Here is a 71,611-nt window from a genome sequence, read left to right as displayed (position 1 = left end):
CTGGGGTTGCCACCTGTCCAGGTTTCCCCAGGATCGCCCCCCTTTTGAGGCGGCTGCCCTGTGAGAGCTGGAAGGGCACAGCATCGTCCCACGTGTCCTGGTTTTTCGTACCTGAGAGGTGGCAAACCTATTACCACCACTCTGACTGAACTCCTGCAGCATGCACCTAAAGCTGGGCCCAAGTCATGGAGTTCCGATCTAGATGCGAATCCAGATCCAAAACTCCCTGAGGCTTCTCAGAGACCCAGGGTTGCGGTTTGGGCCTTTACGGACTGCCGTACTCTGCGGGGGTCCATAACAGACAAGATGGGTTGATAACGGACTCTCCTTTCTCCATTGTCGACCCACCTCAAGGTGCTGGAAGGTGAGGTTGATGGGACTGGAAATCTTCTTCTTCCAGGTGCTGGAGGAGGCACTCACCACTCTGGAGTTCACGCGAACCTGTTCTGGTCTTGCCTTGCTCCCTGGATTTTCATCCTGCAAAAATCTCCCTCCCAGTAGGGACTCCAGCCCCATGTAGGAGATAAAAGCGACAGCAGCAGAACCTGCAAGCAGGTGAGGGTGAGGGTGGAGGGGCTGAAACAGCTTAGGGGCAGATGGTGGGGCTAGTTGGGGAATTTGGTTTTCCTCCTGCAAAAAAATGGTGATGAACATGACCCCCCCCACCCCCCGTTTCCTTCAATTTTTTGTATTTTTGTCAAAAAAAGAGAAATTTTTCCAACAACTGAAATTTTTTGCTCAACATGCCATTTTATCAAAAAAGCCATTTTCTGCAGGACAAAAAAAAATGTTTCCACCAGCTCCGGAGAATGGCTGAACCAACGGGTAAAAATGATTTCCCGGACGTGTTGCTTAAGGTAAGATAGCACAGAGTCCAGCTCTGCAAGGTGCCTACAAATTCCACTAACTTCAGAGGGACACTCAGCACCAACAGCTTGTGGCTATCCTAAACCTCTGAGTTACAGAAGCCAGGAGGGGAAGACAGGGGTTGATTTCTCCAAATTGCTCTGTTTGTTACACTCCCCCTGAAGCTCTGGCACTGGCCACTGATGGAACATTGGTCTGACGCAGTACGGCCGTTCTTGTGTGAACCGGACTGGGGTCAAATAGCATCCGATTGGACAATATTCCCAGACTGTGAGGCCAAAAGGGACCATTAGATCTTCTAGTCTGACCTGGCCTGAGAATTTCACCCTGTTATTCCTCTACTGAGCTCAATCACTTGAGTTTGGCTAAAACATCTCTTCCAGAAACGCAACCATCTGGATCTATCAAGAGATGAGAAATCCACCACTTCCCTTGACAGTTTGTGCCAATGGCTAATTGTCCTCTGTTAAAAATCTGTGCTTTGTTTCTAATTTGAATGCGTCCAGCTTTAACTTCCAGCTGTTTGTTCTTGCCAGGCCTTTCTCTGCTAGGTTTAATGGTTTAAAAGCCTGTCCACTGTCTGGGATTGGCTTTTGATCAGGCCCATATGACATTCTTGCCCGCACAGCGAACTTTGAAAGGGCCCACTGAGTCCCTACTTGGGCAAACTTGCCCTGACCTCGGTGTCTGAGGAAGTGCTTGATCCAATAAGAACAGGAAGGAAGGACTTTTTAAGGCATGCAAGACCTGGGCCTGACCCTGAGGAATCAGTGAGAGTTGAGGGTACTGAGCAGAATCAGGGCCCTTTGTCGGTGCATTAACACCAGTGGGGGAGCCAAGAAATCAATGAGACGCTCATTTAGAAAACTGGCCTATGAGGAAGAATTGTGAATATTTAGTTCAGAGAGGAGAAGGCTGAGTAGGGACCTGATAACAGGCTTTCAATACATACAAGATTGCTATACAGAAGATGGTGATCAATTATTCTCCATGGCCACCGAGGGCAGGACAGGAAGGATTCAGCTTTTGCAGCCAGGGAGCTTCAGGTCAGAAATTAGGAAAATCTGTTTAACTCTAAGGATGGCTCAGCACTTGAACAGGTGACCTAGGGAGGTTGTGGAATCCCCGTCATTGGGGGGTTTTAAGAACAGGTTGGACAAACACCTGTCAGGGCTGGTCTAGGTATATTTCATCCAGCCTTAGTGTGGAGGGATGGACTAAGTGACCTCTTGAGGTCGCTTCCAGCTCTACATTTCTCTGCTTCGGTGATTCCATTACTAAGGGACTTGCACAGTATGGCTGGTCCCCACACTACGGGCTGCATTCTCCCCTTTACTCATATGGGATCAAACTCACTGTTGTCAACCCATTGAAGACAATGGATAGTAAATTGCTCCACAAAGAGTCCTGTAGACCTCATGGCGCCATTCACAGAGTAAGGGCCAACTTGCCATAAGCAAGTTACTAATCCACGAGGGTGCCAGTTTTATATATGAGCCCTGAACTACAAGGCACCGGAGAGGAAAGTAGTTATGATCAGTGGGTTGCAGGGATGTCTCCATGGTACCTTCCATGTCAGGATCAGTGACGGCAGTGCAGTGAATATCCATTCTGTCTTCGTGAGCACTGAACCCAAGTATCTCACTCCGCAGACTACAGTTCTCATCTGTGAGCTTCGTCTGAATCGCTGAAAGGCGCCAAGAGAAAGGGGCTCGGGTAACTGAGTACTTCTCATGCACATGTATTAGCTGTATTACAGTAACATGCAGAGGCCCCCAGTTAGAGATCAGGGCCCCACTCTGCTGGGTGTTGCACAGACAGGTAGGAGGAGACAGTCCCTGCCCCACTGCTCTTACAATCAAAGTAACTTCAACGGCAATATCTCTGTACATGGACCAGCCCCCAAGGCATTCTGTCAAAAAGCTGGTTCCAGCCTCTAAATCCACACCTGGATCCAGGGCTGAATGTAGAGCCTCTTTCTAAGACAGACTTAATCATAACCCTGTGCTGAACACCCCAAAAACCTGGGGGTAAGTGGTTAAAAACCCAGCGCCCGACACCTATGTGAATTTCATGGCTCGGGCCCAGTCTACTTCTTACCCATTAGCTTGGTGGTTGCAGTCTGGGTTTGGTTCTCCGGAGAGGCCAGGGCAGCTGTCACTGCGGCTGACCCCACACTCTGCAGAAGCAGCGTTGCCGCAGAAGCGACTTCTTCCATGCTTTCGATGCTCCAGAGGGAGCTGTCCACAAGGACATGTTCGAAGGATGCCGCTGTCTCCTAGAGAGGGTTAGGGGGTCAGAGCCTGCATCATGACCGTTTGGAAAGTCTCCGGCTTTCCCCTGCATTCCAACGGGGGCTATGTTCCCTCTGTCCAGCTCCACGCACTTAAGTGTGGAACTCCTGGTGGGAAACGGGTTGCAGCCCACTGATTTCTGTGGCCTTTGGGGTCGGGCCCTAGGAGACGACTCAAATACTTATGGAGATACCAAAACGGTGAAGGATAGTCCTAAAATCTGTGTGGAAAATCCATGCAGGCGGATAGGCAGACAGACAGACCGACAGGGACTATCCTGTCGAGCGATTGCCACCCCTGTGCAGAAGACCAGAACAAGGCCTGTTTCAGTCTCCTATAAACCCTACAGAATGTAAGTGACACATACACCTTTTGCTGGCCCACTGCTCAGTGATACATTTGATGTCAATGGGAGTTAGGCAGGGCTGTCCTTAGGCATACGCAGCAAATGCGGCTGCCTAGGGCACCCAAAAATTTGGGGCACCACCGGGACCATAGGCGCCGACTTCTCATCTTGCTGTGGGGGTGCTCAACCCCTGCACTCTGCTCCAGGCCCTCCCCTGACTCCACCCCTCCCCCCAAGGCCCCACCCCCACCCCACCTCATCCCACCCCTGCTCCACCCCCGCCCCACCTCTTCCCCACCTCCTCCCCCGAGCATGCCCTGTCCCTGCTCCTCCCCCTCCCTCCTGGAACTCGAACGCAGAGAATCAGCTGTTCGCGGTGCTCTGGAAGCACTGGGAGGGAGGGGGAAGAGTTGGTAACTGCACTGGTGGGTGCTCTGCACCCACTAAATTTTCCCTGTGGGTGCTCCAGCCCTGGAGCACCCACCCACGGAGTCCGCCCCTATGACCAGGACAGCAGGTAAGCGCGGGTCGGCTCCCACACACCCAGTGCACGCTGCAGTCTCCTTACGAGGCAGAAGGCAGGGGCCGTATTCATTTTGTGTTGCTAAGAGTAAGGAGGGCATAGGGGCACCAGTTTAATAATACTGCGGCGGGCCCCATAAATCCTAAGGATGGCTCTGGAGTTAGGCATGCAATACCTTTCAGGCTCTGGGCAGTTGTTCCTAAAGTGAACAGGAGTATTTGTGGCACCTTAGAGACTAACAAATTTATTTGAGCATAAGCTTTCGTGGAGCTCACGAAAGCTTATGCCCAAATAAGTTTGTTAGTCTCTAAGGTGCCACAAGTACTCCTTGTTCTTTGTGCGGATACAGACCTACACGGCTGCCACTCTGAAACCTGTTCCTAAAGTGGAGTGTTACAAGAGGATTCTAAACAGGCTCAGCAAGTGTCAGTCAGGGAGCTACACCAGTCCTGGCAGAGACCGGGGTGTCCCAGTGTTAAAGGTGGGTCTCTCTAACAATGGAACATTTCTGACCTCTAGGGAAGTGGTCAAGCTGACATTCTCACAGGCAGGTGTCAGGAGGCTGAGGGTGGAATTGACCAGCGAACAGAACAAGCTGGTTTTCCTGTTATCCCAATTAATCTAGGAAACCACAAGAGATAAGACACATGTCATTAGGGTTCATCCAGTGAATGAAGGCCAGTCATGCACAGTGTCCCAGAACATAAGCTCGTGTCAATCGATATAGCTGCATGAAAGCCAATAGAGCTACATTGATTTACATCAGCAGGAAGCACAAATACCGTTCATGGAAGAACTGCATTGCTCATACGTTCTATCCCAGCCCTTCTATCTCATCTCAGCAGGGCAGGAAACCCTGCCTGGGAATTATCATCAGTGCTCTTCATTGACACTTAGAATAGGGGATAACAATCCCTAGCTCTTTATATAGCACTTTTCATCAACAGCTCTCAAAGGAGGTCAGCATCATTAGCCTATTTTGAAGAGGGGGAAACTGAGGCATGGGAGGCGAAGTGACTTGTCCAAGGTCAGCCAGTAGGCCAGCGTCAGAGCCAGAAACAGAGAGTCAGCTCTTCTGAATCCCACGCTGGCGTCTTGTCCATGTGTGTGTCCTCCAGTGCTATTTTCACATCCACGAAACAATGCTAACTTACCTGCTGTGATCCATTCAAACACATCTTCACGTAGTCATTTTCTCTCATGAAACCTGATCGGCAGTGAAGGGGGATTTCTGTGCAAGGAAAGAACAGGGTGAGACCATTTGTCCTCCTCACGCTGTGCAGGACAAATGCAGCTTGATTTTTGGTTTTGTTCACAGCTTACACCCTGGAGCCAAATGTAGGGTCCCCGTGGCCTTAAGTGATACATGGACCTGTGCTGGCCCTCTGCACAGAGGTGAATTCCACCCTGTATGGGGACCCTTGGATGAAAGATGCTGAAGAAAGACCCAGTGCTAGTGTGACACTTACCCTCACAGCCGGACTCACTGGTAGCAAGGAAAGGCTCTTTTCCAGAGATGAACCTGAACCCGTCTTCACATATGCAGTGAGAGATGTTACAGGAAACCGCATTGGGGCCACAGTCATGGTCGCTGCCACTCCCGCTTTCTACATCTTCAGAATCATCAACAGAAAGAGCTGGAACAATAAAAAGCCGCCCATTTCAGTACAAGAGGGTCAGGGTCTGCTGGCCCTGTCTGTCGGGCACCAGTTCAAACTCCGATGGGGCGGAATTGGTGGAGAAGTGGGCAGTGGCAGGGAATCACCCTCAGCACCGGTGATCGGGGACTGCTGGAGCTCATGACATGTGCATCCCAACTGGCTATGTAGCACTAACTAGGACAATTAGAGACTCTTTCCAATGGGCTTTGGATCAGGCCCTCACTGAGTTAAACAGAAGGAGATTAAAAGAGGCAGGGCAGGGTGGAAAGGCATGCATTCAGCTGGGAGGTAGAACGAGCTGGAGTCAGTGAGGTGGCGAGATTCCGGGGGGCTTTCAAATGGCAGGAGCTGAGGGGAAGAAAGTTCTTGCAGAGTGTTAGTAGCCTGGCTGTGGAGCAAGCCAAAGAAGAGGCCAGCAGGAGATGAACAGGAATGAGGAAGGGCTGGAGGAAGACGAGATCTGTGGGGCAGGCTGGGGGAACTCCAGAGAAGGTCTAAAACACAAGGAGCTGAACTCCAGCTGTGGAAGTCCCACGATGCAGAGGAGCTCCGAGACTATCTGCCCTTTCACCTGCCATGCAGGGGAAAGGGGGAGGACATAGGCAGCGTTCTCCTGGTCCTTACACCACTGGAGCAAGATTCCTTGCAGAGCTTGGGTGGGCGGAGGGCAATTTTGAGCTGGATCTTGAAAGGAACGGAGAGCCAGTAGGGACGAGCAAGGATGAGGGCAACGTGATCGCAGTTCACTGTGCCGCACTGTGTTCTGCTCACGCCTGGAGCTGGGCATGGAGCAGAGGAGGAAGTTGCAAAGGAAGGGGCGTGAAGGCCCGGCTGAAGGTTGCAGCCGAGCTGGACTTGAGATGGGTGGAGCTCGGGGGTGCGGTTGCATTGCGGGCAGGACATGTGCACACACAGATGACGTGAGGGTAGGAGAGTCCAGAGTTAAGGATGATGGCTGGGACACAAGTGGTGGAAGATACTTATGATTAGGGGGAAAGATGTGGGGGAAACAGCCAATCACCATCCCCTTAAAAGCCCTGGGGAGGAGTTACCTGATCTTGGTCAGGCTACCAAGCCATCAGAGGACGATGTAGGTAAGTGGGGGTGGGATCACTAACCCTAAGCAAACATCCCAAAATCATGAGATTAACTGAAAAATGATAAGATTTTTCAAACTAACAAATGTTGGGTTATTTTTATTTGCCTGCTGGCACTGGGTCACAATTATTGGGAGTGGACCACATCCACCCTGACTGAATTGGCCTGCAATGTAGGTTCTCCACTTGTAAGGTAACTCCCTTCTCTTCATGTGCCAATATATATTTATGCCTGTATCTGTAATTTTCACTACAAGGCATGTTTTCTAATCCTTCAATCATTCTTGTGGCTCCATTCTCCTGAGAATATGCATTTCCATCAAAATCAAAATGCTTTGTGAAATTGGGTCAATTGTTCCAGAATTTTGTTTTGGAAGAAAACTAGAAAAAAAAAATTCTGACAATGTCAAAACATTTGACATTTTCAGAACAAAACATTTTGATTTTTCATTTTGAAATTACTTTTCATGTCAATTTTTAAAAACGTGTTATGTATTATTATATATGGTTTCGGGCATGACCAGGGTTCAAATCTCTGCTCTGCCACTGAATTTCCTGTGTGATCTTTGGCAACTCACTTAGCCTCTCTGTGCCTCAGTTCCTCATTTGTACGAGACTACAGTTGAGATGGCTGGCAGTCTGGGTACCAAAGAAACCATCAGAAGTCAGCCCTACCGAAGCTTGGCATTGGAAACAGGAGAAGGTGATATATGCATTAGCTTCTAATACAATACACAATTTTCAAAAGTGAAAATGGAAACAAAACATTTTTGGTGGACACAAAATGATTTTTTTCTGGAATTTCCTATGTGGAGAGTTTCAGAATGATCAGTTGTTGTTCTGATTCGGAACTGAGCCAGAGTTTGAAGTCTCGAAAGTCTTTGCCAAATGGAATTCTTGGGCTCTACACACAGGGACCGCCTACCAAATCCCCAAATATCACTTCAGTGCTAGGAATTGCTTCTTTGCCTTGTGCTGGCCCCTTTGTAATACCACCAGCTGTTTGCCTAGGCCCCTTTCCCTTCTTATTAAAATGTAATAAGGAACTGGAGGGAATTAAAATTCATACTCACAGTAGAAAGTCACATGATAACAGCTGAAGGCTGTGGAAAGAAAAAGAAGGCAAATAATCTGAGAGTGCATTAAGGTAAATGCCCTGGGAGAGCTGCTAACAAAAATCCCAGTACACGTTAAGGTGCTCCATATATGAAATGTGCGACATGTGCATGTTGCAAGTATATGAAACCATCCAGGAGAACGACATGAAAGGGACAATTGATTCAACTCCCACTGGATTTAATGGGGCTCTTTCTCATTGATTGTCATGCAAGTTGGGTCGGGCTCCACCCATTGACTTTAAACTGATTAACAGCAGCTGAGGATCAGGCCCTTAGTAAAAAGGGCTTTACAAAACTAAGGACCTAAAGCTGCTGCCCTGTGTACTGTATGTGGCCTGATGCAAAGCTCACTGAGGTCAATGGAAAAACTTCCATAGGTTTGGCACTAAGCCCACACGTTAATCCTACATGGAGTGCTGTTAACTTCACCTGGTTCCTGAGTGAATAAATGTTTGCCAGATTGGGCCCTGGAGTGGTTTTTTATTTATGCTATGCCCATTGTGGTGGTATCTGGTCACACAGCAGAGAATAAATGCCAAAATAATTGCTTCCCACCACAAGTACAGACCAATAGGCACAGGCTAAATTCCGATCAGCCTCCCCCATTAGATGGGAAAAATAACTCAGGCAATGCACCCAAAGTCAGAAAGTTAAAAATAATCCCACCTGCTTCATCGCAGAAGAGAAGGAATCCGAGACCTGCAGTTAAATAACAATCGGATGTTAAAAGGGTTGTGTCTGAGGGCAGAGGTTGTGAGGGCTTCCCCCTTGTTAACCCCACCCAGAGCAATTGATGGGGCTAGGCCTTATGTACTAATCAACAGGACTCTTTGTTCTTTAAAGAAAGGTAACGTGATTTGAAATGACTGGAAGTCTCACTATCTTCCAACTTTAGCAGGCAAGGGACTCTGCTCTAGACAGCTCCAGGACCACTGGGCTTTGTACTCTACCCAGGGTCTCTGTCCTGTACACTATTCCCCATTCATTTCAAATCTGACCTTGCTTTTCAAACCCACTTGCACCATCCAATTTTCACGTCTCTTTCTCTTTACTCCCCTCTGCTTTGCTCCATCTTCTCCTCTACTGCCAGCCTCCTCGCACTCCCTTTGAACAATCGACTGGTGAAAGAGGCTTCTCCTCTGCAACCTCTGAGGCCTGGAACTGCCTCCCTGCCTCATTCTGCCACATGAGTTCTCCATCTGTGTTTAAACCTCACCTGAAAATGCACCTTTTCTCCCTGGCATTTACCATCCCCTTTAGTGTGTCCCCCTCTCTGCTGTTTTTTAATACACCACATCATTTTATTCTGTGCAGCATTTAAGTAAACAGTGTGTAGGAAAAGAGCTGCACAAAAGCTGTGTGGTGTGTTGAAATTAATGGTCCCAGAAAAGCTCTGCTGGGCTCCTGTCTCTAGCTGCGATTCCAGAGGCACTCTGGAGCTTCTCATTTAGCGCTAGTTCTAGAAAGAGGGGAATGGCGGGGGCGGGGGGCGGGAGGGAAGGAGCTGGTATTGTGGTGGAATGCCAGTCATGCATGAGCAGGACATCAGTTAAATCAGCCTGATATTCACTAACACAACAAGAGGTGTAAGTTACACAAGCTGTTACAAGGGTGTAATTGGGTCCAGTATAAACTGGTGTAATTTACAAGCTGAGGGGGCTGGAAGACAAGGCTACTATGAAACAGATGTTAGTTGCATTGCTTAAAGAACTACTGAAAGGTGCTCAGATACTATGGAGTCGAGCACATTATAATAACCTTATAGACTAGAAAAAACACATATAAAATACATGTTATAAATGACCCCCTCTTAGAATCTCTTGAATGCATTTATAACCACTTGATAGATGGACTGATAGAGGGACAAAAGACTGTGTCTCATATGATGATGCTAGGTAGACAGGTAGGCAGATGGAAAAATAGAGGGATGGAAGACTAAGTCATTATAGACAGATTATATAGGTAGAAAGACAGATAGATGTCCCATATGATGACAGATAAATAGATTTTGGTCCAAGGAAGATTTTGACCCCAGAATCAGACTAATTTTATAATAATCCTAAAATCAAATAGTCGAGTGTGATTTTAAAAAAACAATTTTCACACAATAAAATTCCCGGAGAAAATGACCTTTAAATATTGTCCCACAGATCAGTGAAAATGGTCCCCCCTCTGGCCCTGGGTGTCGTACTCACCCCACAAAAAGCACTTGGGTCTGTTCCTCATGGTGTTGCTGGGATGTGTTAATATGTCATCAGTTCCAAAGCATGAAGGAACTTCAAACTGCTGGCACTGACTTATATAGGGTAGAAATTGCTTGTTTACTTCCGCAAATACTGGGGCCTTCTTGTAGAAACATTCATTATATGGACTCTGCCTGCTAATCGCTCTGTACAGCAGCTAGCCCTCTATCTATCTCATTGTACAGTCGATCAGTGGGTCTCAACCAGGCATACGCGTATCCCAGGGGGTATGCAGAGGTCTTCTAGGGGGGCACATCAACTCATCTAGATATTTGCCTAGTTTTACAACAGGCTACATAAAAAGCACTAGTGAAGTCAGTACAAACTAACATTTCATAGAGACAATGACTTGTTTATACTGCCCGATATAAGATACACTGAAATGTAAGCACAATATTTATATTCCAGTGGATTTATTTTATAATTATATGGTAAAAATGAGAAAGTCAGCCATTTCTCAGAACTAGTGTGCTGTGACCCTTTTGTATTTTGATGTCTGGTTTTATAAGCAAGTAGTTGTTAAGTGAGGTGAAACTTAGGGGTATGCAAGACAAATCAGCCTCCTAAAAGGGGTTCAGTAGTGTGGAAAGGTTGTAGGGGGGGAGGGATAGCTCTGTGGTTTGAGCCTTGGCCTGCTAAACCCAGCATTGTGTGTTCAATCCTTGAGGGGGTTATTTAGGGATCTGGGGCAAAAATTGGGGATTGGTCCCATTTTGAGCAGGGGGTGGGACTAGATGACCTCCTGAGGTCCCTTCCAACCCTGATATTCAATGGTAGTAGAGTTTCTTCTCTCATGTCCACCAATAGGCTCCAGCTTTTTAAGAATTTCAAAAACTCACGGTTGTTCAGTGAACAAGTTTAAAGGAAATCTTTGACTGTCCGAAAGCCGAAGGAAACTAAAAATTGCAGCACGAAAGGAAATGAACAATTTGCTTTAATTTCAAATGTATTCACTGGGGGAAAAAAATCATTGCAACTGAACTGTTTTCACAAGCTATTTTGATTTCGATGGAATGTACTTTTCCACGGAAAAGCATTTTGGTGGAATCAGGTCTAATAATATGCATTTGTGTCCATAAAAACTATTGTAATGCACAGGCTCAAAAGGGCAGGGTCAAGTTTACGTTAGCAGCCTTAACTTTGGCTTTCCAGAGTTGTAAGCACTTCACTTTGCAAGCTGTAGCTTCTTGGTACTGCTTTGGAGTCTGTACAGAGGCCCTAACTGGGCATCTTAGTATGCCTTTGGCATGGGGAAATCCATAGGTGGTGTATAGCTGGTGTCATGCCCTCCCTGCCTGGCCTCCCCTCCCTCTGGCATAGGTGTATCAGAGGTGTGTCTGGAGGCAGAGATGTGGCCAGAGCATGGCTGGATTCTGGTGGCCCCCCAGACACTTTAAGAACCCCTGTGAGCCTATTAACGTGGGTGTAAGTTAGAGCAGGTCTGAGGCTGCTCTAACTTACCCTGGGGTTTAGAGCTGTCCCCAGGAATTCCAGGGATCAGGGGAGTGCCAAGATACCATACTGCCTCCCCAGTTTGGGTCCTGCACTGAGTGCACTTCATTCAGCCCTGAGCATGAAAGTCACTGAGTCTGAGGGCATAGGCGCCGGCTCTGTGAGTGCTCCAGGGCTGAGCACCCACCGGCAGCCCCCTTATCAACCCCTCCATTCCCCAGGGCCTCCTACCCATCGGTGGGCCCCACCAATCAGCACCTCCCCCTCCCTCCCCGTGCCTCCTGACCGCCACAATCAGCAGTTTCACTGTGTGCGGGAGGCTCTGGGGCGAAGGGGGAGGAGCAAGGATGCAGTACGCTCAGGGGAAGGGGCAGAATGGGGTGGGAAGAGGCGGGAAAAAGACGGGATGGGGGCGGGGTGGGGACTTGGGTGGAGTGGGGGGGGGGCCTGGGGCAGAGCCGGGGGTCAAGCACTCCCCGGCATATTGGAAAGTCAGCACCCGTATGTCTACACTGCACATGAATCCCAGGCTCTGACTCAGGTTTGAGCCCAAGCCCCCTTCGGTCCACATGCAAATTAGTCTGACTTGGGTCAGTAAGCTCTTAGGACACTGCTAGAGGGGTGGGTCAGAGCCTGAGTGCTACTGTGACTTGTATCCAAGCCCCGTCATTTTGCAGTGTGGACACAGGACAAGCCACGGACCCAAGTCTGCATGGTGCAGTAGGGATGTGGTACCCCGGCTCTGAAACCTGAGCCCAGTAATTGCAAGCCTAGTGTGGACACTCAACCATGGGCTTGAAAACACTGAATCCACAAGCCTGGGTCCCACAGATCCAGGTTTACAATGCGGTGTAGACAAACCCTGACACCATTAATATTGGTTTGGTGGAAGTGCCCAGAAAATGTGTGCGGGGAGAAAGTCTTAAAAGGTAGATGCCTTCAGCTCGTCGCATGCTTCCTCCGCAGATGGTGTCAGCACATTTCAGACCACAAACAAATGTGTTTTATGTGAAAAAGGAAAAGAAATTAGGGGAATTCCTGGTTTGGTTTATTTGGTCATGAGGTGGTCACCTGGGCAGCCAGGACCTCGGCTTTCTCTCCGGACACACAGTTCTGCCTTTAAGTGACAAGCCCAGACTTGTTGCTCCCTCATTTGTCAAGGAATCAACTCCATGAATTAATCAAATGCAGTGCTGGGCTTGTTCTAGGGGCCCCGTTCATTCTCGGAGACCAGCAGACTTCCTGTGCGATAAAGAGGAAGAGACCTTAGGCTGAAAACTAGCAACAAGCCTCCAACTATTAATAACCCAGATATTTCTAGCCCTGGAACAGGAAAGCTCAGAAACAGAGAACGACAGCATAGCTCCAGAGTGCATGATGGATAGGCTTGGCTGGATTTGATTTTGCTATACATGATCTATAAATGTTGGCAGATATGATCAATATTTATTTTTAAGCCTTTGAAAGATTTTTACTGATTTCAACTTTCACAGTTGCACGCAATTATGGGGGGTCAGACAACATCGACTGACATTAAATAGTTATTGAGATTCAACCTTTGTAACCATTAAGACACAAACTGTCAACATCACACGTCGAATATACAAAGTAAATATCCTGAAATCAAACTCTAATAAATTCTCGAGCAGCATTTTTTAAAACTTTGCCAGCCTCTAAATTTAGATTATTATTGGTGGGATTTTTTTTTTTTTGGTCAGATTGTATGTGTATGGTGAAATAGATGTTTACTGACATTTACTGATAAAAATCTAGCCTTTCTAACCCTTATGTATGGGTAATACGCTATGGGCTGCTATGGGTTGGTGAGAAATATCAGGGATTAGCCCTATGCAGCTTTATGAGACACTTTCTCCCCATCCTTTGTTCTCTTCATTCTCCTTTTCTCTCTCTATCTACAACATCCCTTGATCCCAGCATGCTGTCTACCAATCAGCAAAGTTCTGATACAGTTCTCATCAGCATAGTATCTGGGAACTCTTTCGCTAATGGACCCCTTTCGTGGACCAGCAAAATAATTTTTCTCTAAAATGGTAAACTTTCTCTAAAATGGTAAACAATAATTTACTGTGACCCTTGCCACTTGTGGATCCCAGCATTGTTGACTCTCATGCTTTTATAGTCTGATATTTGGTGTTTGCCTTAAAATCCACCTCCAGGAGTCGTATGATTATGTAAAAAGAACAGGAGGACTTGTGGCACCTTAGAGACTCACAAATTTATTTGAGCATCAGCTTTCGTGAGCTACAGCTCACTTCATCGGATGCATTCAGTGGAAAATACAGTGGGGAGATTATGTGAGACCCACAGCTTTCATTTAATAAGAAAAAGTAAGTTTCTAGCTCTCATGGTTGTGTAGAAAAGCTTGAAACGTGACCCAAGTGTGACCTAAAGGCTCTGAAACTAGTAGGCAAATTTATTAATTTAAAATGAAAGAAATCTCATGATGTTTAAGTCAATCTCGTGATCTTTTCAGGCCAGCGTCATGATTTTTGAACACCTGGGGCTGACAGTACCGGGAACTCCCAAGATCTGAAAGTTAAGAGAATGCAGCCCTTGGCTTCTTCTGAAAGGGGGCAATCCCCTCCCATCACCTCCGCATACACACACAAATGGAGGAAGCTCCACAAACTGAAACTCTAATGGGGCCCTAAAAGGGATCTTGCCTGGTGCTCAAAAGAGGAAACCCCGGGGGAACTCCTCCCACAAGCTGAGCTGAAGCCACTGGAAAAAAAGGTGAAAAAGCCTTCGCTCATCTGTGAGAAAGGAACTTTTCTATCACCCTTGCTCAGTGGGGAAAGGTGGCCCTGTGGTCAAGGCAACATCTTAGGATGATGGAGATCTGGGGTTTACTCCAAGCTTTGGTACAGATCGGATGCATGTCATCAGCCAAGTCACGCCATCGCTCTCTGCCTCAGTTTCCTCATCTGTAAAATAAGCATGACCTTTCCCATCCTCACAGGAAGGGGCTGTGTGGCTCAATATTTTTGGGCTTGGATTAAATTCAGATGGAAGGAGTTAGAGAAATTGAAAGTATTTCCATTTTGTTTCCCAGCTTCCCAAGGAGCATGGAAATCCAGGGCCCATTAGGTCCAAGATCTCACTTCCGAGGGTCAAATCTGGCCTATTGAAGCATTTCCTCATTTTTGGCCCTCTCTGAGTCAGTGTATTTTGCTTGAGGGGAAGAAATTTAAGGAATTCTCCATAACCATCCCCTTTATTACCCTCTTGATATGACTAATTTGGACAGATTATTTTAAACGCTAATTGCAATACCTGAGGGAGCATCTGGATCCAAAAAGGTCATAGCAAATGGCTTTCACCGTGATACTTCCTCTTCTTTAGGATGGATCGAAACTGAGCCCAGGCACTTCCCTGCGGGGGCCAGCTAGGGCTCCGATCCTACCAACGGGGAACTTTGCGTATTGAAGCCTGCCATCATGACTCCGATTGCAGGATCCAGACAGAGAGAGGGGTTCAAGCAGCAAAGGCATCTGCATGGGCCTGACCAGATGTAAAGCTAGAGCCACCCCTGCAGAACGAATAGCGGGGACTGGATGCGTGATGCAGGTGGCAGCCAAAGGTTAATAACAGCAGGGCTGTAGATAAAGTTACTGCTGGCCTATATCTTCAAAGAGTGTGAATTGGGTAGTGGATGATGTAAACAGAGGACGCATGGTGCAAATGCTGAACATGGTAAGATGCTTGCTGGAGCACTGCGCTGCAGGAGTTTTCATGGATCAGCAGATACGTTAACAGGACAAGAAAGAAGGGAAGAGCCGCTGGGGGTGTCCAAGGGGACGTACAAAGGCTCTGTTTGAGTGGGGAAAGGAAGGCTAATGGGGAAAATTAACAGAGCTCTGCTCCAGCCCACGCTGGCCCCAGTGTACACCCTCTGCCTAGCATGCTGTATATTGCCTTCTCCTCCTGGGGTATGTTCTGTGGGACGCGTGGCCTTGGTAACCCCATCAGAAACAAGGAGTGTTAGGAAGTGGCAGGAGCTAAGGGAGGGAGCTGTCTGGGGAGGGACGGAGGTGGCCAAGTGTAAAGACTCCAAAGTGTGTGTGAAGGGAGATCAGTGACTGGGGTGCAAAGCGGGGGTCGGGGGAAGGGAAGAGGGTGGCAAAGCCCCTAATTTGTGGGCTAACCCACTTCCCCCCACCCCCCTTCCTAAGGGCTCTCCACCTCAGCCAGTGGGACTAAGCCTTTCCTCTGGGTCAAAGTCCACTCAGAAGGTGGGTTGTGCCGTATTCGTGCATGTACTGAGCTGCATTCCCAGCTCCCGTCACAGCGTTGGGGAAATCAGGGTGTGGAGACTAGCCCAAGCCGGAGCCCCAAGAACAAATGCCCAGAATGGGCTCGGATTCCTCATCTTGATTCTGTGAGTTGGGCCTTCAGCTCTATGGGAACCAATGTTAGCAAAGCACTCGCAAGGCCGATGTTTGTCTTGGAGCACCACCTAGCGGCCACCATGGGGAGACTGCAGCTGTGTTACAAAATAAGCACTGAGGTCATGCTCATAAAATGACAGAAGAGTCACAGCTAGAGCTAGAAAATAACAATACCAATCTCGGCATCAGCAAATCCCAATGCACTGTACAAAGCAGGTCAGCATCATTATCCCCATTTTACAGACAGGGAAACTGAGGCACAGAGACGGGCAGTGACTTGTCTGAGGTCACCCAGGAGGCCTTTGGCCAAGCCAGGCCTTTCAAGTCCCTCTCCAGTGCTCTAACCACTAGGCAAGACTCTTCTTGAAGAGAAAATCCATCTTCCTCTATAACCATCCATAAAGTCAGTTTACACAATGGGAGTGACCCTGGCCACACACACACACTCAGTTATTGACAAGTTGCATTAAATCTCCTTTCTTGGAACCCTCTGTGCAGGGACATAGAATCATAGAATACCAGGGTTAGAAGGGACCTCAGGAGGTCATCTAGTCCAAAGCAGGACCAAACCCCAACTTTCGCCCAGATCCCTAAATGGTCCTCTCAAGGATTGAGCCCACAACCCTGGGTATAGCAGGCCAATGCTCAAACCACTGAACATTCTTCCCCAGCCTCCATCCATCACCCCCAAGGCACACACAAGCAATGTTCAACGGTCACTTGAGCAACAGGGATGCCAGACAACTCACTCAAGGACAGCAATTACTCACTGCTACCATCTCAGAGAAGCAGAACAGCACAGGGACCAACTGGCCTGGTCAGCCAGGCATCACAGCACTGGGTAGTACGAGTGCATGTCATCAATCCCCAGAATGTGGCATGCTCAAGGCACCCCTCCCCACTTTCCTCTCCTTTTGTACTGAGGTGTGTTATATGTGTTGCATGGACACTGATCATCACCTCCCCAGCACAAAGCATTGGGGATAGACCTCCAACCACCTTCTAGTTCCCCAGGCCTCAACACCAGAGCTACAAAGGAAGGGGATCTGGGAGCAGCTCTCAGCAGCAGAGTCACTGCATCCAAACTGTTCAAAAGTAACTTTGGGTGACTCGATTTTTTGGAGCCCAACTTGAGACTCCTTAAAGGGGCTGGATTGCCAAAGGGCAGGTGCTCAGCACTTCCTGCATAATCCAGCCCCTTTAGTGAGTCTCCAGGTGAGCACGGAAAAAAAAAATAGAGGCTCCCAAAATTACTAGTAGCTTTTGAAAAGCTTGTTCCATGTCCTCGTTTCAGGCTTCCAGCTACTAGGAGGCCAGGGCAATACAAACCAATGAGGCAGGGCAGGCGCATGCCATCCAGGGGGCAGTGATGAATGTGTGCACACCAGCGTGCAAACACACACACAGGCTCACTTCACGGGTTCTATGATACCCACATAGGCTGCACTTAAATAAGGCCTTTCAGGAACTCTTCAATTATTCTGTTTCTAACCTTGAGGCTTTAAAGGGCAAGAAAATGAGTCTGAGAAAAGGGTCGTTCAGGACGCATTATAATGCAGTTTAGTGAGAGTTTCTTGGCATGCCACGCTGGGCAAATGGTGCTCTCACAACTGTTTATGGTGAGTCTTGCAATATTTGGCATACTTTTTAATGCACCAGCTCCTGGAGTGAGGTGGTTCCAGGAAACTCTCAGCTTTCATTAAAAAAACAAGTTCATTTCTAGCCCTCCTGGTTGTAGGGGAAAACTTTGAACATATGTCCCAAGTGCACCCTAAAGCACAGAAACCAAAAGGTCCCCAGATGTGTTTTTTTAAAAAGAATCTCATGATTTTTTCAGGAGCTTGAATGGTGATTTTTGAATGCTTGGGGTTGGCCATGTTGATAAGAGTAAAAAAAACCAGACAGTCAACTCATGTATGTCCCAACCAGACAGGAGGAGGCTACACACTGTGCATGGGGTCCAATCCCCTATGGCCGGTATTGTCCATTCCCAACCACATAGCTATCAAAGCACTTTATAAAGGAGAGTCAGTATCATCATTCACATTTTACACATTGGGGAAACTGAGGCACAGAGAGGCGCGGTGACTGCATCAAGGCCACATAGAGTCAGGAACAGAATTCTAGAATCCCAACGCTCAGTCCCTTTGGTCTACAAATGGTTGTTCCTTATTATGTGTGTTTGGTTTTGAGAAGATGTGTTTTTGACTGTGGCGGTAATTTGTGGGAATCAGTCACACGCTCTCCTATTTCAGATGCTGGAGTAGAAAGCACCTCTGTGTTCCGATCTCTCCTCCGTCACATTGGTGGAGCAGTCACTCCCAATTGGCTCCGAGATATGCTTTCCATCTCTCAACTGCTACCTGCAGTTTGCAGTCACTGGGATTTGGCCATAGTTTTGCACATTTCATTGTAGCAAGGCTGTCAGCTAGTGCTGTTGAGAAGCTGTGTTAGCTGCTACTAACTGAATACTGATCCCCATTATGGACCATGGGCATTATCAAGCCTTTGTAACTCTGGTCCATAGGAGGTGACTGGGTTCAGGAGATAAATCCAGGTTCTTCCCAGCATGCCTTTGTGTCACCCGTTTATTACATCATGGGCTTCTTCTTCTTCTCATGTCTTTCCATCACAATCATAATTTTTTCCAGTGTTGGGTACATGATATGGCCCGGTCTGTAGCCCTGACAAGATATTCCGTGGTGTACAGTTCCTCCAGGAGCTGGCAGACCAGCAGATGTTGCATGGTTTGCATTTCATCATAATCACATGTGTTTGGACCACTGCAATAGCCCCATTTCTGCATGCAGACTCTTGACTTGCCAGTTCTTGGCTGGAGGTGATTTAAACATCTCCAGGCCAAACAATCCTTCTCCAAGCCTATAGGAAGGTGTTTGGCAACGCTGATACGGATTTTGATGTCCTCGTTGAGAATTGCGAGCTGTGCACACTCCATTTTCAGTCACGTAGCTGTTGGAGATCTTTTAAGTTCTCCCATTGCAGCTAGGAACACATACCGCATCCCAGGCTGACAACAAGTTCACCCAAACTACTCAGCCACGAATACTTTCACGGAACAGAAACAAAGTCAATCAGGATCAGGTGTAAACCTAAACTGGTAGAGAATGCAGGACCAGCTCAGCTGGTGTGAACCGGTGTCCGTATTGAAATCAGCAGGGCTGCACTGATTTACACCAGCTGGGGATCTGGCCCATTATTGATATAGAACAGTTCCCAGCCTGCTCTGCTTACTTCATAGGACAATATTAAGACTCCCCACTAGGTGCCAGCCAAAGCTGCGGGATTCACCCATGACAACCCCCCTTGTACACAGGAAGAGAAGGAGGGGGAACCTTGCCTGTCCTCGAATGCCCATTGATTTAGCTGGCGGTTAACACACCCTGCCAGGCGTGCTGGTTGCCCTGAGCTCTCTTTGTCCCTTAAATGCAGATTTTTATTAGTCTTTTGCAATCTCTCTGAAGGCAGTGGGATAAAATCCCCACTGCCGTTCTCAAATGCCCATTGGGAACCTGGCTGACGATGTAATTATGCAGCTTCATTAGCCAACAGTGAATGTTTTCTGAAAGCTATACCATGCAAGGAAGGACAGCCAGGTGCTCTCAGGGAAGCGGGTGTGAGTGAGCCCTCATGCTTTTCATCATGTACCTGCGGTATCTGGCATCACCAGGCACCTTATCCTGCATGATTGCTTCCAGGTTGCACAGCAGTTGCATAACTGCATCTTGGAAATAGGATGCTACAGAGGCAGGATGGTTACACAGCATCTCACATGCTCCCACCTTCATATGCCTCCGTGGCCAGACGGCCACTTTAATTCAGTGGCAGTGGAAGGTAAGCAGGGGATCACTGACTGACGGCCTTACTTTTAACCACAGGGCAAGTACTAGCAGTGCCAGATCAGTATGAACACAGGGACTATCAAGATCAGACCGGTCCATCTAGCCCATGAGGATCCTGTCTCCAATAGGAGCCAGCACCTGCTGCTTCAGAGGAAGGTTTCAGGAACCCTTCAATAGACAGTGATGGGCTAACTTGACCCAGGGGAAGTTTCCTCCTGACCCCATTGGTTAGAGGTCAGCTCGTGCCCTGAAGCAGGAGGGTTTAAAGCCCTTCCAAACCTCTTGTGTTTTTTCATCTTACTCACCTAACTCTGAATATTCTTGTCCTCCACCTAAATATCCACATATAAGTATTAGCCATATAAGTATTCAGATCTAAATATTCAATCCTTTTCCAAGCCGGTGAAGCTCTTGGCCTCCCTGCTATCTTGCGGCAGTGAGTTCCACAGGCCAAACAATGCATTGTTTTAAGGAAGTATTTCCTTCTCATGCACCCTCCTGCCAATGTACTTCAACACTGAATGGAGTGAGGGACTTATCTCCAGCAGTGGGCACACACACTTCAGTCTCCGTAGCCCATTTGATCTTTGGCCTCTCTGCTGAGGTTGTTAACAAAGTTCTGAATCAGTGTCAGCTGCAGGGGTGGTTCAGTTGGTGGGGGCACCGAGGAACTGGGCTAAGCCCCACCTGCCAGCACATCGCCACAGAGGGAGAGAAAGCTTAGGTTGCTACGTGTACTTCCCAGCTCAATTCTGAGGCGAACCCGCAGAGTGTGATGCTCTACCTCCCATTAACTATCTGGGTCTATTTCTCTTATGTGAACTTATGGGGCCAGATCCTCAGGTGGTGTAAATCAGCATAACTCTATTGGCTGCAGAGGAGCTATGCCAGTTTACACCAGCCAAGGACCTGCCCCATATATTTTCTAGAATCTATCCCTACCCAAAGGCTGAATTGTCTTCCTGTAATTAGTTTACCAGCCCATTGCACTTCTGGGATGCCTCTTACAATGGCTATACTCCGTGCGGTAGATATTTAGCACTGCTGGGTGCAATTCATTACGGCCCCGCACCTATGGGAACACGCTTCACTTGTAGATCACAAAGTGGTTGATCAGGGTGAGGTGGTATCATTACTTCGTGTTACCGGGGGGATGAGGCACAGAGAGGGGAGTCAACTCACCCAGGGAGTCAGTGGCAGAGCCTGGAATAGACCTAGGGTTCCTGACTCCCGAGCCAGTGCTCTGCCCACTAGACCACGCTGCCTCCGTGGAAGTGAACGTGAGCTACAAAAGGAATCCTCAAGTGCCCCTTCCATTCTCTGATTCAGGCAGCTGTGGGGCCATATCCCCAGGAGGTGTAAATCACTAGAGCTTCATCCGAATCAACACATCTACACCAATCTGCACCACATTCTGGGGATCTGGCCCCTAGCATCTGTTGCATTACACTGTCACTCTGTTGCAGTTGTAGCTGGTTGAATATCTGGCAGGAGAGTTTTCCTCCCTCATGTCCTGCAGCCCTGTGAATCTCCCAGCAAGCCACGTGGGGAGGCGGCCAAGTCTAAACAGGAGCAAATGGGATTGTGAGGGGTTTAATCAATGCCAGTCCCTGTGTCTGCATAAGAGCTGCACCAGCCAAGGTCAGTCAGGTTCAGACAATGCCATGGAGAGAGGCAGATCACATCAACCAAATGGGGAGCTGCAGTTGGCTGTCACCACCTGTATCCTCTTGTTCTTGCCACATTCATCTGATGCCATCGGCCTTGGGTGGGTGGGTGGATGGGGGGGGTCTCTTTGCAGGAGTTTCCAGGGCTGCTGTCTCTTGCCTCCATCCTCAGTAGGCTGTTTGGTTTTGCTGGCGTTGCTCGCTGAAGGATTGATGGTGTTTGCTCCAGGGCTTCATTCTTGGTCCCATGCCCCTTCTTATTTATGCTGTTTGCTTTGGAGGTCAGAGTTTTTAGTTCATCCCGGCCAGCTATCCTACTTGGCAGATGATATCTCATCCATCTCCCTCTCTCATCCCACTGATTCTGCTAATGAGACGCTGAACTTTGCCCCAAGTTTTCTTGAGTGAGATAACTGGCCACCTCTGGAGGAACTGTTAGGTTGCTCAGATAAGGGTCTCCACATCTGGTTTCTACACCGTTTTCACTGCTGCAGTTAGATATCTGCTGGAAGATATCTGTCCTGGAGTGAATCAAACACCTTCTACTGCTTTACTATTCAGGGACCCTTGCTATCAGTATTATTTGTATTGTGGTAGCATCTAGGAGTCCCTGTGGTGGACCAGGACCCAATTGTGCCGGGTGCTAGACAAACACCAAACATGCAGAAAGCCCCTGCTCTAAGCGCTTACAATCTAAATCTTCCCTCTGTTTTCTAAGGCCAGCTGTGAGTCTTTAATGGTTTGGGGCTTGTTATAATTCACTTTATGCAGCCATTTCATCAGAAATCAGCCAATAAACTGCAAACTCTGTGCAATGTGCCTGCTAAATTGCTTGATTGAGACGAAACTGACCAACATGTTTACCACTTGCCTAGATTTGCTTGCCACTAGATAAAAGCATTTTCCTGTGTGAATTTGAAAAACGTTGAAAGACTTTTCAGGCTGCGGATGGCTGCTAGTTTAGGACCCATCTAAAGGAAGGCAGCAGAGGGCATGCCCTGAGGCAGAAACGTAGGCACCAAAGGAACTGTCACCCTGAAAACTTAGGTGCTGAGTGCTTAAACTCACCTACAGAGTTCGGCAGCAGTTTTGCAGATCACAGTAGAGCCAGAACTGGGACTTAGACACCTAAGCACCTTTGTGGATCTGGGTCCACATGTCTTTCTATTGATTTCATTGGGCTTTGAATCAGACCCTATGTTCTGGTAAGATTGAGTTACATATAGATAGCTGGTTTGAGTATTGGCCTGCTAAACCCAGGGCTGTGAGTTCAGTCCTTGAGGGAGCCATTTAGGGATCTGGGCCAAAAATTGGGGATTGGTCCTGCTTTGAGCAGGGGGTGGGACTAGATGACCTCCTGAGGTCCCTTCCAACCCTGATATTCTATGGTAAGATGGGTATTAATTAAGACCTGATTGATGTCATATACTTATCAAAAAGAGCCTCATTCATCCTAATGTAAATCAGGTGTAATAGCATTGGGATTAATTCCCTGCTCACTCACTCTTCTGTAAATCAGGAGTAGCTGGAGATCCATCAGCATGTATAGAGGATGAAAGGAGAAGCAAGCTTCGTACATTTCTTCCAGAAGAACTCTCCTTTGAGACGTCTCTGCTCCTTGAAGTCTTTAAACCACGATTTGAGGACTTCAATAGCTCAGACATTGGTGAGAGGTTTTTCGCAGGAGTGGGTGGATGAGATTCTGTGGCCTGCATTGTGCAGGAGGTCAGATTAGATGATCATAATGGTCCCTTCTGACCTTAATATCTATGAATCTATAAGTCTCCCGGGGAATTTGCCCTTTGTCTGATTCATCAGTAAGAGATTTCAGGGTGGATATCCATCACCATTCAACAATGATAACCACGAGGCAGCTCAGCTTAAAAATAGCAAGTGGTACACCCAGGACAAAGGCAGATATTCTTGAAGTGTTCTTTCCTGAGCCCTTCATCTGTCACAGTGAGAAAAGTGTTTCTGAACAGGCCAAAAACCTCACGGAAGAACCAGTGCAGCATTTGAGACCATGTTTGAACAGCTCCATCCATTATCGTTATGGGCATGAGTGGTCCTCACCTATTTAACAAAGTAGCACAGTGGGGTAAATTAGTTTCATCTTACAGAGGGGTTGCCTGGCTGGTTTGTTTTGCAAGATCATTTCTCCCTGGTGCAAAACATTGTTTATAGCAGCTGTCAGTTGGTGGTGCTCCCCGCCCCCAATTCTTTGTTGCTTCTTCTCTTCAGCTCTAGGTGCAAGTGAAAAGCCAAGAGCCCAGACTGAATAATGGGGAATTGTCCAAAAGTTTGAATGCTTCCCCAAATGCCCCCAAAACATCACAGAGCAATCGCTTTCCTCCGCTGGATGCAAGATGTTTGTGGGGAGAGCCATCCTCATGGCCTCTTCTGTGTCAACCCTATTCGCAGAATAGCTTAGAGCAGCCTAGTGTCTGCTCTAACTTACGCTGGCTAGCAATATCCCTAAGTGACTCATGCCAACTGGAGATTGCTGAACTGCAGCACAGTCTGGTCAGACTCCCTTCTCACTCCAGCATCAGAGCTAAATGGGAGCGGGTGGCGCATGGCTGAGAACTTTGGTTTTGCACCAGCACCAGATGCCACTTTGTTCAACAGGCATCCAGTAATAACCGGAGGTGAAGTCTCCAGACCCCAGTACCAGTCCTCTGCACCATCCCCTTATTTTCATCTGGCGCCTCTCGCTATTGTTCAGAGTGCGCAGATTCAGAGGGAAAGAACAAGTGGTGGCTACAGCCCCGGGTGTAAGCTAACATGTTCTCAAGCTGCCCCAGCAGTCTACTGCTTCGTGCATGCCGTGGCCAGCTTGATCTGGCTCAGGTTATAAATCAGGTTATTCAGAGAGTCAGCCAGGAGTCAGTGTCAAGAAATTCTCCCATCTGGAATTCAGACCTTGAGTGCGAAGTTGGCCAGTGCAGATGGTGGGGTTCTGGGTGTTGTATTTACCCAGAATGCAAGGTCAGGAAAGGAAGGACAGCCCAGCAGTTCAGGCAATAGGCGGGGACATAGGATACCTGGCTTCAATTCCTTGGTCTCCCACAAGCTTTCCTGCAGGAGGCTGGGTAAGTCACTTGGGGCCAGATTTTTAAAGGTGTTTAGGCACTTAACTCCCATTGAAATCAGTGGGAGACAGGCACCTAAATTCCTTTAGAAATCTGGCCCTTGGTCTCTCTGTGCCTCATCTGTAAAATGGGGATAACAGCACTGCCCGACGAGGATAAATACTTTAAGGAGTATGAGGTGATCAGTTACTATGATAATGGGGGCCCAGTGGTGATAGGATGGAGCCTGATCCCTGCTCAGAAGAGGAGACTGGTTCTTGCGCATTCCCCTGCACTGTTATGGGGGCTAAACTATACCTCTCACCTTTGTATTTTCATCCTTGGTTGGGAAGCAGAAGGAAAAAGGGCTGGAATGTCCCAAGTGGCCGTCAGGGATGCCCTACCACTGGCTGCAAAGCCCAGAAAGGGACTGAAGCTGTCTGGTGCAGACGGTATCAACATGAGGTAAGCAGGGATGAGGTGGACTTGGAGTGCAGGGCCTCCCTGAATCTTCATCTACGAGACGTGGAGACCCAGCCACCGTAGGAGTGAGGCTGAAAGGGAGCACAGAGCTCTCATTAGCTGGATGAGGACTCTGCTTAATCCTGTCCCAGCCACTCCCCACCCCCACCCCTTTTCTCCCCAGCCACACCCATAGCCCACCCCTTTCCCCTATGGCCACACCCTACCCCACTCCTTTTCTCCCTGGCCACACCCATACCTCACCCCTTTTCTGTTGAGCCCCACCCCACCCCTTTTCTCCCCGGCCACACCCACAGCCCACCCCTTTTCTCTCCAGGAGCATAGGGGCGTAGGTGCTGATTGATTATCCCTCAGTGCAGACAGAACACCTGGAGACAGATTTTCACACAATCGGCACCCACAGTGGAGGCCGGATGTTTAAGAGTGCTCAGCACCCCACGTGTCCCCGCTCTGCTGAGCTCTTGGAGACAACCCCAGCCTTGGTATTTAGCCTACGACCTCACCCATTGCCTCCCTGGTACGATGGTCTTGCACCCGCCACTGAGCACCACACCTGATCAAGCCCTAAACATCCTTGTTCAATTTCTAAGTAACTCCCAGTCCGTCATCCCAGCGAGATACTCCAGGCAGTGCATTTTAGGAAAGTTTATTGCACTTCTTGGGTAATTAAAGCCAATGGGCCTCTGGCCTCTTATCCTACAACGCTACTCCAGGCTTGTTAGAGCACTGGTTCTCAAACTTTTGTACTGGTGACCCCTTTCACATAGCAAGCCTCTGAGTGCGACCCCCCCTTATAAATTAAAAACACGCTTTTATATATTTAACACCATTATAAATGCTAGAGGCAAAGCAGCGTTTGGGGTGGAGGCTATCCGCTTGTGACCCCCCCATGTAATAGCCTTGTGGCCCCCCCTGAGGGATTCCAACCCCCAGTTTGAGAACCCCTATGCTAGAGTCACCCACAAAGGCGCTTGCTTCTCTCATCCCACCCCTCGTCAGTCACGTTGTCACTGGGAATTAGCCAGGCAGAAGGTATCCTTGTCTTTTCACCCTCGAGCTGGCGGCCTGGAACATGAAACAGCCACTGTGACGTCGATGAGCAGCCACGTAGCAAAATAGCCCGTGCCCTCTGTCATGCGACCAGGCAGGGACCGCACTGTGGAGGCCAACTACAACACCAGGCCTCTAGATCAGAGCAAATACATTTCCTCAGCAAAAGGGTTGTTGTTTTGTTAGCACCTGGGGAACTAAGAGGACAGCTGTGGCAGGAGCAGCTGTTCTCAGCTTACCCATTTAATGACCTTCTGCGTCATCAGGGTGCAATGCTAGAGCACCCCGACTTTATTCACCACAGATCGGGCTCCTAAATTGTATACCTGCCTTTCCAGTTCCTGGAGCCGAACAGAGAAGCATTCGCGGAGTCCTCTCTGCATAGGCGGCAGGGTGTATACCTGCCACAGATCCACCTGATAGCTGGATAGATTTGTACTCCAATCAAGACCCAGCTGTGCTGCAGATGTGCCCAGCTGCATACATGCCATTGCTGATCCATCTGCAGAAATGACCGTCTTACAGTGCTACACAATAAAGAGAGGATTGCTTTTTTTCTTGGGGCGCTCTCTTTCTCCGGGTTTTTTTCTCTCCTCCATTCTATGCTAACAGGGGTAATGAGGGGTCTCTGCTTTGGGCTTCAGAACAGTCCCTGGTGAACAATGTCCGGGGCAATTGATTTTTCCTGAGGAAACATTGCTATGGATCTGTCGACGCTGGAGTTTTTAGCATAAATTAACCAATTGCCAGTTATCTCAGGACATGCAACGCATCTGTGAAGACTAGTTGTGGATAATTTGCACACATTTGATCAGGGCTACAAACAGTGTTCTTTACCCTAGGGATCAACCCAGGCCAGGTAAACAGCAAATATGTATCACCTGAAACAAACTTCTGCAGAGTATCCAGACTGGTAATCAATTAATTCAAGGTAGAAATCTCCAGGGAAGATAAGCCTTTGGCGAGAGTGTCACATGCTGACATTTCACAGGGCAGCCTGTTGAACCTCCCCTGATTTTCACTGGGGCTTCCCAGACCCCCAGGTCGAAAACGGAGTCTTGGAAACAAGGAAGCGTTCTTTGAAACCAGCCGCACTGGTTGACTCTCAGAAGAGGTGCATTCAGAGCAGCACTGGTTACCAGCTACATCTTGGAAAAGGAAGAGGCTCATGATGAAGAAAGCACTGGACGGGGAGGCCAAATCGACAAAAAGAATAAGGAGTTGCAAGTTCCAGCTTTGAGGTACCTGGCCATGCAATGGAATTGGCAAATCCTGAGTTAGCTATCCAGGACCCCTATACAACATGTGAGGAGAGACAGGCACCTACGAAGGGGATTCACATGAGCCAGGATGCTATCTTTGGAGTCATCTCAGCTATCCAGTGGGAGATGCTGAGGAAAGGGATGTGTCCTAAGCCCCACGCTTGTCAGAAGGTTTGGCATGTAAGTCCTTTTGTGGGTCTGGGCCTGGGAGCCAGGAGATACTAGGTGAAATCCTGGCTCTACTGAGGTCAACAGCAAAACTCCCACTGACTTCCAGGGTCCAGGATTTCACCCCCTGGATTCCAATCCTGGCTCACCGTGTGACCCCCATCTGTGCCTTTGTGACCCCATCTGGGTAATGGGGCTAGTGCTATTGGTGGTGGACTCTCCTTCCTTAGAAGTTTTTAAGGTCAGGCTTGACAAAGCCCTGGCTGGGATGTTGGGGATTGGTCCTGCTTTGAGCAGGGGGTTGGACTAGATGACCTCCTGAGGTCCCTTCCAACCCTGATATTCTATGATTCTATGATTCTATTTACTCACCTCTCCAGATAAGTGTTTGTAAAGCATTTACCCTCTGCAAGGCAGGGAAGTGGGGACTCTACACCAACACCAGTGCAAATGTGTGCTTCCTTCTGCAGATAGCCAGCTCTGCCCTAGCCTCGCCTCCTTCCCCACTCCTTGGGGAGGCTTGCACCCTTGGGAGGACACCCTGTTCTCAGGAGCACAGAGAGTGCGATTCCAGCCGCTGCTGGCAGTGGGCAGTAGTGCTAAAGAAGAAAGCTTTGCACCTTTTCCTACCATGCATGCTTTCCCAGGGGCCAGGGGCAAGGTAGTCGGGTAACCGGGTATGCTGAGAAATTCCTGTTTTGTGCCTGCCTGTTTGCTGAATTTTCACCTAAAATATCCCGCCCTCTCTGGCCCAGAAACAGCAGCAATCATGCCAGCCACACGACGCACCTTAACATGGACCAGTTATGTCTGTCAAACTGATCTTCATGCAAGAGCTGCAGTGTTTGAATTTAACCAGCTAGCTAATGCCCTCTAACGGATCTGTCACATCTCTGATTCACCAGGGCGTGCCTCGCACCAGCGTCGCTTCCTTATGCTTTCACACTAAAAGCAACAGAATTACATTGGAGCATTAATTCTGGAGCAAGAGTATAAGAACAGTTGAGGAGCTACTCCCCCACAACCACGCGTGCACCAGAATCAGCAGGCCCGACTGCTCTCGTTCATCCCAGTTTACATCAGGAGACACACCATCGGCCCTGATTCCTGTCTCACTCCCCCTGGGGTAAATCGGGAATAACTCCATTGGGCCCAATTCTTAGGGTCACACCTATTGTCCCGCTTGGGAGGTGGCTGCCCTGGGAGATGTGTGAGGGCACTCAATGCACACTGCCAGCTGTCCCATTTTGTGGGCTCAGGACCGTCCCGGATGTCCTGGGGTATGTACCTCAGAGGTGGCAGCCCTACCGATTCATTTAGAAGGGTTTCATTTCGGGCATTTTGAAATTTCAACTTATCATTTTTAAAAAGTGTTCTGGCTAAAAATGTTGTTGTTGTTGTTTTTTTAAAGGGTGGCAAAATACCTGAAAACAACCCAAAACAAAAAAAATGGAAAAAAAAACCCATCAGTTTCAGTTTAAACCAAACCAGCTTACCAGTTCAGCCTCTGAGCCTAAAAATAAATTATTTGCTCCGCTCTATTCTCTACAGAGTAACTTAGAGCCGCTCACAGGCTTCGGATTCAGCTGAGGATACGGGTAGCTGAGGGCTACCTTTCCCCTTCCACTACCCCAGATCCTGCGCTGGTCACAGCTCTGCTGCATGGAGGATCTGGTCCAGAGTTCAGAAGCAAGGAAGAGACTGGGGAGCCTGAGAGTATGGAGGCCCTGAGGAAAAGAGAGAGATGGGGAGTGAGTGAGAGAGACACACAGAGGGTGCGTGCAAAATAATAAAGGGGGTGAAGGAGAAAGAAAGAAAGTAAAAGAAAAATGAACGGAAGATAAAAGGAGAACTGGGAATACGGAAATGGGGATGGGGCAAGTGGCAAGAAATGACATAGCACCATAGCAGAATTCAACTTAGATTGTAAGCTCTTTGGGGCAGTGTCTGTCTTTACGTTCTGTGCCCGTACAGCACCTGACAAAATGGGGTCCTGGAACATGACTGGGGCTTCTAGGCACAACATTAAATAATAACTTTCCAGCATACTCAGCAATCAACCTGCACCTAACGTACTGAGGACTGGCCCTGACTGGTGCTAGCACCCATCTCATTGGTCCTGAGCTAAAACCCAGTCAAAAGGTTCCCTTTGATTTCCAGGGGGTTGGATCAGGCCCTGAAGTGATACAGTCAACTTATACTTACCCCATATTTTAAACGTTGTGAAGAAAAATTCTGTAAAACCCCAAATCCAATAGAAATGTTTCCAGAACCACCAACGAGAACAGTCGCTTGTGAACCAATCCATTTGGTTTTCGTTCCAAATTGGAACGAAAAGTCAAAATTTTGCAAGTTACCTCAGAACAGAAATTTCTAATGTGGAAACATCAAAACATTTCATTTCTATAATGTCGAAACCCTATGCTATAAAAATGCAATTATACATAGTATTAAATATAATATATATTGCAATGAATATTTTGATATAATATAAAAGTCAAAACAAAACGAATGAAAACACCAAAACATTTACTCGTGTTGTTTTAAATTACTGAAATGAAATAAAAGTTGAAATGGTTGGTTTAGATTTTCTCCCATCGAAAATTTTGTCAGAACTGACATGTTGCTGCAAAATGTTTCTGTTTCAACGAAACTGTATTTTCTGATGGAAACCTGTTGTGTCAAACTTTGTAACTACAAAGATAGTCCAGCTCTGGAACAGGCTTCCCACAGAGCTTGTGGAATACCCATCACCGAGGGGTTTTTAAGCACAGGTTAGACAAACCCCTGTCAGGGCTGGTCTAGGTTTATTTGGCTCTGCCTCAGCACAGGGGGCTGGAGTAGATGACCTCTTGAGGTCCCTTCCAGGCTGACATTTCTAGGATTCTAAATTTTTCTGTCCTGGGTACTTACATGCTCTCAACACTGTGGCATCGGAGAACCACACAATCTTTTAATGCATTTATCCTCCTAAAACCCCTGTGAGGCTGGGCAGTGCCATTGTTACAGATGGGGAACTGAGGCACAGAGAGACTAAATGACTCACCCAAGGCCACACAGGAATCTGTGGCAGAGCAGGGAACTGAATCCAGGTCCCGAGCTAGTGCTCTAACCACTCAGCAACCCTTCTCCATGGTACCCCCTTGTGGCCCGACAGGGTACTCCTCACCTTGTTACAGGGTCTCCGAAGATCAGTTGTCACCTCTCACAGGTCCAATGTAGTGGTGCTTTAGCCCTCTGGCTAAAGGGCACCTGAATCCCAACCCTTCCGAAATACTAAAGTCCAAACAAAAAGAAAAGCTAGAAACTCAAAACTAGGGCTGTCCAATGAGTCTTCAGCTGGGCGCCACCCCTCTACTCGGGGCTGGTCTTCATGCAACCAGCCTGTTTAGACAAGTTCCCCAGCCCCATTGTCCCATCCACCAGGAGGGCTTGTCCAGACAGCAAACTCTCTCTGACTGTTGGCTGAAACCAAACGTCCCTCACCAAGGAAGAAGCGAAGCAGAGCTGAGCTCTGCTCTGCTTCCTGGTCAGTCTCAGACTGAGCTGGGCCTTCTCCTTTCAACACCTCTCTCCACACCTGACATTTGCTGCAGGTGTAGTAGGGTAGCAGGAGGCAGATGGGGCCAGAAGTCCTTGTTACGCCTCTCCTGACTGGTATGGGACCTGTGTGCCCCATCACAGCACTCTTCTTTATACCCACCTTGCACAGCTGTGAACAACAACAAAACTTACAAGCCGGTGGAGAGTCAGCCCTAAGGTGTACGGTATTGAAGAATCAGGTTCCTCTGTGCTTTGAGAATCCATCCAGTTAAGGCCGACCCTGTTACGGTCATAGCTGCTCATTCCAGCAGCTTGGCCCAGTGGATCATGCACTGGACAAGGCCTTGGGAGAGCTGTTTTCTATTCCTACCACTGCCCTGCTGGGTGACCTTGGGGAAGTCACTTTGCCTCTCTGGCCTTAGTTTCCCTGTCTGTAAATTGGCAATAAGGAAGCTGACCTCATTGGAGAAGTGCTTTGAGATCTACAGCTGAAAAGAGATTGGTATTAGCTTTACTATCTACCACATGCTCACTGAAACAAGTTTCAGTTCCCAAGCAGAGGAGCGAAATGCTGAGCATTGGATAATGAAACAGGTCGGTGGGCAGAGGGGAGAGATAAAAGACCATGTTTATTTGAATGGCCGCAGGAAATTGGAGGATTGCAAAATGTTTACCAAAAAAGAAAAAAGCATACTGTGTTTTTTAAAAAAATTACAGAGTGCAGATGGTTTACACCCCATTCATTTATCAAATCCATTCTGATACCAGGCAGTCCCTTCAAGCCCATGACCTGTCATCATTTCCTGGGCATGTCACGGTCACAACCCCCGTTGGTTTTGTTCAAGGACTCCATGCTGCCATTGGCCGCAGCCAGGCTAGTAAGCATTTTCTCCACTTCCCTGGGTAGAATTTGCTTCTCCTCATTCTCCGTCTCCCTGTGGTAGAAATAGTTAAAGTTGGAGACGATGACTGGGACAGGAAGCGCGATGGTTAACACCCCCGCAATAGCACACAGGGTTCCCACTATCTTCCCACCCAACGTGGTAGGGCACATGTCTCCATAGCCGACCGTTGTCATGGTCACCACAGCCCACCAGAACCCATCAGGGATGCTGGAAAAATGAGACTGTGGCTCGTCCACCTCCGCAAAGTAGATGGCGCTGGAGAAGAGGATGACTCCGATGAAGAGGAAGAAGATGAGCAAGCCCAGCTCCCGCATGCTGGCCTTGAGGGTCTGCCCCAGGATCTGCAGGCCCTTGGAATGCCGCGAGAGCTTGAAGATGCGGAAGACCCGGACCAAGCGGATGATCCTCAGTATGGCCAGGGACATGTTTTGCTGCCCATTTTGTTCGTTGTGCTGGACCAGCTCAGTGGTGAGGGTCACGAAGTAGGGAATGATGGACACAATGTCGATGATGTTCATGATGTTCCTGAAGAACGCAGCCTTGCTGGGGCAGACTACAAATCTGACTAAGAGCTCAAACGAGAACCAGATGATGCAGGCTGTCTCTATGACAAAGAAGGGGTCCGTGAAGGTGCTCGGGGCCAGGTTGGCTTTGGTCAAGTTGTTAGCAGCGTCCTTGATGACCTTGAACTCCCGTTCCTCCCTGAACTCGGGCAAGGTCTCCACGCAGAAGATGATGATGGAAATGACAATGACCAAGACTGAGACCAAAGCCACGCCCCTGGCCGCACTGGAGCTTTCGGGGTACTCAAACAGCAGCCAGAACTGCCTGTGAAAATCATTGGTGGGCAGAAGAGTCTCAGGGTCCTTGATGAACCCTTCATCTTCCCTGAACTGGTCCATGGCTTCATTGCCCAGCTCATAGAAGGTGATTTCATCAGCAAAGACATCTATGGGGACATTGGCCGGGCGCCGGATTTTCCCACCGGACTGGTAGTAGTAGAGGATCCCATCAAAACTTGGCCTGTTCCTGTCAAAGAAATACTCGTTTCTCATGGAGTCAAAGTAGCACATCCGCTTCTCTGGGTCCCCGAGTAGCGTCTCTGGAAACTGATTGAGGGTTTTGAGCTGTGTCTCGAACCTCAGCCCAGCAATGTTGATGATGACTCTCTGTTCACCCTCGTCCATGCCCTCCCGCTCCCCCATCAGGTGCTCACCGAACTCTGCAGAGAACTTGGAGAAAATGGTCTCATTGTTGGTGTTCTCACTGTTGAGGAGGATTCTCCAGTGGGGCAAGAGGCTGGCACAGCTGGGGTGTCCCTTCTGCAATTGGGCAGCAGTGCTGAAGTCATTTGAATAACAGGGATCTTCCATTATCTCATCATTGTTGTCAAAACTGACTAGTGCCACCTCCATCTCCTTCCAACTGGACACTTCCATCATACAGTAATCAGATTAGCAGCATAAATCCCGGGGTCAGATACCGGCAGCTTGCGTCTTTCCCACGCTATGATGATCTGCAAGCAAACAGACAGAGATACGGAGATGAATTATGTATATGTGTGTCACTTCCTTCTTGCATGCAAAGAATAAAATAGATCTGAGATCAGGATAACCTTTTTTTTAACAAAAATTAATTGTACTTAGTGATAATCCTTTCATCGTCTCTTTCAACCAAGGACTTTGCAAGCATTCATTATTGCATTTCACCATCACAATACAGCTCATAGTGACCAAGGTTAAGGCAGTAGCAAAGCCTGGGATAGAACCCCAGAGTCCTGGTTGGCAGCCCCCTCTCCCTGCAATGTTTTAGTTCCTTTCCAACAAGGAGTTCAAAGTGCTTTGCACACACTAATTACGGTAACGAAGCTTCACAACCAGTGCCTCCGAGGTCACAGTGAGACAGACACAGATCCTGGAAAAGAACCCAGGTGTCCTGACTGGCAGCTTCCTAAGATCTAACCAGGAGAGACACTGGGCCAGATCCTGGTATCTCTGATGTCAATGCCCAGGATTTGACTCCCAGCCTCCAATTTGACCTGATGAAAGTGCCAGACTGACACCCCAGGAATTGAAAGCTCGCTTATGGATAGGCCAGGCCCAGGAGCAGTGCTCCCTCATCCCTGACCTAGTGGGAGCACTGCTAGGAGAGGAAAGTTCAGCCCTTCATGGGCTCTCTAGGGGTGCTGTTGTGGTAATGTGCACACACATCACATTAAAACCTGCACTGAGCCCCCCCAACTCATTTCTCATCAGCCAGCGGTTACAGACCCAGGCCACATGAGCTAGAGGTGAGAAGCTCCCTATCCCATTACCAGTCCCTGAGTCACTCAAGCCCAGTCCTCCAAGGTATTTTGGCACCTAACTCCCATTGATTTCAAGGGAGTTAGGCACCTAGATACCTCTGGATAAGTCACTTATCTCTCTGGGGCCATGTCTACATTACAGAGGCTCTGCCAGCATGACCCCCTGGCAGAGGGAGCATGTTCCAACAGACCCTCTTCCGCTAGCACAGGAACACCACCTCCTGAACGAGGCTGGCTAAGCTGACAGAAGCACTCTCCTCTTGGCATAGCTGCGTCTGCACTGAGGGTTTTGTCGGCCTACCTATGTCAGCGAGGGGGGATGATTTTTTTCACACCCCTGGCCGAAATAGCCACACCGGCATAGCTTGGTGTCATGTAGCCCAGGCCTGGGTAAAAGTTGCAGAAGCAGTTAAGTGGAAGTCAATTGGACTAGGGCCTTGTCAGCCCAAGAGAGGCTTTGTTGTATTGATCTCACTATACTGGTAAACCTCCTGGTGGAGACTCCGTTATAGTTTATAGCAGTTCCCAGAATGAAATAAGCTACATCAGCACTATTTTGCTGGTATAAACTGTGTGTACTCAGGGGCTTTTGTCTATGTAAGTTAGGAAGGGTGATTTTTTTCCCCACTCCTAACTGATGAAGCTACGCTGGCAAAACTTTTAAGCACAGCCAGGCCTTAGGCTACTAAGTTACTTTGAAAATTCTACCCTTGGTGCTTATTTATCTATACAGTAGAACCTCAGAGTTACAAACACCAGAGTTACGAACTGACCAGTCAACTACACACCGCCTTTGGACGCGGAAGTACATGATCAGGCAGCCGCAGAGGTAAAAAAAAAAGTAAACGCAGTACAGTCCTGTGTTAAACGTGAACTACTACAAAGTAAAGGGAAAGCAGAATTTTTTTTCTGCATAGTAAAGTTTCAAAGCTGTATTAAGTCAATGTTCAGCTGTAAACTTTTGAAAGAACCACCATAATGTTTTGTTCCAGAGTAGCAGCCGTGTTAGTCTGTATTCGCACAAAGAAAATGAGGACTTGTGGCACCTTAGAGACTAACCAATTTATCTGAGCATAAGCTTTCGTAAGCTACAGCTCACTTCATCCACTGAATGCATCCGATGAAGTGAGCTGTAGCTCACGAAAGCTTATGCTCAAATAAATTGGTTAGTCTCTAAGGTGCCACAGGTACTCCTTTTCTTTTTCCATAATGTTTTGTTCAGAGTTAGGAACAAGCTCTATTCCCGAGGTGTTCGTAACTGTGAGGTTCTACTGTCATACTTATCTGATGCCCCAGTACTCACAATGAGAGCTGCTTGGGCATTTCTGGATGGAACATTTTTTCCATTGGAAAACGCCGTTTTGTCCACATCAGAACTTTTCACGGGAACGTATCAATTTCAACAACAACAACAAAAATCCAAATTAAACACTTTGATTTTATTGGAAGGAAAAATTTTAATTGACCCTAATTTTATGTTTAATTTTGTTTTGTGGAAAATTTTGAAATTCTTTGGTCTCATTCCAGTTCAGGCCAAAAGCACATTTCAAAATTGTGGAATTTCCTGTGAAATGTAAATTCCAGCTCCCATGCCTCACAATCTTTAATTAATGTGTCCCCATAATCTTCTGTGATTGCAGGAAGTGCTATTATCCCCACTGTACAGATGGGGAACTGAGGCACAAAGAGACTAAGTGACTTCTCTAAGGATCCACAAGAAGTCTGTAGCAGAGCAGGGAATTGAATCCAAGATGCTCAAGTCCCAGGCTAATGCAGTAACCACTGGGCCATCCTTTGCCTTGGCTCTGTAGCTGTATAAGGGGCATAATAAATCTTCCTTTGTCTTCTGTGTTTAGATTGTAAGCTTTTATGGGCAGGGATTGTCTCTTAGTATGTGTGTTTCCAGCACTGAGCACCACGGGGCTCTGATCTTGGAATAGAAATAATAAAAATAAAGAATTTCTAAATGACAATGCCTGGCAAATAACAATGTCTGGCAAATAACAATAAAATAAAGCCTCCACTGGAAGGCACCAGAGAAGGAATTATTAGTGAAGGAGCATTAATGACTCAAGATCCAGTCTCAAAGACTGCCCTGGGACCTCTGGGAAGCTCACCTCCAGTTGTAGTTCCCAATAGCTCTCTGACTGGATTTAAACTCACAGCTGACTTAGCTTGATGCTGCATGGCACTGAGAGCACTCCACTGTCATTGGCTTTAAAGGGAACTAATTAGGGTATGTCTGTACTGCAAAGAAAAACCCACAGCACCAATTCTCAAAACCCAGGCCAACTGACTCTGGCTCACGGGGCTTGGGCTGCGGGGTTGATAACAGCAGTGTGGGCATTCCCGCTGGGCTGGAGCATGGGCTCTGAAACATGGTGAGGGTCTCTGAATCCAGACTCCAGCCATAGTGGGAACGTCTACACTGCTGTGTTTAGCCCTGCAGCCTGAGCCCCGCAAGCCCAGATCAATTGACCTGAGCTTCGAGAATCAGTACAGCAGGTTTTTCTTTGCAGTGTAGACGTCCACTTAGTGTACTCAGGACCTTGCAGGATCAGTGCTAGTGGCAACATACTTTGCTCTTTGTGCATGGGTGTCACAGTCCCCAGCTATCACCCTGATACACGGCTCTGCCCTCCTTAACCCTTTGGTGCTGAGAATCTGCATCCTGTGGCTGACAATGGGGTTTATTAGTAGGAAATAGTGATTCCTGGTTTCAAAAGAGAAAGGAAACATCAGCACCCACATCTTTGGATGCTGATTTTAATCTTTTGGGACAGCAAAATTCAGCTCTAAAGCTACCCCCTCTAGTATCTGTCTGTCTCTTTTCCCAAACAGGATCAGCCAGAACTACGTCTGATGCATCTGTGAGGCATGAATGTCTCTCAGATTCCTGTGATTCCTTACCCATTCAGAGAGGGAGCACTAACCACATGGATGCATGTGTAAATCAGTGAACATATACTCTAGCTGGAGGGCTGCAATCTTAGCACCCTACCCACCCTGCGTTCCTCATGCCCACATCTGCCTGTCTGGATGCTGGGAGCAGACAAGGGAAATCCTATGATTAGAGAATGTGCTTAACTCCCTCCAACATCCTGCAGAATTGTATGAATGAAGCAGCAACAGCCAAAGGGAGTGGAACACAGGACTTGCTTAGTTGGGGGACCAGTGATCAGCACTACTTGCCACCTAGGAAATGAAAAACCCTGTGAGAGGCAGTTCTGAACTCACCTGACCCTAGTGGAAGTTTCCTCCGGACACTCCAATAGTTAGGGGTTGGCTTTTCCCCAGGGAGACTGTGATGCGCATCAGCACCCCTGCTTTGATGCACATTGTTTCCCTACAGATCTCATGGTTATCCGTGATGAAAGGATGCTTAATACCTGCATTGGTACCATCATCCCAAAGCAATTACGCCTCGCCTCTTTATTTACTCACACCTGGTTTACACCTAAAACTTGGGTCAACCTAACTACATTGCTTAGAGGGGTTAAAAATTCGCACTCTTGAGAGTTGTAGTTAAGCTGACCTAAGACCCACTGTAGATTCTTTCATCAACCTACTGCCTCTCAGAGAGGTGGATTTACTACAACAGTGGAAAACCCCCGTCTACACTACACTGGAACCACTGCAGGGCTGCTGCTATCGTGTTTCTAGCAAAGACATACCCTCAACCTCAACCACTCGTTTGACACCACCCAGTCTGAAATCTCTGAAACCCCGCATGGGCCAGGACAGATGAGGCAGTGTCCTCGGACGCCTAGAGCAGTGGATGAGGCCTTCTGTTCTTGGTCTGACACTATCTCGCCGTGTGACCTTGCGTAAGTCACTTAGGCTGAAATTTTCAATTCCCTACTTGTCTGAGTCCCAATTCAATGTGTCCGTCTAGCACATGACTTTTCAGAGAAGAGGGTCAGCTACCACTCCCATTGGCTTCAACTGGAGACATTTTGGACAACGTTAGCCGTATCCTCTTGGTGCTTTAGTTTAGCCCCCTGATAAATGGAGATGATTATACTTCTCAGCAGTGTAGATGTGAGGCTTCAGGAGTGCCATTTTATAAGGTACCTGGGGCCTGATCCAGTGCCCTCTGAAGTCAATGAAAAAGCTCCAATGGACTCCCGTGAGCTTTAGAGTAGGCCCATAGTTAGGGCTGAACAAAAATAAAATTTTAAGAGAAAACAGCTTTTTCAAGGCAGCAGAAATTTCTGTGGGAAATCTCTCTCACACACACACCAACGCCCACACACACACAAAATACAAACTTAGGGGGTTGTTGAAAAAATTAAAACTGAGCAGGGTTCAGTTGCCAGAAGGAGAAGAAAAAATTTAGCTTTGGGTTTTTTTCTATGCACCCCAAACCTTTCAAAGACAAATTTCAGGGAAAAAATAATGGACATGAAAAATTCTTGAGGGAAAAACAAAACAAAGAAGCAAAAACATCCTCTGATCATCTTGATTCCGGGATGAAAGTCATTGTGCTATATCATGGCTTCTAATTAGGGTTAGGGTTAGGGCTAGGGTTAGGGTTTGTCCCATTCCTCAACCAGCCAGAGATCTCTGCTGCTCATGGGGGGAAGTTATTTTGTACAGCGTGTGATGGGAGCAGAAGTCCACTGCAGGGCTTGATTCAGATTCATGCTTGACATTGAGGCTGTTCTACTGAAAAAGCGGTTGGGGGCATAGCGAGATGTTTGTTCCTCTGGCTATGATTTGCCCTTTTTAGATAGCCCTGTGCAGTTAATTTTTTAAGAGATGCAAAGGATAGTGGAGTCACTTGAGACTCAGAAGTTTCTAAGCTTTAATCTGTTTGCAAACTTAATTGGGGGACGTAGAAAGCTGTCTGGACCGGATCCTCTACTGCTGTAAATCAGCTGGTGTAAACTGCTGAGGATCCAGCCTCTGTATTTTTGGCTGGTGCCTTAGAAAATCTCAAGTAAATCACTGGGAAAAGTAGGAATAGGTCCTGAATCATCTGGCTTTGAAATTAAGTTCAGATCTCAGTTCCTATTTGGCCTAGATTGGTTGCCTAGCAGATAACCATGATGGGTGATTAAGAGAGCGTGACATGGAGGATGCTGGGAGCCCACTCCTGTCCTTTCAGCCGTACTACTTTGGGCTGTGTGACCCCATTAGATCACATGAGCCACAGGACAGGGTCGGGCTGGGTTAGCCCAACAGGGTGCTAGAAGAAGAGCAGTTGATGGTTCAGTATCCCCGGGAAGTGTGTGTTACTGTGTTAGAGGTGCTGGTCTGGTGGATGATTTTCTTAATATTTGCATTGCTGTAGTACACACAGGCCCTAATCAGGGATCAGGGCCCTACTGCGCCCGGTGCTGTACATGCAAAAAGACATACGAAAAGGTGCTGCAAAAGGGCTGACAGTTCCTGAGAAATAAAATCAAGATCCTGACCACTTGTTGGTGCCACGGTTCTTCTCCAGGACAATCAAAATCAGTGGGCTCAAGGTTACCTTCTTCCCCCTCAGAAGCTGGGATTCCTGCAGCACCCTTCTCCCTCCTGCCCTCTGAGGCTTCCTAGGAGCAGCAAAAGTAGCTGGCTCAGGCAGCAGCTGCCTCGAAGTTGGAGGCGGGGAGCTGTGAAAAGGAGCAGCACCTGGGAACAGGATGGAAATGAATCCGTACAGATTTGTGTGTGTGTGTGCGTGTGTGTGTGTAGGGAGTGGAGGAGGGAATGTGTAGGACTGGGGTTGTGGCCATAATTGAATGCGGGTGTGGTTACAGTTGACCCCACCTTTTGGCAAGGAAGTGACAGTTCCCACCTATCCTCTGAAAACTGAAGTCTGGCCAGGCTTTGTGGAAATCAGACGCAAAAGGGGAGCAATTGTGGATAGAGTGAAATCCCTTTAGAACATGAACAGATCTCTGGAAAGTATTCTGCATTATTCACCCAGCTCTCGAGAAAGAAAAACAAATGACCCTGGTTTTCAACACACTGAACAACAACTAACAACATATAACAACACGTTAAAGAATATTCTTGGCCCAATATCAACAGTGAGATTGTGGGGGCATCTTTCTCCCAGCTACTTGCAGGTCTGGGTGCATCAGTAGCTTGATGCATAACTTTCCCTTATGCAAAAAGCTTCTGCTTTCTTGCCAGGATTCATGTAAGAGAGCCAAGCCAGTGACTGGGCACCAGCATTAGGATGTGGAAGACCCTGTATTACACTAAAGGGGAATGTTATACAAAATTCAGAGGAAGGACTGGCTACCAGTTAAAGAACTGCCATGGGACTCGGGAAATCTGGGATTAGTTCACTGCTGTGCCACAGACTCCGTGTGACCTTGAACAAGTCAGCAGATTTCTTTGTGTCACAATTTTCCATCTGTAAAATGGGGTTAAGAAGGCGTCCTTTGTCTGTCTTGTCTATTTAGACTGTAAGCTCAAAGACTGTTCATTACTCTGTGTTTGTGAAGCTCCTCATACAAGAGGGCCCTGATCCTAGGTGTTACGGTAATACAATTTATAAAGATAACAATACTGTAATAGACATAACAACAGGCAGGTGGCAATGTGAGTGACTCTGATCAAATTTGGATGTAGCGAAAAACCACCTGCTTCTGGAGCCTGAAATTTAAAGTGAATGGCAGAAGTGGTCAAACAAAGCAAATTGATTGTTCCCTAAACCCCATTGAATCAGAAAGTATTACATTCACCTCACTAAGTTAGATAAAGTAAAGAGTTTAGCTGTTTAGAAAAATATCAGCCAGCTAGATTCTGCTATTGGCTTCCCCAGTGTAAATATAAAATCACTCCAGGGATGTCCGGGGAATACTCCAGATTTACACCAGTGTAACTGACAGCAGGATTGCTTCACGTTGCTTAGGTGTCAGAAAGAAAATACCACCCTTAAAGGAAAGCAAAATCCATGCAACAGCTTGGAAGGTGTCTTATGTCAAACTTAATCATCATAACGTTCACCATTGCTAGAACCCAATGACCATCCAAAAGGAGAGGAAGAAGAGAGACCACAAAAAAAACAGTGGCTCGTAAAAGCATGCCAATTGCCAGGGATAACTAAGTATGTGCCGAGAGGTGATCTTGCTAATCCTTGTATTAAATATACTTCATGAGGGTTCCGAACCCTTGCTATGAAAGGCCTTAGATACACTGACCGTGTGTCCCCTTACCCATTTTGTATAGTATTCTCTGTCTTTATGACCTTAGAAGAAGATCTGAATATACCGTTGACATTTCAATGCAGAGCCAGGCTTCCCCATGGTAGGTGAAACTTATACAAGGGTTGTAGCTGCCGATTGCTGGTGAGCTATGCTGAGTGCATGGGTTTAAGTTTTCTGCCACTTTCCCTTGCTGGTTCTAGTAGGTGGCATGATAATTCACTTCATATGATTGGTGGAATAATACTGCAGGGCCTGATATGAATAGCAGGCAGACAAAGCCCTATTAAAAATATATAGGGCCAAATTCTACCTTCAGCCAGTGCAGCCCCGCTTGTCTTAGTGCAACTTTGTGCACTTCAATGGAGCTGCGCCAGCGTATGAGAGCAGGATTTGGCCCTCCGCCTGTCATCCTTCAAGCACTTTGCTCATATCAACCAAGCCTCACACACACCCTCCCCTCTGACAGATGGGGAAACTGAGGCACAGAGGGCTTCAGGAACACCTGGTGGATGGCCCTAGTAATAAGGATTGGGAGGGCAAAAGACTTCTTCTCTCCCCTATGTGCACCCGGGGGATGGCGAGATTACAGTCCATCCTGGCGCCCTTTTCTATCGTCTTCCCCCTCTATTGGACAGCAGAGTTGGCTACATGATGCATTTCTTCTGCATGCCTAGGAACAATAGTGTCAATCAGACACAATGGCCCAGGTCCTCAAAGGTATTTAGGCTCCTAACTTCCACTGGAGCAGAAGTACCTTTGAGGTTCTGGGCCAATGGGAATCAATCAGGGCTGAACAGCATACTCAGAGAACAGAACCCAGGAGTCCTGGCTCACAGCCCAGTGCTCAGATAGCCCGCTCATGTCTGTCTGTCTAGCACTCATAAATAAAATTACAATAAAACAGAGTATTTCCAATGCCACAAAACATAATGAAGAGAAATTGAGCCACTTTATACAATACATGCTTTAGGCTTCAGTGGTGATCAGAACCTGAAAATTGTCTCTTTTTTTCCCTCCTAAACCATCAAACATCTGCTTCCTGGAATCTGATTTACTAATACTCTTTATCTTAAATCCCCAGCTGGGGTGGGGAAAAAGATAAAGGTCATTTTAAGGGATAGGTTCTGTTTTTTCCATCATATGGTATTGGCAAATTAGTATGTTTAATGTCACCATTTCACCTCTCCCTCCCCAGCCTCAAAACACAGCAGCAGAAATAGTTACATTCAATTCATTTATGCTTCCAACCAGCTCAGCGCTACGGTTTTTAACAGGAATGACTGCTCACCCTTGCTGCAATTAAAAACCAAACCAAACCCCCAAAGTTATCAAACTGAAAAAACACATGCACTGAGCAGACTTTCCCCCTGCTGCTTAGACTAATGTTTAGGATTTTTGTTGTTGGGGTTTTTTGCCTGTGACCCCCGAAACAGCACGGTCACCTTAGGACTTACCGTCGCAAGGCAGAGAAATGCCAAAGCTCTTTGCATCTGTAAAGTGAAATATTTAATACAGAAAGAGATGGGGAGGGGGAGATAACTCACCCATGCCCTTGCAAAGTCTCTTTGGGATAAAGGGAGCAGCAAGTGGCCCTTTATCAGTTGTAGCCCAAACTGATTGAGCGGTGAGAGTGGTGAGGACTTGGGGATTTGGCCTGCAGGGAAAGCGAGAGCTGGAACACATTTGTTGATCCTGTGCTTGAAAGCCGTTGGCATATGAAAGTGCAGGTGAGGGCTGGGGTGGAGAAGAGGCTGCATCTGAAAGCGACGTGGGGGGGAAACGCCGTGAAAAGCAGGTAAGAGGACTCCAATGCTGCATCCGTGTCACTTGTTGGCCTCATCCCGTTCATTCCATGCTGCTGCACCTTTACTTTCCCGTTCCATGACAAATACTTTTCTACTGAAGCCCCGCTGTGTATGATGTCCTCCGGGTTGTTCTGCTCATCACCAGCAGAGCAGCAGAGCAAATCAACCCTTTTTGGAATGAAACAGGGCATCAGCCACAGGGCCGTGGCCTTCTCTCGGATACTCCGTATAATCCCTGATAATGCCACCCCATATTCCTCTACCGACAGCGGAAAATTCTTGCCTGCGACATTGCGAGCTGGGGGTTGGCAGGCGGGAGGGGAGGAGGACACAGTCATTGACTTCAGAAGAGAGATTTACATGACAGAATATGGCTTTTTATTAAAAAAAGAAAAAATAGATCAGTCTTAACAGGGGAAAACAAGGGTGCCCTCAGATCATTTCAAGAAGCATGTTACAGCCGAGGCGCCTACCTCTCGTCTGCAACCACAGCTACAGCGGTGTCCTTTAAACACGTCTCGTTTACGCTCCCTGTGAGTCAGGAATCGTCCCAGAGGATCACACATCTTAGTCCAGTTTCCTGTCTCCGACGGGGTCCAGGGCCAGATGCTTCAGGGGAAGGTGCCAATAAGCCCCGAAGTAGGTGACTCTGAAATAACCTGCTCATAAGAGGACGTTGTCTTCCGAATTCCTGTCCGCAACCAGCACTTTGGCTGCTGCCCCAAAGCAGGAGGGTTTATAGCCTTTATTAATAAATAAATAACTGAATGACCCTATCAAATGTGACCGTGGATGTTCTCATTATCCATATAAATAGCCAGCCTTTTTTTTGAAATCCAGCTAAGCTCTTGGCTTTGATGTTTTCTTGTGGCAGAGAGTTCCACTGGCTAATTATGGATTGTGTTAAAATCCTTTTTGATTGCCTTTCAAATGAATAAAACGTCCCCTAGGTCTTGCACTATGAGAGAGGGGTGAATTAATTGTTCATGGTATTGTAACATCCCTTCTTAATCTCTCCTCAGTGATCTAAACAGTCCCAAGCTTTCGAATCTCAGAAGTCAGTCCAGGCCTCTAATCCTTTTTGTAACAACTTCTACGTCTGCTGTCTCCTTTTGGAGCTTGGGTGAACACAGGATTCCAGCTGATGATGTGCCATTAATTGCAACAGCATTATAATATTTTCACTGGTATTGTCTATTCATGCATCTTTAAATGGCCATTGCTTTCTTGACTGCTGCTGCACGGTAAGCAAGGTATTCATGAAGCCTTAGGTAATGATGTCCAGGTCCTTTTCCTGAGCAATTACAGTGAATTCAGAACCCAGCAATGTACACGAGCTGCTCTTACTTTTCTTCCCAAGGATCTTATCTCAAATTTGTCGACGATGCATTTCCTCTGCATCCTTACCATACTACCCATTCACATAGATTTGTCAGAGCCTTCTAAGTTTCCCCAAAGCCTTCTCTAATCTTTGTTACCTATGTCACCTGCAGGTTTTGCCACTCAGTGTGTGGCCTTGGACAAGTCACTTTGCCTTTCTTGCCTCAGTTTCTCCACCTATAAAAAAGGGATAATAACTTTTACCCACCTTGGTGAAGCAGTTTGAGAGCTATAGATGAAAAGAGCCATATAAATGCTATGTATTGTTATTACTTGAGACCCAAATTCTATTTTATCAGGGTCCTACCTATATCTGTTGTAACCCTACTATTTATTTCAGTGAGCGCGTGTTGAAATTTGTGTCTGGTTTAGCTTGGCTGTAAACTCTTTGTTGGCAAAGACTGTCTTTTTGTTCTTTGTTGGTGCAACACCTAGCACAGTGGGTCCTGGTCTGTGAGGGGGGCTCGCAGGTGCTACCACAATTAATAAAGAAATAAATACATCCTCCAAGCTGATTCAGGGCTACAAGGACATGGGTCCTATTATGTCAAAATCTCACATGCTCTTACCACAGGATTTGAGCCCCAGATAGCAGAAATCTTATGCAATCAGCTGATCACAGGGGATTTCAGCGGAATACTAACTGCCTCTGGAAAATCCACTCCTTCTGACTTTGGATTCAACCTAAAACCCAAACCCTAGAGACACGTTTGGACCTGAGGATTCAGATCTAACTCCCCGAAACGCCTCCAAGGAATGAAAGGAAGTCCAGATTCCTGGCATCCTTTTGGTCCCACCCATGTCATTAATATGACATCAGAGGTGTTGAACATTGTAACTCTTAGTGCACCGGTGGCAGGCAGTGAAATCTACGGTGATGAGCACGGTCTAAGAATCTGCATAGAACAGAAGAGAACTCTGATGGAATCTTCAGCCATTCTTCCATTGCCTATTGCATCCTTTATTTCTGGGGGGTTTGTAACACTCTCGTAGAAGCCCAGGTCATCCCCTGGGGGCCTCCCAAGGGCTTAGATGGGGGCAGAGAAGTACTTGCTGTAAGAAGCTGGAGGAGGAGTTTACTGTAAAAAAGCAGGGATCTGAGAGGGAAGACAGAGCCTCAACAGCACAGCTTGACTGGTCTGGATGACCTTTCCCTTCTCCTGAGCTTCCTTTTGCTCTAATCTGTTCTTCCAGGCCTGCAAGAAGCAGGCCCCACGCCACACAGTGATGCAACCTTCCAGGGGATGAACTTGGCCCGTGGCTGTTCTAAAACCATGAAAGAAAAGGATCTGTATCGGCCTTATGTACAGATACGGGAACCCTGCCCAGCAGCCAGGTCTGCATGCACAGGTCTGTCACTGAATGGGTGCATTGGCGTAGGGAACATCAATTCTGACGTTGGACATTAACAAGCAACTTGAGTGGCAGCATAGTTCAGTGATCAGTACACAACACAATCAGGAGACCTTGCTTCTAAGCCCTGCTCTACCAGTGATTCCATGAGTGACCTGGGTTGGGTCACTGCCTGTTAATTCAGGGATTGTATAGCAATATGGTTCCCTGGGGGTCCTGGCTGCTTCTCTAATGCTAATAATAAGTTTAGCCCTTTATTCCTAGTAATGAATCATTTAAAAATGGACGTTGACTCTTAAAATACATTTGTTATTAATAATTGTATGAATCATTTACACCAATGAAGTTCAGCCTATGAGGTCACTCGTGGGCTATTCCCTTAGGTTGTTCATTGGTCCCCTGCTGTTCTTTTTCCTCCCTGATTGGATAGCTGATTCTCTCTCAACAGGAGAATGCCCAATAACGCTCTTATTCTCTTTCCTAGAAGAATATTTGGACAGAGATAAATCACATCCAAATGTCATGCAAACCTGTTAGCATGGATGTTTGTGAATGGGGGAAGAACAAGAGGCATGGACATGATTGCACAGAGCAGCCATTCGGAACTGACTTGAATGCTCATGAGTCTGGAGCATTTGACCAGCCCAGGGGCCCACACTGAGCACTGAAAGGTATCTGGAGTGAAGCCCTTTCTTCCACCAGCCAAGTTTCGTTGCGTGCCTTACGCCAATGCTGTGCTCGGGAGAAGAAGGTGAGGAAAAGTATCACACATAGTCTCCTCCACAGTTCCACGCTCCGGGTTAGAGGACCAGGACATTGTCCATGCACGGTTATCCGCTTTGTGTTTGCAGCTGTATATTTTCCATGCACTGCTGCCCACTGGGTTCATGCAGCAACATATTTTGCAGGCTCATTTCCCCACGCTCTGCCGCCATGTGCACGTTTTGCAGGATCAGTTCAGGCTCCTCTTTCTGAAAACTCCGTCCACTATTTTCTTTCACAATAATTTTTCTGTTCCAGGGGCCTGGGCAGAAAAAAAGCCTGGTGTAAGGATATGGAAACCAACCCAGCCCAAAGTTAACCTGCAGCCCATACCAGTTGGTGATGTCCTTATCAAAGCGACGACAGTTTGAACATCTCTCAGCAATTACACAGTAACAATAGTTACTGTCCATTTCAATAGTGTAAAGAATAGGGCCTTGCATATGCCTCTGTTATTCCTGTCCCCTGTCAACAACTCCTGCACCGTGCAGTGGTCCCATAGACAGCAGGCTGTAAATAATGAGTTGCTTTCACCACTTGAGAACAGGGTGCTGGCTCCTTGTCTTGGCTCTCTTGCTGAAGATGCTACAGAGTCCTTTTCAAAGCACAAAGGGAAATTATGGGAGCTTTCATGTCTAGGTGGGTTTCTATAGCTCGCGTTATGCAGGAGGTCAGACTAGATGATCCAAATGGTCCCTTTTGGCCTCTGAATCCATGAGTTGTTCGGGTTTTGGAGGCTATTATAGGACAAAAAGGTGACCAAGGAAGGGTTGTAGTGGTCTGTCAGATGATTGGTTGGTTCTAAGTATCCCAAAATAATAATGGTACCAAACGATTCAGGGGTGCCAGGAGTGTCTTGAGCCAGGTTCTCTGCTGGTGTAAACTGGTGCATCAGCATCAGACCTGCAGCATTTAATTCCAATGAAGAATTTGGCCCTAAATTCATCGCCGGCATGCATGCGAGGGGGCAGACTCACAGGTGATTGACGGTCTTCTCCACCCAGAGGGAAAGTTGGCTCGAATCACAGGAGATACTGCCTCCCAAGCATAGTTCATGAAGCTGATACCAGACCTGACTTACACCTTAAAGAGGTAAGAGGATGGATACGTACCGACCACCACCAGGCAGGGCTGCAGTCAAGCCTGGCTACACAGAGTGCCTCCCCATCTGGGGAGATAAAAGAACTAATCAACTGATTGCAGCCATCTGTTTTCCATCTGTTTTGATAGGGGACAAACTGCAACACAGAGGGCCTGTTCCTCCATTCCTTGCTCGCACCCATCTCCCTCTTGACTTCAGCGGGAGTGTCACGCATGCGAGGAATACAGGAATCACACACTTTGCTGACTTTCACAGGAGAGCTCAGAATAACCAACAGCCTGGCAGTGAGAGCACTCACCGGGGTGGTTAGAGACCCAGGTTCAAGTCCCTGATCTAAATGAGGCCGCACAGACACCAGAGCCAATAGCTGAGTGGTCAAGACCCGCCCGTGGGAAGCTGAGGTTCAAGTCCCTGCTCTGCTTGGTTTAGACCAAGAACTTGAACCTGGATATGTCTACACTTGGGGGGTGGGGATGTGCACCAGTTAGTATCAGAGCCGGCACTAAGAACAGCCAGGTAGATGGTTGGGTTCTGAAGGCTGGGGTGGGATTCAGAATCTGAGCTGGAACATCTACAAGGCTAATTATAGCATGGGTCTGTAGACCCAAGCTGCGAGACTTGCTGCCTTGGGTTTTGGGTGTGTGCAGTACAGTGCAGACCTATCCCTACATCTGAACTGAACAGAGACTTAAAACCTGAGTCTCCTATATCTCAGGGAAGTTCCCGAGTCCTCAGGTGGGTCTCTCAGTCTCTTCTGGGGTGGGTCTCAGTCTCTTCTGTTGGAGCTGTTCCACTTTGTATGCCCAATTAAATAGTCATTGGAGCAGGGACTTGAACCTGGGTCTCCCATCTGCCAGGTGGGAGCCCAGTCTATGGGGGGGGGGGGTAAGGGAGAGCGAAGGGGGTCTCTCTTTCTCTCTCGGGTGTGGGGGTATGTAAAACTGTAAAGGGTCTCGGTTTTGTCCTGCTGGGGGTGGGAAATTTCTTTTCTTCCCTTTTTTTTTAAAAAAAAAAATCAAAAAGTTTCACAGGACAGAAGAAACATTTAATGCCCAGATTTAGTTATCGGTGCTCCGCATCTCTGCAGATCAGGCCAGCTGGCTAACTATAGTTTTAGATGCTAATTTTAGGCAACCAACTTTGTAATTGCTGGGTCTAATTTCCAGAATTGTTGAGCGCGTACAAGCCTCAGTGGGAGCTGCTGGTGCTCAGCACCCCTTTAAATCAGGATCAGGTGTCCCAAAAATTGAAGTTGCCCCCAAAACTAGAGGCCACATTTGGAAAATCTGGGCTTTGATCTGTTGAAATTTAAACCTCTTTTTCCTTTTGCTAATGAGCCACTTGTCACTCTTGAACATGTACTTGTCCAGTTGCTTGGCAACTCTGATAATGTCATTATACATACAATCAAAGCTTTGCAATGCTATGAGAAGCTAAGCTATATGTAAAACCAAGAGTTCCCCCATACAGGGATCTGCTTATTGATAGTTAAAATACCCGAGGAATTTTAAAGACAGAATAATGCTTAAAACAAAATATTAGACAACCTGAATTTATAGCCAGGCTTACAGAATGATGATGGCAGAAAAATCTACTTTAATAAGGAAGAGGATAATGAAAAGAGAGACGGCCAAAAATGAAAGGTGCACAGAGGCTGTGTTGACCAAAATACATTTAAAACTTCACAAGGAATATGGAAAAACTATGCAATGCCTATTCGCGCATGAGTCAGTGATGAGAAAAAGCCCAGGATGGCTCTTTAAAAGACAGGAGGGGTTCCCCCCCCTTTTGCCAAGAGATGTAGAAAGCAAATGCTCTGCATGAGTATTTGCAAAAGACACAGAAGGTCACAACCCAGTGATTTGGATGCTATTGCATTTCCCCTTAGATAAGTAATTACACATCGAAAAAGGATTTCATCACCTATCCCTTAAGCATAGTACTTCTGGAAATTAGATCCCTTAAAGTTGCAGCCAATGCTTACAGCACAGCGTGCAGGCAAGTCACTGCGGAGGGTGTGCAAGCAAGGAAGGGAGTCAGGAAATGTCATTAGCACAATTGTGTTTATGAAAACTAAGAAGGATTGGAGGACAATGGGAGGTGGGGACGTGAGAGTTTTCGTATAACTGTTTCTGTATGGGAAAGGACCGAAAGGAGCTGCAGGATCACATGCAGTGTTTAAGCAGACAGAAACATCACCTGCATTTATACCAATTGTAATAGAATCCAGAGGCTTCAACCAAGATCAGCACCCCTACTGGACACAGTGCGAGACTCATAGTAAGAGAGAGCATTTGTACAGCACCTAACGCAATGGAGTCTCGGCCCATGGCTCCTAGGACAGTAGTACAAATAGTAAAAGAAACAGTGCCTGGCCTGGGGAGTTTGTGGTCAGAAGAGACAAGAGGGGTGAGAAAGGAAGAATGATTATCTTTCCTTCACAGACAGGAAGCCGAAGTACAGAGAGATTAAATGATCACCCCAGGACACACAAGAAGTCTATAGCGGAGCCAGGAGATGAACTGAGAATTTCTGACCCTGCCACCAGCACCCCAGTCCAGTACTTTAATCACAAGACCATCCTTCTAATGCCCCAGCCCGGCTAAATACCAGCCATGTCACCTTAACATCGGACAGCCTGGCCAGCTCCAGTTTTGAACTTGTCAGGCAAAATGAGCCGCAGCCAAAAACTCTTATCCAAACATCCCAGATCTGTTGTGGCAGTAAATATGTCAACTAGGAAACAATCCTGCACTGTCAGAAAGACAGGCTGGATAATCTAATAAGGTAGGTCTTTCCAACCCATAGATTCTAGTTTGGATTAGCTCTCAAATGCCTAGCTAGCCTGTATCCCTGTGATGGCATACAAAATAATGAATGGCATCCGGATGATATATGAATGGTATGGCATGGTCATATATGAATGACACAGAAAGGATGGTAAATCAGGCTGTCTTGTTTGCCCTATCCCAACATAAGGACAATCAATACATTAAAATGTAACACATTTTAAAACTGATAAAATGTTTTTTTTTTTACCCAGTGCAAAATTAGCCCGAGGAACTCATTGCCACAAGAGATCGATGAATCCTAGAGCTTAATAGAATTTAGATAAGGATGAGACTTTCATAAGGATAATGGGAACATCATCTACATTTAGATTAGGTAGTTTAAAAAATAGAAGGATTAAAACGCTCCTGCTTTTGGGCATGAGGCAACCACTCACTGAAAGGGGATAGGAAAGAACTCCCATCAGCTGGTTATTCCATAATTGACCACTAGGAGGGTTCTTGCATCTTCATCAGAAGCCGCTGGTCCTGGCCACTGTTGGAGACGATACTGGGCTAGATGGAGACTCCCATGGAAGTCTGGATTCGGATCGCAAACCTCATTCGATCACAGTGACTTGGTCCCCTCTCAGATTCCAGGTAACTTAGCAGGAGAGGGATGTATGTCCCAGCCTCTAATTCATACAGACACTGCACCCAGCTTCAGCACTGTCAGGAGAACAGGCAATGGAGCCATCTGTCAGAGCTTGCAGCCATCTGCACCGGATTCCCCAGAGGAGCTGCATGACATCAGAGGGAGGTTGGCCCAGGGGAAAGGGCACCAATGTAGGGGACTGGGATTCTGTTTTCCAGCCCTACAACAGACACTGTGATCTCAGGGAAAGTCACCTCACGCCTCTGTCCTTCGGTTTTTCCATCCATAAACAGGGGGCAACACGGCCAGTTTCCCTGCTGTAAAGAGCTTTGCGATCTATGGATTAAAAACACTGACTACCTGTTATCGTGATGTTGGCTGCTCCTTGTTGCTCAAAGCAGGAAAGGGAGAGAACAGAGACCAAGTCCCGTCTGCTGGCTTGGGGATGAGGGGAGCCATGTTACCAAATCCTTTGTTCTGTCAGGAATGAGGAATACCATGAGATAAATGCAGACTTTTTAAGGCATTGGTCTAGTGGCTAGAGTGCTGGCCTCATCCTCGGGAGATGATGTCCTAGTCCAGGCTCTGCCAATTCTCTATGCCTCACTTTCCCATCTGCAGATAAAAAGCACTGTGTAGGAGCTCTGTATATTTTCAAGAAACTAATAGGAATTGTGTAAAAATCCCTGTGCTGATAGATAAATCCTGACCTGAACTCCTGGGTTCTTAAAATCTGCTAATGCCCCTGCTTCCCCCCAACAGCATGACAGACAAACTATATATAGAACTAGGCTGACCTGAAATGTCCATCAGGCAGAGATGGGTGTCTTGCTGTGTTAGCAACTACAGCCAGCCCTGTTTAATGCTTCTCAGTTTGCATACTTTATTCAGATTTCTTTTAATAAATAAAACTCTGATTAATGGGGAACCTGGTATATATAGTACACGCCATGAGACAGATGAATTCTTCCTGATACCCAGATATACCCGTTGCATTAATCAACTGTGGATTAACCGGGTCAGGCTGTAATTTAATAACGAGAGAGATCAGGGATCAACGTTAAAAGGGGGCTGGAGTCAGGCAAAATTGCCCATACACGAAGAGCAGTTAAAATATGGCACAAGCTGCCAAAGGCAGCAGTAAGAGACACATAGTGTGAAATCATCTCCAAAGGAAAGCAGGCCTATTTCCGGAAGCACACAGGAGTATCCACAGCTTGAGGCATTATTTGGCCTAATTCAATAAATCCACTGAAATAAGTGAGACCTGGAAATCAGTGGGCATTAGGAGCCTAAATAGCTTTGAAGATCTGGGCCAGACCCTTTCCATTGGCTTCAAAGAGTTTTGGATTAGGCCATTAGGTTATGATTCAGGAAGAGACCTAAGCACATGCTTAACTTTAAGCAGGCTTAAGTGTCTCTACAACAAAGGATGGTTTTCCTGACTGAGGCCCATAAGCTGTGATGGTCAGGTTCCTCCACCTCCCCAGGTTAATAAATGCAGATTATTATTATTTCCAAAACATTTAAAATGCTTTAGAAATGACAGCGTAGATAGATAGATTATAGCTTGTAAAGTGCTTTGATCACCATGGAAGAAAAAAACAATTAAGATGTAAGATGGCAATAATAAGGGGCCTGATCCAAAGCCCATTGAAGTCAATGGGAGTCTTTCCTGATCATGCTGACGTGCTATGACAATATAAATTTTATTATAGGTAGGCACAGACTAGAACTCCAGAGCCAAAAGAACTGGAGCCAAATCCAGATCTCAGCTGTGTGTCTCTGGCTTGTCTGTACTGGATACCTAGATTTATGATTTACTTCATAGGTGCTGGAACTAGGGGTGCTGCTGCACCCCCTGGCTTGAAGTATTTCAGAGTAACAGCCGTGTTAGTCTGTATTCGCAAAAAGAAAAGGAGGACTTCATCGGCATCCGATGAAGTGGGCTGTAACTCACGAAAGCTTATGCTCAAATAAATTGGTTAGTCTCTAAGGTGCCACAAGTCCTCCTTTTCTTTTTGGCTTGAAGTAGTTTCCATTAGGATTCAATGATTCTCAGCACCACCACTATACAAATTGTTCCAGCACCCCTGACTTCCCCCAACTGAAATGCAGCTGCCTCTTGGCTGGAATGTGGGTGCTGTTCACTATCGAACCTTCCCAATAGTTTAGGACAGAAAATAAAGAAGAATATGATGTTCACCTGAAACTGCAAGGAGGCAGAAAGGAATTAGAGTGGGATTTGACCATGATACCAGTGTTAACATCTATTTTTGCAAAAAGTGCTGTGAAATCTTTAATGCACATATGTGATCGGGACCTAGGTTTTATATCTCATCCGAAACCAGCCGCAGCACAGAATTCTCATCACCACACCAGAGAATACCGGGCCAGACCTTCAACTGGCATAAAAATCAGCATAGCTCCATTGAAGTCAATGGAGATACGCCAATTTGCACCAGCTGAGGATCTGGTTCACCTACTTAGCGGGCCTTTCAGCATTAGAAAACCTAATAGTCAGAGACTGCTCAAGCCAATCTGCCCCCTTGTGCCAGACCTAGGGCAGCAGATTTGGTCCAGCTACCCCTCCATCATGACAGAGGGGTGGTTGGGCCAGATCTGCCATTCTAGGCAGCTGCCCAGAAATCTGCCACCCTGGGCAGCTTCTTACTCTGCCGATAGCTAGAGCAGCCGCTGGACTAAACAAGACGGGGCACGATCGAGATAGAAGGCAGGATGCTGAGCAGCACTGACCATGCAGTGTAGACCAGAGAAAACTAGGTTCTGTACCAGTGGTGGGCAACCTCTGGCCCGTCAGAGTAATCTGCTGGCGGGCCGCAAGACCGTTTGTTTACATTGACCATCCTCGGGCATGGCCGCCCGCAGCTCCCAGTAACCGCGGTTCACCATTCCCGGCCAATGGGAGCGGCAGGAAGCAGCGCGGGCTGCAGGGATGTCTGGCCGCTGCTTCCCGCAGCTTCCATTGGCCGGGAACGGCGATCCGTGGCCACTGGGAGCTGCAGGCGGCTGTGCCTGTGGACGGTCAATGTAAACAAACTGGCTCGTGGGCCGCAGGTTGCCCACCACTGTTCTATACCAGGTCAGCTGGCTGTGATCACCCCCTGGCTGCAGCATAGACAAAACCAGAGAGAGAACCATCCTTCCAACTCAGGCACAGATGGGCCCATCCCCCACCCACCTCATGTCATCATTTGTAGCCATGCAGAGGGAGAGTGAAACTCTTCCTGAGCAGAGTGGTACCATTTTACACCCACTTGGCACTGGTGTAAATGAGGATGCAAGATAGACGGCAAGGGTGAATCAGGCCCTCACTATGACATCTTCCCACAGTGACCATGCATTGTGGTCTTCTTGCCTCAATCCTTCTCAGCCTTCTGTACATCTGCATTTATATCTAAAAGCCTTCTTCCTGGGCTTTCTGCTGTCAGGTGCTGCTCAGAAGCAGCCATGTGCCCTCGGCCCTTTCTGTCGTGTCCCTGTGTGGCACAGAGAGCAAAGAGAGTTGTACGCTCCCATGAAACAGCAGGGAATTGATTAATCTAATATGCGAGCCCAGCAGGATTGCTCAAACTTGTTCTGCCTGTTCCTTAGACGTTCCTTTGTTAGCATCTCTGGCAATCTGGATGATTCACACGGTGTCTGATAAGAAGCATCTCTTTCTCTCACACACACATACTGTGAAATCCCCATCACTGGAGGTTTTTAAGAACTGGTTAGACAAACACTTGTTAGGGATGGTCTAGGTTTACAGACTCCCGTCTCAGTGTGGGGGGATGCCCCCCTGGAGGTCCCTACCGGCCTTACATTTCCGTGGTTCTATAATAAACATTGTTCGTTACGCCCTTCAAAGCAGACCTACTCTTATACTGTTCCAAAATGCCAAACACAATAGATTAGTGACAGCGCATAAATCATGCTCCATGTAATAATTTGGCAGTTCTCAGAGAACTGGTTTCATAAATGGGTCGCACATTGAACCATTATTCATTATTATGTCTACCTTGTTATTAATTCCTGTTTACTCTTTAAGTGGATCTCCCTGCAAATGGTGTTGGATTGATAGTTTTAAAAAAAGAGAGTCCTGTATTTATCCCACAACAGGTATAACACAGGCAGACGCTGTGAACTCTTCCTCTGCTCCCTTTCCTTAGTTTATGACAGCTGGGCTGATGGCTAAAGCATCAGATAAGACTCATGATACCTGAGTTCAAGTCTTGGTTCTGCCATTGCCTTCTTGCAAGACCTTTGGCAAGTCACTTAGCCCAGGATTTTCAAAAGTGATCAGTGTTGGCTTAATTCTGTCCTTGTGGAAATCAATGGGAGCTTTACCGGGCCTTGTGAAAATCCCACCCTTAATTTCTCTGGGCCTCAATCGCCCAACCTGGATGGGGAATATATTCCTCCTGTTGTCTCTTTTATCTAGTCAGATTGTAAGTGGGGGTGGGGGCCTAAATGCAGAAGGAAGACAACTTGCAAGGGACCATTCGAGATGGAAGTTCATTCTACATGCCATCATGGCCACATCACAGCCATGTGAATCTGCTGCAAGATCAGAAACTGTCCTCTCTGGGCTGTTATTTGACCTGGTTCTTATTCCAGCTGAACCAGGATACCTGGTCCTAGTTATATATCTCCTTCAAGAGCCTGATCCTTCACTTCTTACTCAGCCAAAACTCATATTGGTTTCAGTGGAAGTTTGTTCTGAGTATCGGGTTCAGGATTGGGCCCTAAATCCGTGACCTGCTTTGGGTGCCAGTTCTTTCATTAACGAGGGAGTGCAGACAACTTTTATTTTTTTCCCTAGCATTGGCAAGCAATAGGCTCTCAGCCCGCTCCCAACCTACTCTGCCCCAGATACACTAAAGCTCACAAGCAAAGGACAAACAGAAGCATTTTCCTTGAAGGGAAACCACATTGCTGGGCGATTTACTCATCTCCAGTGTGTTGAAGTGTTATGACATTTCAAAGTGGGCCAGTAAGGGCCATTCACCACACTCCCTCCAAGACCTGATTCCTGTTGCTGCCCATGAGACCTGCTCCAGGCCAGCCTGTTGCCTTGAAATTCATCCCAGAGAGCGAACCTGGCCTGTTTTGTTCCATGCAGTGTCTTTGTGCTTTTACATTTTGGACAGGGGATGATAACACAAAACAAACTCAAATCATTCCCACCATCATTTATATACAGGGCTAGGTTTCCACCTTTTCTCCACTCCCTCCTAGGGGCTGCATTTCCCCGGCGTTTTGGGTGCCACAATGGGACCTGCTGGATAATGGGCACAATGGAAAATTTCACTCTTATTTTAGGTACCTAAATGGGAGCTGAGCTCTTTGAAAAAATCCAACCCACCATGCTGAGGTTATTCCTTATACCCCACCCACGTGAGGGCATGTTTATCCCACACAAGTCCTGAGTAAGCAAAAAGGGCCAATTAACCCTGTGCCAGGTTGCACATGGAGGAGAGTCAGGGCTGATAAGTTCTCACTGATGATGAAACCCAGCTGGGCAGGGGCAGTCTCACCTGGAAGTGGAGCACAAGAGGGGGCTGCCGCAAGGAACTCTACAATCACTCCCTAGAGAAGATGGGAGTTGGCAAGAGACCAGGAGGAGGACTAGGGGGAGATTGTGCCCTCAGATGCTGCCTTGGACTATAGGGAGGCCTGAGAAGGGTGACATAGCCCCAGGGAGTAGCAGAAGGCCCAATGGTAACCCAGAGGGGGCAGAGCTAGAGAAGAAAGGTAGGAAGCTGCCCAGGGAAATAGCAACAGGGTCTGGGATTGGGTAGACTATGATTTCTGGGGCATAAGGTCTCTGGGATAGAACCAGGAGTACCGGGCAAGCCCAGGTTCCCCTGCCAGCCAGTGGGAAAGTGGCATAGTCTGGGCAGTGCACTGGAAGACTTCCTGAGACAGTTAGAGACTTGGATAGCGCGGAAGGGGGAAACTATAGTGACCCGGCTGGAGGGCCAAATCACGAAGAGGGAACCCCTGATTTATGAAGAGGAAGTAACCTGACTCTGGAGAGAGTGGGACCACAGAGCAAGAAACCAAAGGAAGAGGTGTCAGACTGGCTGAGAGCTAATCTCCAGACCAGTGGTTCTCAGTCAGGGTTCCCTGGGGGGCTGTGAGCAGATTTCAGGGGTCTGCCAAGCAAGACCAGTGTTAGACTCGCTGGGGCCCAGGGTAGAAAGGCAAAGCCCTGCTGTGCAGGGTTGAAGCCTGGGGCCTTGAACCTTGCCACCCAGGGCTGAAGCAGAAGCCTGAGCAACTTAGCTTTGCGGGGCACCTTGTGGCGAGGGGCCCTGGGCAACTGCCCTGTTTGCTACCCCCTAACTCTGCCCCTGGCTTTTACATGCAGAAAACAAGTTGTCGTGGCACAGGTGGGCCATGGAGTTTTTATAGCATGTTGGGGGGGGCCTCAGAAAGAAACAGGTTGAGAACCCTGCCCCAGATGACGCCACAAGGAGATGCCACAGCAGTGAGTAGTAAACCCCGTGACACCCCACGTAGGGCAAAATTCTGCCCCCATACACACTGTCCACTGGTATCCCAAGGGATCCCTGTTTGTGTGCGGCCCGGCTCTGAATTTTGCTCCTAAGCACTGATTCCCAGTTGACTCTCTGTAACCTTTGAGAGCAGATACACTTTCTTGTTACCTTATACAATTCAAGGTGATGCCACTAAGAGCTTGTCTGCAAGGTTTTATAGCAGCCAAATCTGGGTAATTTTATTCCTGTTACATTCAAAATTTCTGGAATTAAAGGGAGACTGCTGTTTTTCCCCCAGCACACACACTAAATGGCACATTTGTCTCCCTTAAGGTAATTAAATGACAGCTGAGAAGTCTCTTCTTGTCAGCACTTCTCCTAGAGATCTTCCACACGCAATGAAAAACAATGCACCCTGGCAGAAACTCAAATGCTTACAACTCAACTCTGTTAACAAAGCAGGAGTTTTAAGTAATTATTTTGGGATATGTTGAGCTGTTACTCCTGACATGACAGAAGTGGGGTATTAGGAAGTTTTTTGTTTTGTTTCAATGTTGTTGAAATTTTCGCTCTTTGAAGCTGGACCTTTTCACCAATTGTATATTAGAGGGAGTGAGCCGTGCTGACCAAAAATTTGGCATCAAAATGTTTTATTCAATGAAAAATGTTTTGGTTTTTTGATCAAACAGAAGTTTCCACACGCACAAAATTCTGCTTTCAGTAACATTTTGGGAGGGGGATTTGTTGAAAAATGGAAAACCAAAAACAGAACAATTTCAATTTTAAGTTGCCAAAACAGAAAAATGTTTGGCTTTGGGGTTTTCAGTTTACCTCTGAAAACATGAAGGACAAAAAACAGCTGGAAATAACAAAATATTCATTTCCAATTAATTTTTTCATTGGGGAGAGAAAAATACAGGTGTAGTTGTATCTCATGTCTCACATCTTACCAAGTCAGTATTGTTAACAGGAATGTGTTCCCAGCAGGCTTTTCCTGGTGATTAAAATAATTAATAATAATAATAATTTTTGCCTCAGTCCTGCCAAAGTGGGACTAATTTAGGAGTGGATGGTAGTTCAGTACCCATGGCCCCGCTCAGTCAGGTCTCCTAGGTGCTCGCGGAATAGCAAAGTAGATTCCTAGTGGAATTTGCAGTGTGGACATTGGCCTCTAGGAACGGAGACTACACAATTTGTTTCGCATTCGATCCCAAACAGCCCTTCAGATGGTAATGAGTTTGGGTCACTGCTTGCTTGGGCTGGGCAACTGAGCAATGAAGTCTCTCTAGTCCATTACTAATCTCTCCCACCAGCCAGTGCCCCCGAATCTTCTTTGCTCTGAATGAGCTTTCCATTACTATTCAGATGGTCAAGGATGCTCTTGACTGCAGCTGCCTCTGGCTGCCATTCACACACCAGCATGAAAAATCTTGACATTCTAGTTACTGCGCTGATTGATACCCTTTAGCTTCAAACCTGGCTGATGGAAATATTGGTGCAAATACCACCCTTACCATTTCATTGTATATTCCATTTATAGGCTTTCCAATACAGACCCATGGGTAAGGCCAGGAAAGACCACAAGGCCCTGACCCTTTGTAGACTATTCTCCACAACTGGCAAAATTCATCCCTGGAATTACTCCATTGCCTTCACTGGAGTTACATCAGGGATTGATTTGGCCCAGTATTCCCACTAATGTCTCACGTCCCAAATTCCATTCTCTACGGCAGTTAAATGCAAAATAACTCCCATGACCTCATCTGAGAGACTCCACTGACTGCTAGGAGTGAGAATAGAATCATATTGTTCTATATCTCACTAGCTTCACTTTTAATAAATGCCACTCAGAAATGCCCCATGTTTTAAGAGATCACACTTCAATGCACGACGTTAGTTGCTTTCAGTGATATACTCACAAATACTTTTACCCCAAACCTTTCTAAATGGCTACACAAAATGAAAATACATTTCACTTATTTCGTTCTGTCTGGAGCAGGAGTCAACAAAATATACTGTAAGATCCAACGATCCAAAGACTTGTCAAGTATTAGAAACAATCAATAATCACAGGATCATTTATATCATGGAAAAGAAAGGACTGGTGTTAAAAATTATGTTTAAAAGGCATGTCATATCAATCTATCCATCTACCCCATCACACCAACCTATCTGTGGTCTTATACTGGCATCCATCACAACAGCATTTATAAAATGTTGAATCAGTGAAACTTAACCTAAAAAAGTGGGTCAAGGTACCATTTTTATGTAGCCCAATGGGAAACTTTAAAACTTTTTCTTGTATGCTATTGCAAAAAGACTGTTTTTAATACCGCTCTGTTTGTATGTATGTGTTAGGATCAGTTAAGTTTCTGTCACATGGTAGACACAATTAGCATACACTTAAACACAATAAATAAATTTAAAACTGATCAGCCACTCACCTTAAGTCTACTTCAATCGATCTACGTTAATATTTCCTTTTTCTTGAGCAATAAGAACTTGTGATATGTCCTGTCTCAGATTGTCTTAGACGTGGCAGGTGTCTGCTTGTCTCTGTCACAAAGGTAAGGATTGGAAAGTGTTTGCTTCACATAAGACTCCGATTCAGAAATCCGACACTCCAGTGAAACCCTATCTCGTTTTGTTGTTTTGGCTTTAAAGGAAACACAAGGCAGAGACACCATCCCCAAAGTAGAGCTGCTTAAACAGAATTGGTGCTTTTGTGTGCTTGAGTGACAAACCCTGTAAGCAAACTATGGTTTTGTAAGGAAACAAAATATTTTGAAATCTTGTTCTTTAGGGATAGGCCTAAGCTAGACAGCTGGGGGTCCTAATCTGAATTTCCCCAAATATTTTGGGCTGAGTCTCATGTGCTCATAGTTCCATGCATCACCATGACAATTTACCACAGCTGAGGATTATGTGTTTGTGTTTTGTGTTTTCCAGCTGTAGATCTCCAAGCTCTTCAAAGAAGCAGGAAAGTGTTGTTCTCTCCATTTTAAGGCTGGGTGAAGTGAGGCATGGAAAAAAAAAATCAACCAATTTGCCCAGTTAGAGATAGAACCCGATTCCCATGCCACTGCCCTCTCCTGCTGGCCTACACGGCCTCTCAGATCAGATCTGTTTGGATCTAGGGTTGTAGTCTCTTTATAAACAGGCTTTCAGTTGATGAAATGCTGAAAGAGCAGTAGGCCAAGATTTTAAAAGGGGACTTTCAGTGCCTCTGTTTTCTGGGATGTCTGACTTGAAGCATCTCAGAGACGTATTAGGCCTAGGCCTGTGGGGACAAGCGCAGCTACGCAAGAACCATAGAAACATTCCCACCTGTGAGAATGCAGGCAAAAGGGGGCCGACAGGGAGCGGTTGCAGCAGTGTGTCACGGACTCACAGGTCGTGCCCACTCTTGGCCCCGTGCAGGGAACCCCCTTCAGTAAGACAGCCCTTCTCGGGGGTCCACTCTCTCTTGAGGGGTAAGCCCCTCCACCTCCTGGAGCCGCACCTCTCTGAGCCTTAGCACGCCTGCCTCTCGCCGTGGGCCTCCTCAGGGAGTCCTCTCGCTCTGGGCCCCTGGGGCCTCCACTCCCAGAGGGAATAATGCAACCCTGCTCTCTAGACTGGAGCGACACTCAGCCAGCATAACACAGGAGGGTTTATTGAGCGTTTGAACAGAGCATAGGAAACTGCCAGGGCCTCAGGCCTGGCCTCCCTCAGCACAGCACCTCCAGGTCTCCCCTGCATCCAGGTGGGCTCTGCCTGCTCCCTCTCTCCCCGGCCCAGAGCCCCCCTGCTTCCCAGCTGGGCATCTGATATCATCGGCCCCAAGCCCCACCTCTGTCCATTGTCTACTCTCCAGATAAACAGGGTCGCCTGGGCCTCTTCTCCCCTCTTCTGTCCTCTGGCCCCCTCTTGCTGGAACCAGCCCATTGTCTTCCCACTGGCCAGAACCAACTGCGACTCCTGAGCTGGGCCTCTGTGTCACAGGGTCACCAGTCTCTGGAGTCTCCATTCTCCAAGCCATTGGCTGGGGTCCCAAGTTCCCACGCTGGTCCTCTATAACAACAAACTCCCTCTCCCATCACCTCGTTAAACCAGTAACACCCAGGGAAACTGAGTCCCACCCACTCTGCATGCAAACCCTTGGAAAAAACAAGAAAATCCCTCCCTTGGTCACACAGTGCTGCATGGAAGTGAAGGGATACAAGGTGGAGTGAGCACAACAAGAAACCTGCTACTTTTACAAGAAACTGCACGTCACATGTGGAGGTGAACCTGCCAGCACCTCTCAGACCACTGTGGACATCTTGGAGGAGCCCAGGATGGAAATCTCTACTATGAACAGTATAAAAGAGGAAAAGGGGCAAAGCCGTGGGGCACTCCAACCATGCCATGGGCCAGGACCCATTGAAACTCCTCAGGAGTCTTGGAAGTCCCGCCAGGCAAGCGTAGATGACCCGGCTGATGAAGGGAAACGTAACTCAGGTAAGTGCGTGCATGAATTTTTCCTTACAATGTTTTATTTGCTTTTCTTTCCTCTCCCCCGACCCCCTGTCATTTAAAGATGGCGCCCATCCCCAAGTGTACAAGACCAGGGTATTGACTTTTCACTGCCTTATTGATATACTGTGAGAAAATAAAGTAAGGAAGTAAATTCAAACCAAATTCTTGAACTATGGCAGTCTGATTACGCAATGCACAGCGATTTGGTGTCCTGTGCTGAGGTAGAGGCAGAACAAACTTGACCTCTAACTCTCAGAAATCCCTGGATGAATTATTACTATCCCACAAAACACCACAAAAGTATTCCAAAAGGCATTGCACTGAATGCTAGCACCTGGCACATTGTGGTGCTCCACACTTTAGACTGACTCAAGCACTCCTGGAGAGTATGCACGCACACAAGCGATATGTAAACTTCAGCGGCTGTACGCCAACATAACTTGCATCGACTAAAGTTTGTTGTACAGACAGGGTCCCTGTGCTTTGAAGTAAGGTGTTCTCCAGTAGCCTGGACACTTCTCTCTAATGCAAGTGGTAACTCTCTCTTCCAGTGGTGCTGGTCCCAGCCCTCTGTCCTTCCTGCTTTGCCTCAGGGCTTCCTGCCTTAGTCTGACTCACAAGCCAGCTTCAGGAGGCCTGTAAGGACCACTGTGAGTAACAAATGAATGGCAGGCATCATTAATAGCAGTTGTCATCTCTGAGGTATAAAGAGATTTCCAGCAGATGCCATTACAGTATGGTGGTGCGAATCCAATTTATTACCCATGCAACCTAATAGTAATAACAGGAACTCTTATAATAATACAAGTGACATCTCAAGAACCATGGAACCAAATCAATCTCAGCAGCAGTGCTAGAAAGAGTGTGGCTTTCCAGAAAGGGTGTGAAGTCATTGCAGTGATATCAGGAGATGTGGCACAAAAGGCCCGTTCATTAATAGCTAATGGGCAAATAAATAAAAGATAGCAATGCTCTGGGAATCACGGCTCTCCCGCGCTGCATTTCTCTTTCCCACTCACCCTTCCTCTATGCTGGTTTCTCCTTCTCCCCCCCCATCCCCCCGTCACTATCTCATATTCACGTCTTCCCGTCTATAATTGGAAAGTTTAAGGCTCTGTGTATAGTGGAAGGAGATCTCTTTGAAATGGGACTAGATCAAAGCGTATTAACTAACTGTTAATGTGCCCTAGCAGAGTCCACATGGACACTCTGAGGCAAGCGAGTGCACGGTAGACTCACACCCTAGCTTGACAGGAACTAATTGTTTGTGTGGGCAAGCCCTAAGGGTTTGTCTACATGGGGGCATCCAGGAAAATTAATCTGAAGTAACTAAAGGGGTAAATTTGAAGCAGATTAGTTAAACCACATTAAATCCCTGTGTGAATGCCCTCCTTCAGAATTAAAGTGGCCTTAATTCAGTTTATCTTAATTCATTTTGGAAATGACTTAAACTAAATTGAATTAGGACCACTTTAATTCTGAAGGTGGGCATTCACATAGGGGTTTAATGCGGTTTAACTTCAAGTTCCCCATCTGTCCAAGGAGGATAATAGCATTGCCCTATCTCACAGTGGCATGAGGATAAATACATTAAAGACTGTGAGGTACTAAGATACTGCAGTAATGGAGACCAAATAAATCCAGTCTAACTAAAGCCTTTGTGTTTAATAGAGGGGTATCTGGGTGATAGACAGGTCAGACTGGATAATCTAATGGTTCCTTCTCACCTTAAATTCTATGAAACTGAGAGGCAGATAGATAGCAGGTTCCGAATGTTATCCCCTCAAGGAGAAGTGTGAGCCTTTGTATTACTGAGACACAACCTCTGACAATCAAAGGGCAGGAAAAGGGGATGCTGAAAAGAGACTTCTCTCGAGAGAGCCAGTCAGAAGGGCAGAGGATGCAGTTACAGTGGGAGATGCTAGAGAGTTTGATCGGGTGGAATGACGAAGAGAAGGATGGAAATTAACAGATCAGGTGCGCTGTTGAGCATTGCTGAAACTAACCGGGTAACCCAACCCACCTGGCATGCTTCAAAAGGGCAGCTCGTGTCTGGCCATTTGCTGGACTCCCAGCCTGACCCAAACCGGCCTACTTGGGCTCCCTCCAAAAATCCCCAATCAGCACCAGGAGGAGGGAGATGGGCAAAGAAACCTGAAGACCGAAGACAAAGAGGAGCCCCGGGTGGGAAACAAAGGTAAATGTTCTCCCTCCGCTTCACTGGAGGGGACCCTGTCCTGCCTGCCATCTGGCACACACCTGGCACCTGCTGCAAGGGCTGAGTCAGTGGGGGCAGTGGGAAGCCAGCACCAGTGCGCTCATTGGCCAAACAGGTGGTGAACCTTGTATTGCCTAGCCAGTCCCGAGTGGGGGGGTGGGTGAAGGGGAGGTTGTGTCATACTGTGGGTGGGGAGGGGAGGGGGAACAGCAAATGATTGGTCTCTGGTGGGTTTTTGGAGAGTGTGTTCTTTCCATCTCCTGGCACCACTTCCATGGTTAACCCTGTGCAGTGCTGCCTGATCTCACTCACACCGGTGTCAAGCTGAAGTCACTCCAGTGAAACCAACGGAGGTTTATGCCAGCAGAACTGAAATCAAGAGCTGACCCTTGACCCTGATTCTGGCCCTCTACCACAGTGGCCTGTCTCTGCGGGTGCACAGGGACTGTAAAGCAGGCTTAACCAGCCTCTTGGATATATCCTAATACAAGGGGGGTTCACAGGTGGAGCAGGGTTGGCAGAAGAGCTCTATGCTATCTCTTTGCAGACCCTGGCATAGGGACTGACTGGGGGTGGATTGGGCTGTGGATTTATTCTGGGCTGCTACACAGGCTCAAGAGGGAATGGTAGCAGCAACGTGTAAATTAGAGCACCCCTAGGGCTGCTCTAGTTTATGCAAGGGATCCCTCTGGTCCCCAGCTGCCTGATTCAGAATCTGGGAGGCCCAATAACCTTTTTCCCTTCGCCAATTTTTATGATGCTCTGAAGGTGTCACGTTAACAGCCCTAGAAACTGAAATCTGCTAGTGACCTCATAGACTGAGGACAGCCAATGCAAGTTGATCCCAGGGTAGGAAAGGGCAGTGTGGGTCACCCAGCTCACCCCTCAGGTTGCTGTAGGGATAGATTTCCAGAGTTCATTTAGTTAATTGCTTCACCTTTCCTACCATATCTGCTGAGTTGCTGACACCCCACCCCTCCCCCCGCCTCCCTTGCCAACTTGTTCCATTGTGTAATTGTTCTTGGGTCATTTTTTCCTGCTGTTCAGCCTAGTTCTTTCCCTGTTTCAGCTTCAGAACCTTCTTTCTTGCCTTGTTCCCCATCTCTCTTCTCCTCATTACATCCGGCAGCACTCATCATACACAGTTGCCATGACTCCTCTCAGCCATCTTTGCACAAGGCTGAACATGTGCACGTCCTAGCATGCTTTCCAAAGTCTCCCAGATCATCTTAATTGCCATGTCCTGGTGGGTGACTTTTATGACCCCAGCGAAGGGTTTGCTCATCCTCCCCTTGCAATCAGTGTGAGTTTGGCCATTGACTTCAATGGAAGGAGAATCAGACCTCATCAGCAGAAGAGACCATTTTAATTAGCGGCCCTGCAGTCTGGGGAGCAGCAGAGTCTATCACGCTAGTGGGCAGATCCACAGGCTTAGAAGGAGACACTAAGGGCATATTCCAGAGCCCCTTGAAGCCGATGGAAACACTCACTCCCATTGACTTCTATGAGCTTTGGCTCAAGACCTGTCTGCACTGGGAGAGGGACTGGGCCAGTAGGAGGGACAGTTGTAAGATCTCCAGAATCCAGCCCAGTGTGTATTTGGCATGGAAGGAGTAAATTAGCAACCTGGAGCAGGCAGTGGGGAAGAAAAAACTGATATTGTCTGCCTGCATCACAGCCAAAATGACCCATCAACAAAGCACTTGCATTTTAGTGGCAGCTTCACACTGCAGAGACTGGGCCAGATTCTCAGCTGGGATAACCTGGTGCAGCTCCACTTTAACCAGGCTACACCGATGTACATCTGCTGAGAATTGGAATTGGCCTGCAGTTCACACTTGGCTCTCTTTCCTTTTGGGTCTATGAGCAACGCTCCATTTGATATCAGCTTGAGCTCTGCAGCTTAAGGAGATGATACACCCCTTTACTGTCAGCTGATGTGCCCAGCTCTCTTTCTCTCTAGTGCTACTTGCTGATTTTAAATGTAGAGCCGGGTGGGAAATGGTTTTGCTATCCTGACTTATATTGGTTTAGTTTTTTTGGTTGAGATTTGGAAAAATTTTCTGATCCTAAATCGGGGCAAAAACCACGATATCTCAAAGTTTTGCGAACCAATAAACTTGGTTCAGGTCAAGATAAATGTTTCATTTCAATTTTGACCTTCTCAATGTTTTTAAACGATAATTTGCTTAAATAAAGAAAATTCATTTCAAATAAAAAAACCTGGAAGTTGTGTTCAGAAAATGTTGAAAGGAGACATTGACTGTCTTCCCACCCCCCCACCTCCAAATTTTTTCAAACCAGAAAATTTGCCAAAACCGACTCTTCCCCGTGAGTAATTCTGGTTTTGAGGAATTGTTATTTCCTGCCAAAATGTTATGTTGAAAAATTCCCAGCCAGCTCTACTTGAATGTTGTTGTCTTTTAACAAGTTTCTCGAGTACCTTCCACGTGAGGCTTGCAAGTAGCTTTACAAACTCTACCAAATGAAGCATCCGTGGGGGCAGTGAACTAGAGGTGCTGAGGGTGTGACAGCATCTTCCCGATCGAAGTAATAATAACAGCTAAATGCACGGTTTTCATCCGATCCAGCGTTTGCAGCTTTGTCCCAAGGCTTTCCGCACCCCCACCATAAAAGTGCTCCAACGCCGCTGAGCATCCCAGCCACCCTGCAAGATAAATATCGCCCCTCTACATGGGGGTAAACAAGTCTGTCAGATTCAGACTTCCTGATTCATAGGACCTGAACCCCACAACAATCCTTCCACCCTGCCTTTGTCCTCAGTGCACCTCATTTCATTAATGCCCACCCATTGCTAGTCTTTCAAGATCCGTTGCTATCTTTGCTCTGATTTCCCTAGCATTTGCTATGCTATCCCTCCCGGCTTGGTGTGACCAGGGAATCTGATCACTGTCCCCTCCCCTCCATCCTCGGGGTCATGAAATAATATATTTAATAACAGGGCCAGGCCCAGTACTGACCCTGTAGGGGCTCTTTTCCACACCTCTTCTGTTCCCAACTTGACACCGTACCATTAATAATTACTCTGCAGAGACGGTTTTTAGGGGTCGCATGATCTGAACCACGTCACTTCAGTTCCTGCACAAGAATATCACGTGGAGCTGCCTGGCTGAAATCAAGCTACACTATATCAGTAATAAGAAACTTCCCTGTCCTACTGCCTCCAGCCACCTCAACATACACCTGTCCTCGCAGCTACATCTTCCCTCGGAAGAATTGCCCAGGGAGAAGTGGCCCAGTCTCCAATTCTAATAACCATAAAGTAGGGCACTGCAACTTCCATCCAGAGATCTCCAGACCTTAATTAACCCATGCAACAACCTCCACTGGGAAGGAGACATTGTTGGTGCCATTTGACAGATGGGGAAACTGAGGCCATGAGATTTGGTGACTTGCTCAAGGTTACTCAGGGAGTCGCTGGCAGAGCTGGGAGTAGATGCAGGCATCCCAGTCCCACATACTAATAGAATATAGGCATTCTGAGTGAGTCCCCACCCCCTGTACTGATAGGACCCAAGTGTCCTGAGCCCCAAACCCGAGAAGTCATAGATCACAGGCATCCTGAGCCTCCTGTATCAATAGACTCAAGATGTCCTAAGCCCCAACCCCCTGTACAAATAGAACCCAGGCGTCCTGATTCCCAGGAAGCTGCACTAGCCACGCACACATTGCCTGTCTGGTTCCGAGGCTGGATAGCAGTTGAGGGGGTTACGTGTCAGATAAGTGATGGGGAGGCAAATCCACAGTACAAGTTGTGTCCAATCCAGCTAATGGGTTGATTGACTACCTCTCCGGCAATGCTTTGGAACCACCACCATCTCTGTCAATGCAGATGAGGCACAGAGAATTCCCATGGGACCTTGTTAAAGCATCGACTTTAGTCCTTGCCTGCGGGGAAGAGGGAAAGGGGCAGCAATGGAGACACAGAAGAGAGAAGGAAAAGGGAAGATAGAAATGGAGGGGAAAGGGAAGGCAGCAGTGGAGAAAGGAAGAAAGGGATTGGTAGTGGAGGGATACGGTGGGGCAGTTTTAGGCATCAGTGCTCTTCTTTTAGGGTGCTCATGAGAACCAAACCTGTCAACTTACTGAGATTGTGTGTCCCCTAGTAGTAAACAAGACACGAAAAATCAGAATTGCCGGACCAAATCAGAACAGACCAGGGGTCTATCTAGCTCAATACCCTGTCTCCAACAGTGGCCCTTTACAGCAGAAACCCAAGTTCAGTACATGGTCAGTCAAAGTCTGCTCTGTGTAGCTCTCAATGTTCAGCGTGATATTGATCTGGAGAGCAGAGGGTGGTCAGAAATGGGGGCAGGGAGCTGAGTTCCAGCTCTACCACGGACACAGTTTGACCTTGAACAAGTCACTCAAGGTCACTGTGCTCCTCCCATGTCCCACAGCTGCAGGCCATTCAAGGAGGGGAATGCTAGCTAGGAAGCGGCATACAATCCTTGAACATACATGTTAGTTCTCTACCACAGCAGGACCAAAAGCCATATCCCCCTAATCAGTAATGTAGAGTCACACACAGTGAGATAACAGCAGGTTCACGAGAGAGGCCATGGCATGCCTCCTAAGAAGCGACAGCTGAGAGTTAGGCTTCCCAGATGTCTTGGTGGACAGGAACGCATTTGAAATTGACGATGATCGGGATACTGAATGATGGCTATTGTACAGAGAAGGGCTCCCACTGAAAACAATGACAAAAATCCCCCATTATCTCCAAAAGTAACAGGATTGGGCCTGATATACTAGGTGATTTACAGGGACACAAAGACATATGCACGTACATAAAAAAATATTGATGAGTCAAAGACCTTCGTGTTTTAAAAGTGGCACCGTGGCCATGCAGGGACCCTTGTTCATTGGTGCACATGACTGGGGATTGCAGTTAACAGTGGCATTTTGTAGAATGCCGAGAAGCTGGAATTTGTACCTGGCTCCAATGATAGCTGCGGTGTCAGGCACCGTTGGAAGTCAGCCACAAGGTTTCTTAAGTTGGTCACTCGAAAACCCAGGCATGCAAAATTTGTGGTCTGACAAATGGGCTGTTTAGTGGTTGCCTTATGGCAGCGCTTTGAGGCAACCAGGATCAGTGCTTCGTTGTGCTAGGCGCTGTACGAAGTTAAAGAGATTCTGTGCCCCGACGAGTTTACGATCTAAATAGACACGGCAAAGGAAATATATTTGTCTTTCCATTTTACAGATAGTACCTAGCATGTTTCATCGGTGGATCTCAAAGCACTTTACAAAGGAGTACAGCATCATTACCCCTATTGTACAGATAGGGACACTGAAGCACAGGTGTGACGTGACTTAGCCAAGGTTGTGCAGCAGGCCAACAGCAGAGCCAGGAACAGAACCCATGTCTCCTGAATTCCAGCACAGTGGTCTAGACACTGGGCAATGCTATCTCCCCTCCAATGAAGAGCTGATGTACAGAGAAATTACCGGCTTGATCCATAGCTCACTGATGGCAATCACAGTCTTTCCAGTGACTGTACATCCTATCCTGAGTGACTTGCTTAAGATCATAGAGGATACATTTGGTAAAGCAAAGACTTAAAACCTACATCTCCTATTAGCCCATAAACTGGGTCACAAGCCCATTCTCTATCTTTAGCCATCAAACCCATATGGGGGAGGGGGAAGAGAAGAGCAGGGTGGAAACAACTTGTGTCTCTGTTCAGTCTTACACAGTTGCCTGCCTATTCAGAGCATTTCCTACCTGCCAATTCATCCCAAAGTGGCTTTCTTCCAGCAAGCACCCACAAGCCAAAGTGATAATCACCCTGAAAAATTAACTCCTCCTTGTGCAAGCGAAGCCTCCTGTCATTCAGAGCGTTGGATGCACAATCAAAAGCTTGACAAATCGAGGGCAAAAGGTGCAAACTTGGCTTCCTGCGGTTAGGTGACTAAATCCATCTTCATGCACTTAAATAAGGGGCCTGCGTTTTAGAGCCCCTATAGATTTAAGTGCTCAGAATCTTAGAAAATTAAACCACTTGAATGGATGCCTGCATATCAGGTGTCTGATTTTAATCATTCAGTTTCACCTTAGATCCTTATTTCCACATTTATCTTGCCCCATTAAATTAAGGTTTGTTGTGTTTTTAACTTCCTCTTTGATTGCATGTAATAAAGTCTCAGTTGTTCAGGCACAGAATCATCTGTGTTAGATTAACTGAGCCTGAGTCTGCTCTCACGGAGGTGTAAATCTGGAGTTACTTCATTAAAGACAATGGTGTAAAATTGGTATGAGATCCAGCTCAGGCCCAGCGTGCATTAGTGTTGCAGAAACCACGCATCTGTCCACGGTACTCTGCACATATTCCCACCGCAGCATTATTTCTAGGTTTAAAATCAGCATAGACGCCTGTGTATTTAAGGAGGTGTGTGGGGACCTCTAGTGGTAAATTTCTGGATGGGAAAGAAAAATCACAGCTGCCAAATTTTTTTAGCTTAAATATCCCTCCTTCACATATTTCAGAGTAGCAGCCGTGTTAGTCTGTATCTGCAAAAAGAACAGAAGTACTTGTGGCACCTTAGAGACTAACAAATTTATTAGAGCATAAGTTTTCGTGGGCTACATCCAATGCATCCGATGAAGTATGCTCTAATGAAGCTTATGCTCTAATAAATTTGTTAGTCTCTAAGGTGCCACAAGTACTCCTGTTCTTCTTCCTTCACATAGGTGCTGGATCTAGGGGTGCTGGGGGTGCAGCAGCACTGCCTGGCTTAAAGTGGTTTCCATCGTGTACAGGGTTTACAGTTTTATTGAAGCTTTTCGGCACTCTTCCACTATAAAAACTGTTCCAGCACCTATGCTCCTTTTGGGGGGAGGTGAAGGGAAGACACATTTGTTCTGCAGTGGCACTATGGACCCCAGCAGAAACCAAGACCCCCATTGTGCTAGGTGCTGTACATAGACAGGGAGACACAGGCCCTTTCCTGAAAGGCTTAAATTTTAACTTGAAAAGACAAAGTGGGGGCAAAAGGGAGCATTCAAACCCAGACACAGAGAGGTGACTTATCTTGTACCTTGACACTGATGTGTGAGATA

General features: G+C 47.2%; 2 protein-coding genes across 3 annotated transcripts in view; both read right to left on the bottom strand.

The window, feature by feature from the left end:
- The window catches only part of LOC125625216 (adhesion G protein-coupled receptor E3), a 23,630-nt gene extending 13,469 nt beyond the window's left edge, over positions 1 to 10,161 (bottom strand). The window contains exons 1-9 of one of the 2 annotated variants that reach the window (XM_048827009.2): positions 10,102 to 10,161; positions 8,573 to 8,605; positions 7,862 to 7,891; positions 5,500 to 5,667; positions 5,185 to 5,261; positions 4,544 to 4,651; positions 2,968 to 3,145; positions 2,435 to 2,554; positions 349 to 545 (exon numbers count right to left, since the gene is read on the bottom strand). In XM_048827009.2, coding sequence (XP_048682966.1) covers positions 349 to 545; positions 2,435 to 2,554; positions 2,968 to 3,145; positions 4,544 to 4,651; positions 5,185 to 5,261; positions 5,500 to 5,667; positions 7,862 to 7,891; positions 8,573 to 8,605; positions 10,102 to 10,132 — 942 coding nt within the window. In that variant the 5' untranslated portion in view covers positions 10,133 to 10,161. The remainder of the gene's footprint in view (positions 1 to 348; positions 546 to 2,434; positions 2,555 to 2,967; positions 3,146 to 4,543; positions 4,652 to 5,184; positions 5,262 to 5,499; positions 5,668 to 7,861; positions 7,892 to 8,572; positions 8,606 to 10,101) is intronic. The other variant, XM_075121954.1, reaches the window with a different exon arrangement.
- Positions 10,162 to 31,725: 21,564 nt separating this feature from the next.
- Positions 31,726 to 51,308, bottom strand: KCNA10 (potassium voltage-gated channel subfamily A member 10). Its single transcript, XM_048826598.2, has 2 exons — positions 51,104 to 51,308; positions 31,726 to 33,535 (listed from the first exon to the last, which is right to left on the bottom strand). Exon 2 carries the CDS (start codon positions 33,459 to 33,461, stop codon positions 31,911 to 31,913), a length of 1,551 nt encoding a protein of 516 aa, XP_048682555.2. The 5' UTR covers positions 33,462 to 33,535; positions 51,104 to 51,308; the 3' UTR covers positions 31,726 to 31,910.
- Between the last annotated feature and the right edge of the window lie 20,303 nt (positions 51,309 to 71,611).

The sequence above is a fragment of the Caretta caretta genome, chromosome 21 (assembly GCF_965140235.1).
Source record: "Caretta caretta isolate rCarCar2 chromosome 21, rCarCar1.hap1, whole genome shotgun sequence".
NCBI classification, from domain to species: Eukaryota; Metazoa; Chordata; order Testudines; family Cheloniidae; genus Caretta; species Caretta caretta.
The sequence above is the reverse complement of the archived record's forward strand: the minus strand, read 5'-3'. Positions and strand labels throughout refer to the sequence as shown.

What these genes read in the sequence shown, in the direction of transcription:
- KCNA10 (XM_048826598.2), bottom strand. Translation starts at nt 33,461, where the DNA reads ATGATGGAAGTGTCCAGTTGGAAGGAGATGGAGGTGGCACTAGTCAGT.